Genomic DNA, 72,089 nt, shown 5'->3' with positions numbered 1-72,089 from the left:
TTCTGCCAGTAGGTCATCAATCCCTGCTGCTTTTCCGGGTTTCAACTTTCCCATTGCAGTTTCAAGTTCTTCTAGGTCGAAGGGTTTGGTTTGAGGGCTGGCTGATTGTGGTTGGTCTGATATCACTGTGCGATGGTATTCTCCTGTGGGTCGGTGGCGGTCTTGGTCACAACTGGTGGCCAACAGTTGTAACCAACACCGCCACCGACCCACATAGAATACCATCGCACAGTGGTATCAGACCAACCACAATCAGCCAGCCCTCAAACCAAACCCTTCGACTTAGAAGAACGTGAAACTGCAATGGGAAAGTTGAAACCCGGAAAAGCAGCAGGGATTGATGGCATACTGGCAGAAATGATACAGCACCTGGGACCTATCGCAAGGACCTGGCTTGTGGGGATGCTGAACACATGCATAGCACAGAAAACCATCCCTTCTGTTTGGAAAAAGGCTGGAGTAGTTGCAATCCCTAAACCTGGCAAAGACCCATTATCCCCGAAGAGCTACCGACCCATTTCCCTCCTCTGCATCACCTACAAGCTCTATGAGAGGCACTACAATTTCTGAACAGACTATATTTACATCAATATGTCTGGGTCCCCACCTACTCACTCAGGGTTGACGTGTCACACCTGCAGTGATGGGAGGGGCACCAAAATGTGGTATTTTGATTGTTTAATGGGGGCACTCCCTTAGTATAAAAGTGTATGTTTTGTGTACACATGACCTGATGAAGATCAAATGGATCGAAACGCTGTCAGTATTTCAACAAAGAACGTCTTTCTTATACCTGTGGTGTGCGGGCTCCATCCAATACCTACACCAGTTGTGATGCAACAGAGTTTGCTGTGACCGTTGTGAATTATGGGTGGTGTGGTTTTTGCCAAGACGGTGGATTGTGGCCCATGCCTTCCTGCTGTTATTTGACATGTTGGTGTTCTCTATATCTTTTCGTCCTGGGCATGACGTTAAACTGTTCCGTTCGAGAGGACCAGCGACCCTCGAATGTAAACGGCCACGAAAGGAAATTATGTGTGTGTGAGGTGTTCTCTATAGGTTGGGTTTCAGGTGGTTGTATTGTAGTAGCTTGACATTTCTTGGAGGGCACTTTCAAGGACAGACTCAATCTTCTGGAAGTCTGCTTGTTGGGTCGTAATGCAGAGGTTGTCGGCGTAGATGAAACGCTGGCATTAGGCATTGGGTAGTGGCTGGTCGTTTGTGTAGATATTGAAAAGGAGGGGGGCGAGCACGCTACCTTGTTGGAGGCCGTTCTTTTGGGCTTTCTATTTACTCCTCTGGTCATTTAACTGGACATAGAAGCGCCTGTTGTTGAGGAGGCTTTTCCTGACCATTGTGCCGTGTTGGACAGTGTCGTAGGCAGCAGAGAGATCTCTGAATGCTGCTCCAGTTATTTGTTTCCCCTCAAACCCATCCTCAATGTGTTGGGTGAGGTTGAGCTCTGTCCAGCACAGGAGCGGCTGGGACGGAAACCAGCTTGGTCTTTAGTCAGCTTGGTATCTATGAGTGGCAACAAGGCGTTGGAGTAGCAGCTTCTCATATAGCCTTGTAGGTGATGCAGAGGGAAATGGGTCGGTAGCTCTTTGTGGATAATGGGTCTTTGCCAGGTTTAGGGATTGCAACCACTTTGGCCTTTTCCCAGACAGAAGGGATGGTTTTCTGTGCTATGCATGTGTTCAGCATCCCCACAAGCCAGGTCTTTGCGTTGGGTCCCAGGTGCTGTAACATTTCTGCCAGTAGGTCATCAATCCCTGCTGCTTTTCCGGGTTTCAACTTTCCCATTGCAGTTTCAAGTTCTTCTAGGTCGAAGGGTTTGGTTTGAGGGCTGGCTGATTGTGGTTGGTCTGATACCACTGTGCGATGGTATTCTCCTGTGGGTCGGTGGCGGTCTTGGTCACAACTGGTGGCCAACAGTTGTAACCAACACCGCCACCGACCCACATAGAATACCATCGCACAGTGGTATCAGACCAACCACAATCAGCCAGCCCTCAAACCAAACCCTTCGACTTAGAAGAACGTGAAACTGCAATGGGAAAGTTGAAACCCGGAAAAGCAGCAGGGATTGATGGCATACTGGCAGAAATGATACAGCACCTGGGACCTATCGCAAGGACCTGGCTTGTGGGGATGCTGAACACATGCATAGCACAGAAAACCATCCCTTCTGTTTGGAAAAAGGCTGGAGTAGTTGCAATCCCTAAACCTGGCAAAGACCCATTATCCCCGAAGAGCTACCGACCCATTTCCCTCCTCTGCATCACGTCTTTCTTATACCTGTGGTGTGCGGGCTCCATCCAATACCTACACCAGTTGTGATGCAACAGTTTGCTGTGACCGTTGTGAATTATGGGTGGTGTGGTCTTTGCCAAGACGGTGGATTGTGGCCCATGCCTTCCTGCTGTTATTTGTCATTATGGTGTTCTCTATATCTTTTCGTCCTGGGCATGACGTTAAACTGTTCCGTTCGAGAGGACCGGCGACCCTCGAATGTAAACTGCCACGAAAGGAAACTGTGTGTGTGAGGTGTTCTCTATCATTTCATTCCAGACTTCACTGTCTATCTCCTGTGTTTTCCATTCATCTTGAGCGTTACACAGTCGTCTGATGTGCGGGGGGAGGTGCCGGCTAGCGCATAAAGGCACGGACGGGACAGGTGTTGTCTTGACCCATCCCGTGATGATGCGACAGGTGTCATTTAGGGCTGTGTCGACCAATTTGGTGTGACGTGATCGGCTCCAGCTTGAGCAGGCATACTCTGCTGTAGAGAAAGACAGGGCCATGGCAGTTGCACGGATTGTTTGTGGGTCTGCGCCCCACTTGGGAGTTCACTAGTTTTCACAGGATGTTATTGTGGGTGTTGACCGTGGCTTTTGTGTTCTCCAGGTGTTTTTTTGAAGAAGAGTGTCCTGTCCAGTGTAACTCCAAGATACATGGGGTGGGTATGGTTGGAGAGTTTGTGACCATCCCAAGTGACGCTCAGTTCTTTTCTCGCGTCTCGGTTCCTCAGGTGGAAGCTGCATAGTTGGGTTTGTGTGTCTTTCTTTTTCTGTCTTTCTTTCTTAGGACGGAGATCAAGGTAGACGCCATAGGAAGGCTCAACACTAGCCGATGCCCCTAGAGATCCATCCCAAAGCTTCCCTCAGGGAGCACAGCAAGCCAGCTAGCCAGCAAGCCTGCCCAGTCAGCCAACGCAGCCAGTCAGCTCCGCCAGTCAGCCAGTGTAGAAAGTCAGGCTGCCAAGCCAGAGCATATCAGCCCTTGCAGTCAGCCATTGCAGCCATACCAGCCTTGCTCAGTCAGCTCAGCCAGGCCTCTCTTGAGGCCTGGCTCTCTGTCTGCCTGGCCCGGTCTGCCCTGCCCTGCCTTGCAGCAACAGAACCAGCCTTTCTGGAAAGCCAGCCAGCTCAGAATGCGAGCTGAGCAAGCCAGTGCAGCAGCAAGCCCAGACTAGGTTACCGCAGCCTTACTGTGCAGCCACAGCCACTCAGTCTAGACCAGCAGGAGCTGGCCAGGCTCCAACCCTTGCAGCGCAGCCTTAGGCCGGACAGTCCCCCTGCCTGCACTTTGTTGCCTTCCTGGCCTGTCTGCCTGCCTAGGCGCCTCGGTCTTCCTGTCTGTCTGCCTTGGCCTGCCAGTCTGAAACTGGTTTAGACTAACTGCGTGCTTGCCAGCTGCGCTGGCTTGCTGAGCTCGTATTCTGAGCTGGCTGGCTTGCCAGCAAGGCTGGTTCTGTTGCTGCAAGGCAGGGCGGGGCAGACCGGGCCAGGCAGACAGAGAGCCAGGCCTCGAGAGAGGCCTGGCTGAGCTGACTGAGCAAGGCTGGTATGGCTACAATGGTTGACTGCAAGGGCTGATGTGCGCTGGCTTGGCAGCCTGACTTTCTACACTGGCTGACTGGCGGAGCTGGCTGGCTGCGTTGGCTGACTGGGCGGGCTTGCTGGCTAGCTGGCTTGCTGGACTCCCTGAGGGAAGCTTTGGGATGGATCTCTAGGGGCATCGGCTTGTGTTGAGCCTTCCAACGGCGTCTACCTTGATCTTCGTCCTAAGAAAGAAAGACAGAAAAAGAAACACACACACAAACTCAACTATGCAGCTTCCACATGAGGAAGGCAGGCAGGCACGCAGGCAGGCACAAGCTGCCTGCGTGCTTGCTTCGCCCTCCAGTTGCTGCTCCAGTTATTTGTTTTCCCTCAAACCCATCCTCAATGTGTTGGGTGAGGTTGAGCTCTGTCCAGCACAGGACGGGACGGAAACCAGCTTGGTCTATAGTCAGCTTGGTGTCTATGAGTGGTATGAGGCGTTGGGAGTAGCAGCCTCTCTTGTAGGTGATGCAGAGGAGGGAAATGGGTCGGTAGCTCTTTGAGGATGATGGGTCTTTGCCAGGTTTGGGGATTGCAACCACTTTGGCTTTTCTCCAGACAGAAGGGATGGTTTTCTGTGCCATGCATGTGTTCAGCATCCCCACGAGCCAGGTCTTTGCGTTAGGTTCCAGGTGCTGTATAATTTCTGCCAGTATGTCATCAATCCCTGCTGCTTTTCCGGGTTTCAACTTTCCCATTGCAGTTTTGAGTTCTTCTAGGTCGAAGGGTTTGGTTTGAGGGCTGGCTGATTGTGGTTGGTCTGATACCACTGTGCGATGGTATTCTCCTGTGGGTCGTGGCGGTGTTGGTTACGACTGTTGGCCACCAGTTGTGATGCAACAGAGTTCGCTGTGACCGTTGTGAATTATGGGTGGCTCCCTGAGGTCCTTGATCGCCATTGGGTCCAACAGTGGTCATTGAAGCGTGCACACACATGCACACATGCACCTACACACACAGGGGCACATGCGTATGCACACCTGGACCTTTAAATGAACAACACAAAAACTAAGGCACTGGTGTCGGACTTCTGGTTTACCGGAACGGGGTTCAACTCCCTGCAGTGCCCTGCTCAATGTGTTGTATTTCATTCATTGGTCCATGGTCTCAGGTCATTGAGCGGCGCGCTATAGTGTGCGATTCTTCATCATTGTTGAGGATTTTGGTGAAAATCAAGGAAAAGCAAAAGGCTATAGTCCATGGTCACGGACCGCATACTGGTCAAGGTCATTTATACTGGTGAAGATCATTTACTAGTCTTCTAAAGGTCATTTATACTGGTGAAGATCATTTACTAGTCTTCTAAAGGTCATTTATACTGGTCAAGGTCAATTACTAGTCTCATGAAGGTAATTTATACTGGTCACAGTCATATACTGGTCACGGTCATTTCTACTGGTGAAGGTCATTTATACTGGTCAAGGTCATTTGTACTTGTCAAGGTCATTTATACTGGTCAAGGTCATTTACTAGTCTTATTGGAGGTAATTTATACTGCTCAAGGTCATTGATATTGGTCAAGGTCATTAAGTGGCACGCTATAGTGCGCGATTCTTCATCATTGTTGAGGATTTGAAAAAAGGTTAAATTGCAGAAAAGCGAAAGGCTAAAGTCCATGGTCACGGAGGGCATACTATAGTATGTTGTTTTTCTTTTTTTTGGTGGTGTGCAGGCTCCATCCAATAACTACACCAGTTGTGATGCAATAGAGTTTGCTGTGACCGTTGTGAATTATGGGTGGTGTGGTCTTTGCCAAGACGGTGGATTGTGGCCCATGCCTTCCTGCTGTTATTTGTCATGTTGGTGTTCTCTATATCTTTTCGTCCTGGGCATGACGTTAAACTGTTCCGTTCGAGAGGACCGGCGACCCTCGAATGTAAACAGGTGTTGGGACAGGGTCAGGTGTTGTCTTGATGCATCCTATGATGATGCCACAGGTGTCATTTAGGGCTGTGTCGACCAATTTGGTGTGACGGGATAGGCTTGTAGGTGATGCAGAGGAGGGAAATGGGTCGGTAGCTCTTTGGGGATAATGGGTCTTTGCCAGGTTTAGGGATTGCAACCACTTTGGCCTTTTTCCAGACAGAAGGGATGGTTTTCTGTGCTATGCATGTGTTCAGCATCCCCACAAGCCAGGTCTTTCCGTTAGGTCCCAGGTGCTGTATCATTTCTGCTAGTAGGTCATCAATCCCTGCTGCTTTTCCGGGTTTCAACTTTCCCATTGCAGTTTCACGTTCTTCTAGGTCGAAGGGTTTGGTTTGAAGGCTGGCTGATTGTGGTTGGTCTGATACCACTGTGCGATGGTATTCTCCTGTGGGTTGGTGGCGGTCTTGGTCACAACTGGTGGCCAACAGTTGTAACCAACACCGCCACCGACCCACATAGAATACCATCGCACAGTGGTATCAGACCAACCACAATCAGCCAGCCCTCAAACCAAACCCTTCGACTTAGAAGAACGTGAAACTGCAATGGGAAAGTTGAAACCCGGAAAAGCAGCAGGGATTGATGGCATACTGGCAGAAATGATACAGCACCTGGGACCTATCGCAAGGACCTGGCTTGTGGGGATGCTGAACACATGCATAGCACAGAAAACCATCCCTTCTGTTTGGAAAAAGGCTGGAGTAGTTGCAATCCCTAAACCTGGCAAAGACCCATTATCCCCGAAGAGCTACCGACCCATTTCCCTCCTCTGCATCACCTACAAGCTCTATGAGAGGCACTACAATTTCTGAACAGACTATATTTACATCAATATGTCTGGGTCCCCACCTACTCACTCAGGGTTGACGTGTCACACCTGCAGTGATGGGAGGGGCACCAAAATGTGGTGTTTTGATTGGTTGATGGGGGCACTCCCTTAGTATAAAAGTGTATGTTTTGTGTACACATGACCTGATGAAGATCAAATAGATCGAAACGTTGTCAGTATTTCAATATAGAACGTTTTTTTTTATACCTGTGATGTGCGGGCTCCATCCAATACCTACACCAGTTGTGATGCAACAGAGTTTGCTGTGACTGTTGTGAATTATGGGTGGTGTGGTCTTTGCCAAGACGGTGGATTGTGGCTCATGCCTTCCTGCTGTTATTTGTCATGTTGGTGTTCTCTATATCTTTTCGTCCTGGGCATGACGTTAAACTGTTCCGTTCGAGAGTACCAGCGACCCTCGAATGTAAACAGCCACGAAAGGAAATTATGTGTGTGTGAGGTGTTCTCTATGGGTTGGGTTTCAGGTGGTTGTATTGTAGTAGCTTGACATTTCTTGGAGGGCACTTTCAAGGACAGACTCAATCTTCTGGAAGTCTGCTTGTTGGGTCGTAATGCAGAGGTTGTCAGCGTAGATGAAATGCTGGCATTAGGCATTGGGTAGTGGCTGGTCGTTTGTGTAGATATTGAAAAGGAGGTGGGCGAGCACGCTACCTTGTGGGAGGCCGTTCTTTTGGGCTTTCCATCATTTAACTGGACATAGAAGCGCCTTTTGTTGAGGAGGCTTTTCCTGACCATTGTGCGGTGTTGGACAATGTCGTAGGCAGCAGAGAGATCTCTGAATGCTGCTCCAGTTATTTGTTTCCCCTCAAACCCATCCTCAATGTGTTGGGTGAGGTTGAGCTCTGTCCAGCACAGGAGCGGCTGGGACGGAAACCAGCTTGGTCTTTAGTCAGCTTGGTATCTATGAGTGGCAACAAGGCGTTGGAGTAGCAGCTTCTCATATAGCCTTGTAGGTGATGCAGAGGGAAATGGGTCGGTAGCTCTTTGTGGATAATGGGTCTATGCCAGGTTTAGGGATTGCAACCACGTTGGCCTTTTCCCAGACAGAAGGGATGGTTTTCTGTGCTATGCATGTGTTCAGCATCCCCACAAGCCAGGTCTTTGCGTTGGGTCCCAGGTGCTGTAACATTTCTGCCAGTAGGTCATCAATCCCTGCTGCTTTTCCGGGTTTCAACTTTCCCATTGCAGTTTCAAGTTCTTCTAGGTCGAAGGGTTTGGTTTGAGGGCTGGCTGATTGTGGTTGGTCTGATATCACTGTGCGATGGTATTCTCCTGTGGGTCGGTGGCGGTCTTGGTCACAACTGGTGGCCAACAGTCATAACCAACACCGCCACCGACCCACATAGAATACCATCGCACAGTGGTATCAAGACCAACCACAATCAGCCAGCCCTCAAACCAAACCCTTCGACCTAGAAGAACTCGAAACTGCAATGGGAAAGTTGAAACCCGGAAAAGCAGCAGGGATTGAAGACACACTGGCAGAAATGATACAGCACCTGGGACCTAACGCAAATACCTGGCTTGTGGGGATGCTGAACACATGCATAGCACATAAAACCATCGCTTCTGTCTGGAAAAAGGCCAAAGTGGTTGCAATCCCTAAACCTGGCAAAGACCCATTATCCCTGAAGAGCTACCGACCCATTTCCCTCCTCTGCATCACCTACAAGCTATATGAGAGGCACTAACATTTCTGAACAGACTATATTTACAACAATATGTCTGGGTCCCCACCTACTCACTCAGGGTTGACGTGTCACACCTGCAGTGATGGGAGGGGCACCAAAATGTGGTGTTTTGATTGGTTAATGGGGGCACTCCCTTAGTATAAAATGTATGTTTTGTGTACACATGACCTGATGAAGATCAGAACGTCTTTCTTATACCTGTTGTGTGCAGGCTCCATCCAATACCTACACCAGTTGTGATGCAACAGAGTTTGCTGTGACCGTTGTGAATTATGGGTGGTGTGGTCTTTGCCAAGACGGTGGATTGTGGCCCATGCCTTCCTGCTGTTATTTGTCATGTTGGTGTTCTCTATATCTTTTCGTCCTGGGCATGACGTTAAACTGTTCCGTTCGAGAGGACCGGCGACCCTCGAATGTAAACAGCCACGAAAGGAAACTATGTCTGTGTGAGGTGTTCTCTATCATTTCATTCCAGACTTTCCTTCGTTCATCCCGAACTTCACTGTCTATCTCATGTGTTCTCCATTCATCTTGAGCGATGCACAGTCGTCTGATGTGCGGGGTGAGGTGCCGGCTAGCGCATAAAGGCACGGGACAGGTGTTGTCTTGACGCATCCCGTGATGATGCGACAGGTGTCATTTAGGGCTGTGTCGACCAATTTGGTGTGACGTGATCGGCTCCAGCTTGAGCAGGCATACTCTGCTGTAGAGAAAGACAGGGCCATGGCAGTTGCACGGATTGTTTGTGGGTCTGCGCCCCACTTGGAGTTCACTAGTTTTCACAGGATGTTATTGTGGGTGTTGACCGTGGCTTTTGTGTTCTCCAGGTGTTTTTTGAAGAAGAGTGTTCTGTCCAGTGTAACTCCAAGATACATGGGGTGGGTATGGTTGGAGAGTTTGTGACCATCCCAAGTGACGCTCAGTTCTTTTTTCGCGTCTCGGTTCCTCAGGTGGAAGCTGCATAGTTGGGTTTGTGTGTGTCTTTCTTTTTCTGTCTTTCTTTCTTAGGACGGAGATCAAGGTAGACGCCAATGGAAGGCTCAACACAAACCGATGCCCCTAGAGATCCATCCCAAAGCTTCCCTCAGGGAGCCCAGCAAGCCAGCTAGCCAGCGAGCCTGCCCAGTCAGCCAACGCAGCCAGTCAGCTCCACCAGTCAGCCAGTGTGGAAAGTCAGGCTGCCAAGCCAGAACATATCAGCCTTGCAGTCAGCCATTGCAGCCATACCAGCCTTGCTCAGTCAGCTCAGCCAGGCCTCTCTCGAGGCCTGGCTCTCTGTCTGCCTGGCCCGGTCTGCCCTGCCCTGCCTTGCAGCAACAGAACCAGCCTTTCTGGCAAGCCAGCCAGCTCAGAATGCGAGCTGAGCAAGCCAGTGCAGCAACAAGCCCAGACTAGGTTACTGCAGCCTTACTGTGCAGCCACAGCCACTCAGCCAGATCAGCAGGAGCAAGCCAGGCTCCAACCCTTGCAGCGCAGCCTTAGGCCGGATAGTCCCCCTGCCTGCACTTTGTTGCCTTCCTGGCCTGTCTGCCTGCCTAGGCGCCTCGGTCTTCCTGTCTGTCTGCCTTGGCCTGCCGGTCTGAAACTGGTTAAGACTAACTGCGTGCTTGCCAGCTGCGCTGGCTTGCTGAGCTCGTATTCTGAGCTGACTGGCTTGCCAGCAAGGCTGGTTCTGTTGCTGCAAGGCAGGGCGGGGCAGACCGGGCCAGGCAGACAGAGCCAGGCTTCGAGAGAGGCCTGGCTGAGCTGACTGAGCAAGGCTGGTATGGCTACAATGGTTGACTGCAAGGGCTGATGTGCGCTGGCTTGGCAGCCTGACTTTCTACACTGGCTGACTGGCGGAGCTGGCTGGCTGCGTTGGCTGACTGGGCGGGCTTGCTGTCTAGCTGGCTTGCTGGGCTCCCTGAGGGAAGCTTTGGTATGGATCTCCAGGGGCATCGGCTTGTGTTGAGCCTTCCAACGGCGTCTACCTTGATCTTCGTCCTAAGAAAGAAAGACAGAAAAAGAAAGACACACACAAACTCAACTACGCAGCTTCCACATGAGGAAGGCAGGCAGGAAGGCACGCAGGCACGCACAAGCTGTCTGCGTGCTTGCTTCGCCCTCCAGTTGCTGCTCCAGTTATTTGTTTTCCCTCAAACCCATCCTCAATGTGTTGGGTGAGGTTGAGCTCTGTCCAGCACAGGAGCGGCCGGGACGGAAACCAGCTTGGTCTTTAGTCAGCTTGGTGTCTGAGTGGCATGAGGCGTTGGAGTAGCAGCCTCTCTTGTAGGTGATGCAGAGGAGGGAAATGGGTCGGTAGCTCTTTGGGGATGATGGGTCTTTGCCAGGTTTGGGGATTGCAACCACTGTGGCCTTTCTCCAGACAGAACGGATGGTTTTCTGTGCCATGCATGTATTCAGCATCCCCACGAGCCAGGTCTTTGCGTTAGGTTCCAGGTGCTGTATAATTTCTGCCAGTATGTCATCAATCCCTGCTGCTTTTCCGGGTTTCAACTTTCCCATTGCAGTTTCGAGTTCTTCTATGTCGAAGGGTTTGGTTTGAGGGCTGGCTGATTGTGGTTGGTCTGATACCACTGTGCGATGGTATTCTCCTGTGGGTTGGCGGCGGTGTTGGTTACGACTGTTGGCCACCAGTTGTGATGCAACAGAGGTCGCTGTGAGCATTGTGAATTATGGGTGGCTCCCAGAGGTCCTTGATCCCCATGGGGTCCAACAGTGGTCATTAAAGCGTGCACACACACATGCACACATGCACCTACACACGCACAGGCGCACATGCGTATGCACACCTGGACCTGTAAATGAACAACAACACAAAAACTAAGGCACTGGTGTCGGACTTCTGGTTTACCGGAACGGGGTTCAACTCCCTGCAGTGCCCTGCTCAATGTGTTGTATTTACATGGTTCATTTGTCCATTACTTAGGCCATTAGTTTAATAAGGTGACGATATGATATATATGATATGGTACTTTATTGTCAGTTCACACTGAAATGTATCTTGCAATACAGCAGCCAAGTATGCAGAACACACATACACGCATTTGACATAACACAAACAACAAGACAATTTACATACATAAAGACAAGAGCAATATCCACCGCTTAGATTATCCTGTGGCTAATACAACTCCTGATTAAACCCTTTTCTATTTATTAAAGAGCTGGAGAGACAGGAATATTCCTGTTACTGAACACACACTATAGCAATTATTACTGTCACAATAACTTTGTAATGCTACTGATGTTATGTTAGACTATATTTACATCAATATGTCTGGGTCCCCACCTACTCGCTCAGGGTTGACGTGTCACACCTGCAGTGATGGGAGGGGCACCAGAATGTGGTGTTTTGATTGGTTAATGGGGGCACTCCCTTAGTATAAAAGTGTATGTTTTGTGTACACATGACCTGATGAAGATCAAATAGATCGAAACGTCGTTAGTATTTCAATAAAGAACGTCTTTCTTATACCTGTGGTGTGCGGGCTCCATCCAATACCTACACCAGTTGTGATGCAACATAGTTTGCTGTGACCGTTGTGAATAATGGGTGGTGTGGTCTTTGCCAAGACGGTGGATTGTGGCCCATGCCTTCCTGATGTTATTTGTCATGTTGGTGTTCTCTATATCTTTTCGTCCTGGGCATGACGTTAAACTGTTCCGTTTAAGAGGACCGGCGACCCTCGAATGTAAACAGCCACGAAAGGAAACTATGTGTGTGTGAGGTGTTCTCTATGGGTTGGGTTTCAGGTGGTTGTATTGTAGTAGCTTGACATTTCTTGGAGGGCACTTTCAAGGACAGACTCAATCTTCTGGAAGTCTGCTTGTTGGGTCGTAATGCAGAGGTCGTCGGCGTAGATGAAACGCTGGCATTGGGTAGTGGCTGGTCGTTTGTGTAGATATTGAAAAGGAGGGGGGCGAGCACGCTACCTTGTGGGAGGCCGTTCTTTTGGGCTTTCCATTTACTCCTCTGGTCATTTAACTGGACATAGAAACGCCTGTAGTTGAGGAGGCTTTTCCTGACCATTGTGCGGTGTTGGACAGTGTCGTAGGCAGCAGAGAGATCTCTGAATGCTGCTCCAGTTATTTGTTTTCCCTCAAACCCATTCTCAATGTGTTGGGTGAGGTTGAGCTATGTCCAGCACAGGAGCGGCCGGGACGGAAACCAGCTTGGTCTTTAGTCAGCTTGGTGTTTATGAGTGGCAACGAGGCGTTGGAGTAGCAGCCACCCATAGAGCTTGTAGGACTGGTGATGCAAAGGAGGGACATGGGTCGGTTTGGGGATAATGGGTCTTTGCCAGGTTTAGGGATTGCAACCACTTTGGCCTTTTTCCAGACAGAAGGGATGGTTTTCTGTGCTATGCATGTGTTCAACATCCCCACAAGCCAGGTCTTTCCGTTAGGTCCCAGGTGCTGTATCATTTCTGCCAGTAGGTCATCAATCCCTGCTGCTTTTCCGGGTTTCAACTTTCCCATTGCAGTTTCAAGTTCTTCTAGGTCGAAGGGTTTGGTTTGAGGGCTGGCTGATTGTGGTTGGTCTGATACCACTGTGCGATGGTATTCTCCTGTGGGTCGGTGGCGGTCTTGGTCACAACTGGTGGCCAACAGTCATAACCAACACCGCCACCGACCCACATAGAATACCATCGCACAGTGGTATCAAGACCAACCACAATCAGCCAGCCCTCAAACCAAACCCTTCGACCTAGAAGAACTCGAAACTGCAATGGGAAAGTTGAAACCCGGAAAAGCAGCAGGGATTGATGACACACTGGCAGAAATGATACAGCACCTGGGACCTAACGCAAATACCTGGCTCGTGGGGATGCTGAACACATGCATAGCACATAAAACCATCTCTTCTGTCTGGAAAAAGGCCAAATTGGTTGCAATCCCTAAACCTGGCAAAGACCCATTATCCCTGAAGAGCTACCGACCCATTTCCCTCCTCTGCATCACCTACAAGCTATATGAGAGGCACTAACATTTCTGAACAGACTATATTTACAACAATATGTCTGGGTCCCCACCTACTCACTCAGGGTTGACGTGTCACACCTGCAGTGATTGGAGGGGCACCAAAATGTGGTGTTTTGATTGGTTAATGGGGGCACTCCCTTAGTATAAAATGTATGTTTTGTGTACACATGACCTGATGAAGATCAGAACGTCTTTCTTATACCTGTTGTGTGCAGGCTCCATCCAATACCTACACCAGTTGTGATGCAACAGAGTTTGCTGTGACCGTTGTGAATTATGGGTGGTGTGGTCTTTGCCAAGACGGTGGATTGTGGCCCATGCCTTCCTGCTATTATTTGTCATGTTGGTGTTCTCTATATCTTTTCGTCCTGGGCATGACGTTAAACTGTTCCGTTCGAGAGGACCGGCGACCCTCGAATGTAAACAGCCACGAAAGGAAACTATGTCTGTGTGAGGTGTTCTCTATCATTTCATTCCAGACTTTCCTTCGTTCATCCCGAACTTCACTGTCTATCTCATGTGTTCTCCATTCATCTTGAGCGATGCACAGTCGTCTGATGTGCGGGGTGAGGTGCCGGCTAGCGCATAAAGGCACGGGACAGGTGTTGTCTTGACGCATCCCGTGATGATGCGACAGGTGTCATTTAGGGCTGTGTCGACCAATTTGGTGTGACGTGATCGGCTCCAGCTTGAGCAGGCATACTCTGCTGTAGAGAAAGACAGGGCCATGGCAGTTGCACGGATTGTTTGTGGGTCTGCGCCCCACTTGGAGTTCACTAGTTTTCACAGGATGTTATTGTGGGTGTTGACCGTGGCTTTTGTGTTCTCCAGGTGTTTTTTGAAGAAGAGTGTTCTGTCCAGTGTAACTCCAAGATACATGGGGTGGGTATGGTTGGAGAGTTTGTGACCATCCCAAGTGACGCTCAGTTCTTTTTTCGCGTCTCGGTTCCTCAGGTGGAAGCTGCATAGTTGGGTTTGTGTGTGTCTTTCTTTTTCTGTCTTTCTTTCTTAGGACGGAGATCAAGGTAGACGCCAATGGAAGGCTCAACACAAACCGATGCCCCTAGAGATCCATCCCAAAGCTTCCCTCAGGGAGCCCAGCAAGCCAGCTAGCCAGCGAGCCTGCCCAGTCAGCCAACGCAGCCAGTCAGCTCCGCCAGTCAGCCAGTGTGGAAAGTCAGGCTGCCAAGCCAGAACATATCAGCCTTGCAGTCAGCCATTGCAGCCATACCAGCCTTGCTCAGTCAGCTCAGCCAGGCCTCTCTCGAGGCCTGGCTCTCTGTCTGCCTGGCCCGGTCTGCCCTGCCCTGCCTTGCAGCAACAGAACCAGCCTTTCTGGCAAGCCAGCCAGCTCAGAATGCGAGCTGAGCAAGCCAGTGCAGCAACAAGCCCAGACTAGGTTACTGCAGCCTTACTGTGCAGCCACAGCCACTCAGCCAGATCAGCAGGAGCAAGCCAGGCTCCAACCCTTGCAGCGCAGCCTTAGGCCGGATAGTCCCCCTGCCTGCACTTTGTTGCCTTCCTGGCCTGTCTGCCTGCCTAGGCGCCTCGGTCTTCCTGTCTGTCTGCCTTGGCCTGCCGGTCTGAAACTGGTTAAGACTAACTGCGTGCTTGCCAGCTGCGCTGGCTTGCTGAGCTCGTATTCTGAGCTGACTGGCTTGCCAGCAAGGCTGGTTCTGTTGCTGCAAGGCAGGGCGGGGCAGACCGGGCCAGGCAGACAGAGAGCCAGGCTTCGAGAGAGGCCTGGCTGAGCTGACTGAGCAAGGCTGGTATGGCTACAATGGTTGACTGCAAGGGCTGATGTGCGCTGGCTTGGCAGCCTGACTTTCTACACTGGCTGACTGGCGGAGCTGGCTGGCTGTGTTGGCTGACTGGGCGGGCTTGCTGTCTAGCTGGCTTGCTGGGCTCCCTGAGGGAAGCTTTGGTATGGATCTCCAGGGGCATCGGCTTGTGTTGAGCCTTCCAACGGCGTCTACCTTGATCTTCGTCCTAAGAAAGAAAGACAGAAAAAGAAAGACACACACAAACTCAACTACGCAGCTTCCACATGAGGAAGGCAGGCAGGAAGGCACGCAGGCACGCACAAGCTGTCTGCGTGCTTGCTTCGCCCTCCAGTTGCTGCTCCAGTTATTTGTTTTCCCTCAAACCCATCCTCAATGTGTTGGGTGAGGTTGAGCTCTGTCCAGCACAGGAGCGGCCGGGACGGAAACCAGCTTGGTCTTTAGTCAGCTTGGTGTCTGAGTGGCATGAGGCGTTGGAGTAGCAGCCTCTCTTGTAGGTGATGCAGAGGAGGGAAATGGGTCGGTAGCTCTTTGGGGATGATGGGTCTTTGCCAGGTTTGGGGATTGCAACCACTGTGGCCTTTCTCCAGACAGAACGGATGGTTTTCTGTGCCATGCATGTATTCAGCATCCCCACGAGCCAGGTCTTTGCGTTAGGTTCCAGGTGCTGTATAATTTCTGCCAGTATGTCATCAATCCCTGCTGCTTTTCCGGGTTTCAACTTTCCCATTGCAGTTTCGAGTTCTTCTATGTCGAAGGGTTTGGTTTGAGGGCTGGCTGATTGTGGTTGGTCTGATACCACTGTGCGATGGTATTCTCCTGTGGGTTGGCGGCGGTGTTGGTTACGACTGTTGGCCACCAGTTGTGATGCAACAGAGGTCGCTGTGAGCATTGTGAATTATGGGTGGCTCCCAGAGGTCCTTGATCCCCATGGGGTCCAACAGTGGTCATTAAAGCGTGCACACACACATGCACACATGCACCTACACACGCACAGGCGCACATGCGTATGCACACCTGGACCTGTAAATGAACAACAACACAAAAACTAAGGCACTGGTGTCGGACTTCTCGTTTACCGGAACGGGGTTCAACTCCCTGCAGTGCCCTGCTCAATGTGTTGTATTTACATGGTTCATTGGTCCATGGTCTCAGGTCATTGAGTGGCGCGCTATAGTGCGCGATTCTTCATCATTGTTGAGGATTTCTTTTTAAAGGTGAAAATCAAGGAAAAGCGAAAGGCTATAGTCCATGGTCACGGACCGCATACTGGCCAAGGTCATTTATACTGGTGAAGATCATTTACTAGTCTTATGAAGGTCATTTATACTGGTCAAGGTCATTTACTAGTCTCATGAAGGTAATTTATACTGGTCAGTCATATACTGGTCACGGTCATTTATACTGGTGAATGTCATTTATACTGGTCAAGGTCATTTGTACTTGTCAAGGTCATTTATACTGGTCAAGGTCATTTACTAGTCTTATTGAAGGTCATTTATACTGCTCAAGGTCATTGATATTGGTCAAGGTCATTAAGTGGCATGCTATAGTGCGCGATTCTTCATCATTGTAAAATCGCGGAAAAGCATAAGGCTATAGTCCATGGTCACGGAGGGCATACTATAGTATGTTGTTTTTCACGATTTGAAAAAAAGGTGAAAATCACGGAAAAGCTAAAGGCTATAGTCCATAGTCTCGGAGGGCATACAAAAATGTGTGGTGCTATACAGGCCGTTCTGGAAAATTTGGGACAGAGGTTCATCGTTGCCATCCAGGGAGTGTGTGTGCAAAATTTGGCATCGACCGGGTTAATGGTGCTGGAGATTAGCTGTTAACAAACTGACGGACACACACACATACACACACACACACTCAGAGTGCAAAACATACTCTCTCCCCATGGCTTTGGCCTGGTGCCATACGTTATTAATTATTGCCTACAATGTCAATTGTGAAATAACTTTACCGTTAAAATGCAAAATTTACATTTCAACGAATGGACCTCGTAAAACAAAACAAAAACCAAGGCACTGGTTGTGGTACTTCTGGTTTACCGGAATGGGGTTCAACTCCCTGCAGTGCTCTGCTCAATTTGTTGTATTTACATGGTTCATTTTTATTTTCTGCTCATTGTGTTGCCTTTTCATAGATGATAACCCCCAGGTTCTTTAATGTGTTTGCACTCCCTACAGTTAGGTTACCAAGTCTATTTATTTATTATTTATGTTCACTAAAACTAGAACCAATTACCAAAGTAGGCTTTCTAATGACACAACTCGCCTTTGTTTTGATGTGTAGCAAAAACGTTCTTTTTATTTACGCCAACGTGTAGAGGCTGGTCTGCATTCATGCGAGCGGGGAGGTTTAGAGTAACATAGTTCTAAATGAAACGCATTAGAGCTAGTATGGACCAGAGCTATAGTAGTCATAGCACTTCATGGTATATGCATAGTTTATATAGTTTCATTATATAGATATATTAAACAGAGAGGACTGGAGTCAATTGGGTTATATTATGTTTAACACTAGGCCCATGCCTTCCTGCTGTTATTTGTCATTTTGGTGTTCTCTATATCTTTTCGTCCTGGGCATGACGTTAAACTGTTCCGTTCGAGAGGACCGGCGACCCTCGAATGTAAACAGGTGTTGGGACAGGGACAGGTGTTGTCTTGATGCATCCCGTGATGAATCCACAGGTGTCATTTAGGGCTGTGTCGACCAATTTGGTGTGACGTGATCGGCTCCAGCTTGAGCAGGCATACTCTGCTGTAGAGAAAGACAGGGCCATGGCAGTTGCACGGATTGTTTGTGGCCCACTTGGAGTTCACTAGTTTTCACAGGATGTTATTGTGGTTGTTGACCGTGGCTTTTGTGTTCTCCAGGTGTTTTTTGAAGAAGAGTGTCCTGTCCAGTGTAAATCCAAGATACATGGGGTGGGTATGGTTTGAGAGTTTGTGATGCTCAGTTCTTTTTTTTTGCGTCTCGGTTCCTCAGGTGGAAGCTGCATAGTTGGGTTTTTGATGGGTTGGGTTTCAGGTGGTTGTATTGTAGTAGCTTGACATTTCTTGGAGGGCACTTTCAAGGACAGACCCAATCTTCTGGAAGTCTGCTTGTTGGGTCGTAATGCAGAGGTCGTCGGCGTAGATGAAACGCTGGCATTGGGTAGTGGCTGGTCGTTTGGGTAGATATTGAAAAGGAGGGGGGCGAGCACGCTACCTTGTGGGAGGCCGTTCTTTTGGGCTTTCCATTTACTCCTCTGGTCATTTAACTGGACATAGAAGCGCCTGTTGTTGAGGAGGCTTTTGCTGACCATTGTGCGGGTTTGGACAGTGTCGTAGGCAGCAGAGAGATCTCTGAATGCTGCTCCAGTTATTTGTTTCCCCTCAAACCCATCCTCAATGTGTTGGGTGAGGTTGAGCTATGTCCAGCACAGGAGCGGCCGGGACGGAAACCAGCTTGGTCTTTAGTCAGCTTGGTATCTATGAGTGGCAACGAGGCGTTGGAGTAGGAGCCTCTCATAGAGCTTGTAGGTGATGCATAGGAGGGAAATGTGTCGGTAGTTCTTTGGGGATAATGGGTCTTTGCCAGGTTTAGGGATTGCAACCACTTTGGCCTTTTTCCAGACAGAAGGGATGGTTTTCTGTGCTATGCATGTGTTCAGCATCCCCACAAGCCAGGTCTTTCCGTTAGTTCCCAGGTGCTGTATCATTTCTGCCAGTAGGTCATCAATCCCTGCTGCTTATCCGGGTTTCAACTTTCCCATTGCAGTTTCAAGTTCTTCTAGGTCGAAGGGTTTGGTTTGAGGGCTGGCTGATTGTGGTTGGTCTGATACCACTGTGCGATGGTATTCTCCTGTGGGTCGGTGGCGGTCTTGGTCACAACTGGTGGCCAACAGTCGTAACCAACACCGCCACCGACCCACATTGAAGAAGAGTGTCCACTGTCCTGTCCAGTGTAAATCCAAGATACATGGGGTGGGTATGGTTGGAGAGTTTGTGATGCTAAGTTCTTTTTTTGCGTCTCGGTTCCTAAGGTGGAAGCTACATAGTTGGGTTTTTGATGGGTTGGGTTTCAGGTGGTTGTATTGTAGTAGCTTGACATTTCTTGGAGGGCACTTTCAAGGACAGAGTTTGTGTAGATATTGAAAAGGAGGGGGGTGAGCACGCTACCTTGTGGGAGGCAGTTCTTTTGGGCTTTCCATTTACTCCTCTGGTCATTTAACTGGACATAGAAGCGCCTGTTGTTGAGGAGGCTTTTCCTGACCATTGTGCGGTTTTGGACAGTGTCGTAGGCAGCAGAGAGATCTCTGAATGCTGCTCCAGTTATTTGTTTTCCCTCAAACCCATCCTCAATGTGTTGGGTGAGGTTGAGCTATGTCCAGCACAGGAGCGGCCGGGACGGAAACCAGCTTGGTCTTTAGTCAGCTTGGTATCTATGAGTGGCAACGAGGCGTTGGAGTAGCAGCCTCTCATAGAGCTTGTAGGTGATGCATAGGAGGGAAATGGGTCGGTAGCTCTTTGGGGATAATATGTCTTTGCCAGGTTTAGGGATTGCAACCACTTTGGCCTTTTTCCAGACAGAAGGGGTGGTTTTCTGTGCTATGCATGTGTTCAGCATCCCCACAAGCCAGGTCTTTCCGTTAGGTCCCAGGTGCTGTATCATTTCTGCCAGTAGGTGTCATTTAGGGCTGTGTCGACCAATTTGGTCTGACGTGATCGTCTCCAGCTTGAGCAGGCATACGCTGCTGTAGAGAAAGACAGGGCCATGGCAGTTGCACGGATTGTTTGTGGGTCTGCACCCCACTTGGAGTTAACTCGCTTTCACAGGATGTTATTGTGGGTGTTGACCGTGGCTTTTGTGTTCTCCAGAGTGTCCTGTCCTGTAACTCCAAGATACATGGGGTGGGTATGGTTGGAGAGTTTGTGACCATCCCAAGTGACGCTCAGTTCTTTTTTCGCGTCTCGGTTCCTCAGGTGGAAGCTAAATAGTTGTGTTTGTGTGTGTCTTTCTTTTTCTGTCTTTCTTTCTTAGGACGGAGATCAAGGTAGACGCCGTAGGAAGGCTTAACACAAGCCGATGCCCCTAGAGATCCATCCCAAAGCTTCTCTCAGGGAGCCCAGCAAGCCAGCTAGCTAGCCAGCAAGCCTGCCCAGTCAGCCAACGCAGCCAGTCAGCTCCGCCAGTCAGCCAGTGTAGAAAGTCAGGCTGCCAAGCCAGAGCATATCAGCCCTTGCAATCAGCCATTGCAGCCATAACAGCCTTGCTCAGTCAGCTCAGCCAGGCCTCTCTCGAGGCCTGGCTCTCTTTCTGCCTGGCCCGGTCTGCCCTGCCTTGCAGCAACAGAACCAGCCTTTCTGGCAAGCCAGCCAGCTCAGAATGCGAGCTGAGCAAGCCAGTGCAGCAACAAGCCCAGACTAGGTTACTGCAGCCTTACTGTGCAGCCACAGCCACTCAGCCCAGACCAGCAGGAGCAAGCCAGGCTCCAACCCTTGCAGCGCAGCCTTAGGCCGGATAGTCCCCCTGCCTGCACTTTGTTGCCTTCCTGGCCTGTCTGCCTGCCTAGGCGCCTCGGTCTTCCTGTCTGTCTGCCCTGGCCTGCCGGTCTGAAACTGGTTTAGACTAACTGCGTGCTTGCCAGCTGCACTGGCTTGCTGAGCTCGTATTCTGAGCTGGCTGGCTTGCTAGCAAGGCTGGTTCTGTTGCTGCAAGGCAGGGCGGGGCAGTCCGGGCCAGGCAGACAGAGAGCCAGGCCTCGAGAGAGGCCTGGCTGAGCTGTCTGAGCAAGGCTGGTATGGCTACAATGGTTGACTGCAAGGGCTGATGTGCGCTGGTTTGGCAGCCTGACTTTCTACACTAGCTGACTGGCGGAGCTGGCTGGCTGCGTTGGCTGACTGGGCGGGCGTGCTGGCTAGCTGGCTTGCTGGGCTCCCTGAGGGAAGCTTTGGGATGGATCTCTAGGGGCATCGGCTTGTGTTGAGCCTTCCAACGGCGTCTACCTTGATCTTCGTCCTAAGAAAGAAAGACAGAAAAAGAAAGACACACACAAACTCAACTATGCAGCTTCCACATGAGGCAGGCAGGCAGGCACGCAGGCAGGCATCAGCTGCCTGCGTGCCTGCGTGCAGTGTTTTCCAGGCAGCAGAGAGATCTCTGAATGCTGCTCCAGTTATTTGTTTTCCCTCAAACCCATCCTCAATGTCTTGGGTGAGGTTGAGCTCTGTCCAGCACAGGAGCGGCCGGGACGGAAACCAGCTTGGTCTTTAGTCAGCTTGGTGTCTATGAGTGGCATGAGGCGTTGGAGTAGCAGCCTCTCTTGTAGGTGATGCAGAGGAGGGAAATGGGTCGGTAGCTCTTTGGGGATGATGGGTCTTTGCCAGGTTTGGGGATTTCAACCACTTTGGCCGTTCTCCAGACAGAAGGGATGGTTTTCTGTGCCATGCATCCCCACGAACGAGGTCTTTGCGTTAGGTCCCAGGTGCTGTATCATTTCTGCCAGTATGTCATCAATCTGCAGCTGCTTTTCCGGGTTTCAACTTTCCCATTGCAGTTTTGAGTTCTTCTAGGTCGAAGGGTTTGGTTTGAGGGCTGGCTGATTGTGGTTGGTCTGATACCACTGTGCGATGGTATTCTATGTGGGTCGGCGGCGGTGTTGGTTACAACTGTTGGCCACCAGTTGTGATGCAACAGAGTTCGCTGTGACCGTTGTGAATTATGGGTGGCTCCCTGAGGTCCTTGATCCCCATGGGGTCCGACAGTGGTCATTGAAGCGTGCACACACATGCACACATGCACCTACACACGCACAGGCGCACATGCGTATGCACACCTGGACCTGTAAATGAACAACAACACAAAAACTAAGGCACTGGTGTCAGACTTCTGGTTTACCGGAACGGGGTTCAACTCCCTGCAGTGCCCTGCTCAATGTGTTGTATTTACATGGTTCATTGGTCCATGGTCTCAGGTCATTGAGCGGCGCGCTATAGTGCGCGATTCTTCATAATTGTTGAGGATTTTTTTTTAAAAAAGGTGAAAATCAAGGAAAAGCAAAAGGCTATAGTCCATGGTCACGGACTGCATACTGGCCAAGGTCATTTATACTGGTGAAGATCATTTACTAGTCTTATGAAGGTCATTTATACTGGTGAAGATCATTTACTAGTCTTATGAAGGTCATTTATACTGGTCAAGGTCATTTACTAGTCTCATGAAGGTAATTTATACTGCTCAGTCATATACTGGTCACGGTCATTTATACTGGTGAAGGTCATTTATACTGGTCAAGGTCATTTGTACTTGTCAAGGTCATTTATACTGGTCAAGGTCATTTACTAGTCTTATTGTAGGTCATTTATACTGCTCAAGGTCATTGATATTGGTCAAGGTCATTAAGTGGCATGCTATAATGCGCGATTCTTCATCATTGTTTAGGATTTGAAAAAAGGTGAAATCACGGAAAAGCGAAAGGCTATAGTCCATGGTCACGGAGGGCATACTATAGTATGTTGTTTTTCACGATTTCGGAGGATTTGAAAAAAAGGTGAAAATCACGGAAAAGCTAAAAGCTATAGTCCATAGTCTCGGAGGGCATACAAAAATGTGTGGTGCTATACAGGCCGTTCTGGAAAATTTGGGACAGAGGTTCATCGTTGGCATCCAGGGAGTGTGTGCAAAATTTGGCATCGACTGGGTTAATGGTGCTGGAGATTAGCTGTTAACAAACTGACGGACACAAACACACACACACACACTCAGAGTGCAAAACATACTCTCTCCCCATGGCTTTGGCCTGGTGTCATACCGTTATTAATTATTGCCTACAATGTCAATTGTGAAATAACTTTACCGTTAAAATGCAAAATTTACATTTCAACGAATGGACCTCGTAAAACAAAACAAAAACTAAGGCACTGGTTGTGGTACTTCTGGTTTACCGGAATGGGGTTCGACTCCCTGCAGTGCTCTGCTCAATGTGTTGTATTTACATCATTTTTATTTTCTGCTCATTGTGTTGCCTTTTCATAGATGATAACCCCCAGGTTCTTTAATGTGTTTGCACTCCCTACAGTTAGGTTATCAAGACAACCAAGTCTATTTATTTATTATTTCTGTTCACTAGAACTAGAACCAATTACCAAAGTAGGCTTTCTAATGACACAACTCGCCTTTGTTTTGATGTGTAGCAAAAACGTTATTTTTATTTACGCCAAAGAGTAGAGGCTGGTCTGCATTCATGCGAGCGGGGAAGTTTAGAGTAACATAGCTCTAAATGAAACGCATTAGAGCTAGTATGGACCAGAGCTAGTAGTCATAACACTTCATGGTATATGCATAGTTTATATAGTTTCATTATATAAATATATTAAACAGAGAGGACTGGAGTCAATTGGGTTATAGTATGTTTGAAGCTGTCAAATTCTGACAGACTTCTGGCGGCCATGGCCACGCCCACCTTTTGGTAACGCCCACTTTCGGCCACGGCCACAAAAAGGGCCCCCCATGTAATTTGCCAGGCAGGCTCCACTGATGGGTACATGTGCTATGGGCATTCCTTTTGCTTCCAAGTCCCTCCTTATCTTTCCGTTTGGTGCTTTAATCATAGAAGAGCTCAACTTGGGTGTTTCCAATTCCAATGTTTTGGAACCAAACACATAGGCTACATATTCAACACTAGAAAAAGTGCCCTACTGGGCACAGGTCTCCACCAGGATGAGCAGATGTGAAGAATTCCAGGCAAAGGTTTTTCCTTGGCCTCTAGGGAGTTGGCATAGAAAGTTATCCACAGATCCGTGCAGTTAGAGGTAAAAACACTTTTGGGCCAGTTATAGCGCCACCTTGAGGCTGAGTTGAAATTGTTCATGTGGCATTTCGTCCTCGGCCTAGTGGGAATGTGGGTGCACAATTTCACGGAAATCTCGCGATGTGTTCATGATTTGCAGCATTTTGTTTGAAACTGAGCACTCCTGTGAACTTTGGAAGCCAATCTTAACCAATCAGGATGGAGTCTGAGAAATCTGAAAGAGCGGTTTGGTTGAATGGCTAGAGAGACTGTGTACCAATTTGCGTGATGTTTGGACAAAATCTGTAGGTGTACTGTGCAAAAACTTGTTTTGCACAAAGCGGCCTCCTGGTGGCGCTATAACAGGCCGTTCTGGAAAGTTTGGGGCAGAGGTTCATTGTTGGCATCCAGGGAGTGTGTGTGCAAAATTTGGCATCGACCGGGTTAACGGTGGCCGAGATTAGCTGGTCACGGACGGACACACGGACACACGGACACACGGACGGACGGACGGAGTGCAAAACATACTCTCCCCATGCCTTCGGCTGGTGGAGACAAAAATGCTTTGTGTTATCATGACAGGTTGGCTGACAGTAAGACAAATGGAAGGCCTCGGGACAGGTCATTTCCAGGAATCATACTTCCTTATTACCAGATAGCTCAAAAGAAAATCATATTTAAAAAAATACTGAATGCTTCAAGGAGTGTTTAATCTCTGTAAGTAACTGCAAATAAGTCACATGTGGTCACCGGAATCCTACGCGCATGCACACGCACACATTTGTATTTACTACAATTGTGAAACGACAATTTTGATCTTGTGAGGAACAAAAATGGTCCTCAATGTCTACTTCTCACATTTTACTATAGTTTGACGCACGCATGTGTGTACACACACAAAATGCATGCCTGTTTGTGTATTGCAGTCACTGACAGGACCCAGATTGTTAAAGTCACTGAATGTTCTTCATTCACCATCCATTTTAATGAGTTGAAAGCACTGTTATAATGCTGCATTATAACATAACAGATAATGCAGCATTATAACAGTGCTTTCAACTCATTAAAATGGATGGTGAATTACACACACACACACACACACACACACACACACACACACACACACACACACACACACACACACACATTAATATACAATATTCTTTACCAGTGGTGGAAAAAGTACTCGCATGTTTTCACTACTGCCATGCAGAAATACTGTTACAAGTAAAAGTCTGGAATTTAAAATGTGTACAAAAAAAAGTAAAAGTACAGAAAATATACTTAAAGTATACCAAAAGTAAAATAACTCATTAGAATGTCCCATTCCACAAGTTCAAAATGTGTTAAAAAAAGTCAAATGACGTAAATTCTCCATTGTCAATGGGAATGTAATGTTTGTAAGACGAAAATGCACTATAGCGCCCCTCAAAAATCTTTTGAAAACAGACAACAGACAAAAAGCTTGTAGAGCTGCTTTAGAGTTGCATAGTAGTATCCCTGCATGGTTTTAATGTGCACAGGTTAACACCCTGTGTATTAAGTGCACTGGAACAGAGCCAGTGTAAAGTCTAGGCTTTCATTACATTCCCATGTCTGCCCTGAACAATAGAATATAGCGTGAGGCGGTTGGACAATAACATTATGATTGGCCTGGCCAGCCGTGAGCTCAGAAGACCCTCTTTTCACAGGCTATTTAAGACTTTACAAACCATAGCATAAAGCATGGAGTACGGTATAATATTCTGTAATCTGTATAGGCCTTCATACTTGATATACATACATGTATGAATAAATATTTACTTACTGTGTATGTAACTGAAATGTATTTTCATGAAGAATTACCAAACATCTATTCTAAGTTATGGGCTAGCTTTTTGTTGAGGGTTTACAGCTTTGTATGTTATGTGTGAATAATAGCGATGATTTGATCGGCTGAGCACAGAATTGAGATTTGATTGGCTGAGCAAAGGCTGTGGTAAAACCTGCGAGGGGGGTTTAAAATCAGCCTCGACCCTGACCGAGCTAGGTAGAGATGTTTTCTGTTCAGCTGCAACAAACAATGCAACGCACAGAAGGCGTTCCACACTTCTGGTCAGAAGAAGGAGGAGCCAACCCACAGTGCCTAGAGGACACTAGTGTGCCAGCACCTGCTGCTAGCATCTCATCAGACATCTTCCCCACTGCCTGTCTCTAAACCCCCAGGAGACAGTAGCATGGCAGTAGCATGCCATGCTTGGTCACAGGCCGGGCTCAAATCAGCCTCTGCCGGGTCGTCTGGAGGAGGGTGTCTGTTGCAAGATCCAAAACACCCAGTGACTCCATGTAACAAACACTTATGACGTGTGTCATGTGTCCCAAGTTTGATGATTTATTTACAAAAATCTATATACAGTAGTGCTTTTCTGCAGAGTACTCAAAGACGCTTTACAAAACGGCAACAAAATAAAAACAACTTTATTAGGAAAAACTAGTTAAAAGGTTAAAAGCTACAGAAGTAAAGGTGAAAAGGGGAGGAGGGGGTAGGATTAAGTAGGGAATGCAAGTCTGAAAAGGTGGGTTTGATTGTGGTTTTATACTGGCGAGGGTGGGCGCATCTTTGATGTGAGGTGGGAGTGAGTTCCAGAGGGAAGGGCGCGGTTGAATGGAGGAATGGTTGTTAAGGGCCTTGTAGTAGGTGGTAAAATGACAGCACGCCCCCAGTCCCTGTCCTTCTCACCCACTCATTTTCCTTCTCTTTCTAGCTCTGTTGTCCAAATTACACTGAAACATTACATCATCCACTGACACAGGATCCGTTTATACCCCCAGAGACATTAACCACCTGCCTCTCAAAAGTCTGTACATGGCCCTGACCAGTATCCTTCCACTGTCATAATTATAAAGCATGAGATAGGAGGAGAAGGGTGATTCATAATAGATTCACTTTTATTTGTATTAACTTCTATGTGCAGATCTATATGAATGTATTGAATTATGAGTATTAGTATGAGTTGCTGGCTGGGTATGCACTGGAATGTTTGATTTTGTTAATTGATGTGTGCCTTTTTTGTTTTTGTTAATTGGTGCCTTTATCCAGTACACTTACAACATCTTGTTCTCAAACTTTTGCATGTCAAGGACCCAAGAGGGCCATTAGTCTGGAATCTCTGTGTGGAACCTGAAAGTGTCAAATATAAAACAATGTCTCTGGGCTGCCCCCATGCATACTGGGCCCAAAATTCCAATCACAACCGAGCTGGGCCAGACCAAATCAGAGTAATGAAGAGGATTAGCGAACTTGTCTTACTCAAGGACAGTTTCACACTAACTCAGTCAGGGGGTTAGTGTCGAAGTGTCCTTGAGCAAGACAGACATCTCCTTGTGAGCAATGAGGTGCTTTGCATGGTTGCCTCTGTCAACAGTGTGTGAATGGAACCAGCAGCACACCGCTGTACCTCCTGAGCCACTGCAGCTCCCATGTACACAATTCCAGGTTTTGAGGGTAAAATGTCCTTTAGGGCCCCTCTGTGTAAGTAGGTGCAATCATGTTTGTTCCTCTATCAATTAAATTGATCAATGGGCTCTCCTTTGAGGTCAGACAGAACAACAGGAGGCTCTAAAATGGTTACACTATTTTAAGGTTTGGTGTGTAAAGTTGTTATATTGAATGTATAGTATTACCATTGTTTATTGTATTACGTTGTTGCACAATGGACAGGCATGCCTGTGTAAGGCAATAAATATATATTATGTGATGAGTGTCGGTGCATGGCTACCTCAACCTTTTACTTGTCCTCTCTGTGTTTTTTGTACTGCAGTTTTTAGTCACACACACACCCATGGGAGACAAATAAAGTGAACCTTGACCTTAATCCCAAAGATGTTTCATTATTTACAAATGGCTTATCTAAAATCAGAACAAGCTCACACACTACAGTCTCCAGATCAATAGATTATAAGTATTGAACCATTTTGTGATGTAGGCATGTAGCTAATCATCTTCCATCTCTCTACTATCTTTGACTTGTCACAACTCTTCTACTCTATGGATCTGGATCGACGGTGGTATTATTATTATTCGTCGTTAGAAAATGTTCGGGTGTTCTGATCTGATAGCCGCCTCCCCTCCCCTCACGTCAAAACAGTTCTTAATGTTTACATCTTACTTGACGAGAAGACATGTGGACATATCCTTATGGAACCAGGGCGAGGGAAAAAACACCATGAGAGTGACGAGTGATCAGTCAAACATGTGTTCTCTCCGCAGTAAATAAATAATCTGTCTGAATGCGATCTGACCATTATTATTTTGATTACACTGTCATGCTCGTTTGAGGACAGGTAGAGAGCAGAGCATACGGTACATGTGTTTGGGAATGTTGCTGAAGGTTATGTTATTTTGTCAGCTGACACCCAAATTAAAGAAACCATACAGCGTGTATTTAATTATTTGATATCTCCGACAGTCAACGCTCACTGCAAGGCTACAATGGAAGCATAATTCTGACGGCCCGCGGTGGAATGGACAAGTTAGGGTATAAACTAACAGGGCCCATTACTGTTGTGGATCAAGGTTATGTTATTTTGTCATCTGACACCCAAACCATACAGTGTTTATTTAATTATTTTATATCTAATGGTATATGTCTCCACCGTGAGGCTGGAAAATGTAGCCTTGCAGCCTACTACTATAGCCTACTGGTAGGCAGGAAAATGGCAATCAGACTCCTCCCTATGCACTGGCCCTATAGGCAGAGATCAGTGCTATAGGGCCGGCTATGCAACACTGTCTGCTATCTCTTCATCGCTTCCTATCTACAATAAATCTGTCTGTTTTTCCTGTCCTTCCTCTTTACCAACCGCAGACAGGCAGAGGAAACAGGTAGTATACCTAGCTTGCTCAACCTCTCAGACAGTACTGCAGGCCAATGTTGTGTGCATGCGCACTCATTTACAGGGTTCTGTCACCAAGGTGACCGTGGATGTCATACAAGGAACCAGCTGGAAGACCCCTGCTGGGGGGGAGCAGGTTGGGGGATGGGGCAAGAGAGAGAGAGCAACAGAGAAGCAAATCACCATATCGATGGATCTGTTCAGTGCAGATATAGATTTCAGATTAACCCATAATTGATTCTAAAAATGTAATCTCCAATCCTGCAGTCTTGCTGCTGTATTGTGGCTGTAACCACCGAAAATCCAGACTATGTATGAGCCTTGAGATGTGCACCGTAGTGGAGTACGTGCACAAAGAACTAAGCCTATACTGAAGTGCACAAATAGAGCAGCTACCGTTAAATACATTTGAAAAAATACTGCTAATGACAGCTAAACTTGGAAATATTGCTATTTGTTCCAAAAAGCATTACACAAAGTAAACCCTGCGTACATTTAGGCCTACGTTTTTCTAATATAATGTGACAGCTCTGATTACATATATGAGTGTCATGCCTGTCACAGACATGCGCAAAGCAAGTTCAGTCAGGAAACTCAGTGCAGTTGCTGCCGGCCATTCTCATCACTCATCCATTCACTGTAATTCACACACTAATTCCATCTTCATTCCGGCTATTTAAACTGGAAGTTTGCACTGCAGTGCTCATCCTGCTTGCTTATTTTTCATTTGTGTACTATGTGTATTATTGTTTGCTTTGGCAACGTAAATGTGTGTTTTCTCATGCCAATGAAGCCTCATCTTTGAATGAAAGTTAATTGTAGTGTTTGTGTTGACAAAGCAGACAGACCAGAGCTGACATGTAGAACAAAGCATGTGAAGACAAGTCTTGGTGTCTGGCTGGTTGTTAGACTTAACAGCCGTGCTTTCACTTCATCATTCATTCCATACCGACTGACATAGTCATTCAATTCTTTTCGACTATCCTTTCCCAGATACCTTTACCCTTCCCTTGTAGACCTCCTGTCGAAAACCCATGCTTTATGTTTATGAGTGTGTGTGTAGGAATGTGTGCCCGCACAACATGTAAGTATCTTTTTCGAGCACACACCTGCCATAACCAGGATGGCTCCGTTATCACCAAGACAGATCACACACACTCACACACAAACACACGTAACGGCCGGGATTCGAACCAGGATCTCACGCTTGGGTAGGGACACTAAAGTCAAACATATCACCCACTGTGGGTGTGGGATTCAAATTAAAATACTGTATAGCAAAAATTGCAGATCAACAAGCTCAAACATATCGCTTAGGGCCGCATTTCGAGCTTGTAGAGCTGCTATTTTGTATACTTTTGTGTGATGCTGTAGTTAGTATGATCAATAAGTAGGACATTTACAAAATAAATAAATTATAAAACGAATACGGAGAAGACACATTTCTGCTCGACAGCAACTATATAGCCTACTGCCCTGAAGGGAAATTCCCATTGGCTGGGGCAGATATCAGGCTTTTGGTCTTCAGGTAGAGGCTCTGAGTCACCCTGCTACACGCACGCACGAACGCACGCACGCACGCACGCACGCACACACACACACACACACACACACACACACACACACACACACACACACACACACACACACACACACACACACACACACACACACTCTCTCTCTCTCTCTCTCTCTCTCTCTCTCTCTCTCTAGGAGACGGTTTACAGAAGAGAAACCAGGTGTTCGTTTGTCTAGCCGTGTCTCTTTCATCTACTTCCTGTATTTTCCATTTCTGTCTGTGGTGGAGAGGACTGAAAAACATTGATCTGCAGTCTCTGCACAGGTCCTTCCTCCTCTGTGTTTACATATAAAAACAATATATACATTTTGTACCCATCATTTCCCTTCTATAGCAGCAGTTATGTCAGTCACTGGAGTAGTGTTTATTTGTAGTGTTTGTTTTTGGTTGCCCACCTGTGTACCAATTAACCAACCAAATGCAGCAGTGAGGGCAGTGAGTTTCTGCAGGTAAACAGCACTGCACTGCTCCAGGTGCTGATAACGGCTCGTATAGAGGAAAATTATTGCTGTAGGTCGCAGTTCACTATGAAAACCTGAATTTCCCGTCAGTGTCACGCCTCCTGACATCACCTCGTGACACGTCACGCCAACATGCCATATATGAATGAAGATCACGACACTGACCTCATCAAACCCTGGATAGCCATACATGGAGAAGACTGGATCATCACCTAGATCTGCATATATGGAGCCGGCCAGTAACTTTACATCTGACCTAAACCCTTAGATCTCCATATATACACTCAAGACACACTCCATATATGGTTTGACCTCATCAAACCCTGTACACTTAAGACACAGCCCCTGCTGGCACCCTTAGATCTCCATATATGGAGCTGTCCTGTTCTGACATTCCATATGTTGATCTGACCTCATCAAACCCTGTATACTCAAGACACGCTCCATATTTGGCCAGTGCTTGCCCAGCAGTCTGCCGTCACCCAGGAGGATGCGTACATGTGACCTCGCCCGCTTCTCGCCCTCAGGGCATCCGCTATAATATGTATATATATATATAATTGTGTTATTGTTGTGTTATAAGCTATGGAAATAAAAGAGGAGAGGTCGCACAACTCGTACTCACGATGCAAGAAACTTTTATTTTAAGATGACACAGGGCAATTACATGCTATATGCCTTTAAACTTTTAAAGACAAAGTCCTGAAACAAAACAATTACTGCTTTTTGTTTCAAAAGGTTTTACACCAAGTGCCTACATGTAGGCAATATGACTATTTATACACACACTATTTACATGTACGCTATATATTACTACTACTACATGCTGTAGGCTTTAGGCTATAGCTATTTGTATTGTAGGCCTACATGTAGGCCATATATAACTATTTAAGCTATACAGTATATAACTATGTATATTGTGGCCTACATGTAGGCTATAACTATTTGTCTATATGTAGGCTATATATAACTATTTATATTGTACATGTAGGCTATATATAATATATCGTTACACGGTGTAACGATATATTATATATAGACTACAATATAAATAGTTATAATAGTTGTAACTTACACCCCTACTATAGCCTATATATTATAACTATATATTTATATTGTACAAAAAAGGGAAAAAAAACACAGGAAAGTACAGTAGTTGAGTTTGAATGAGTTGAGTTTGAGTTGAGTTTGAATCTTTATTTCGGTCATTTTTACAAAAACAGATAAACAAAAATAGGTTTAAGCAATTTACATTGCTTAATTTATATTACATTACTTAGTCAACGCAGTGACTAGTTCTGACCGAAAAGGTATGGGCTGAAACATAAAGCTTATTTTGCCCACCTTTTTATATAATACAAATAATAATAGTAATAATAGTCTGTGATCAATTATCACAGTAGCATAATTTATGAAAACACAAATGGAAAAGAAAGAGTAATATCATAGAAATATTACTAAAAACAGAAAAGGAAAAGGAAATATAACAAAAGTAAACACGATGTTGATTTACATTATTTTGTCATTACATACTATAATATAATATATAATAATATAGATATGAATATAAATATAAATATAATTATAAATATAAATAAATATAACCATACTTATCTAAATGTCTATACATGAAAATGTATACATATTTGTTTTTGTTTTCTTTTTTACAAATATATAACAGTTAAATAGTTATAGGCTATATATATATATATATATATAAGGTCTGCTATAGCAGACTCTTATAAGAGTATTTTGTGATCATAGCCTTTCATAGGGGTCCTTTGGACTCAATTAATCGCGCATGTTTTCTCGTGTCCCCAAATAGCAGACCTTGGCTTAATGCCCACATTTTCGGTGCGCGACACGGTCGTGCGACATTAATTACTCGTTTACTATTCACACCTTGCTTCCTGCTAGTGAGGACGCTCCAAAACAGAACAGATATACAAGCTATCAACGCGTCACTCTGTGCCGCGTTGATAGCTTGTATATCTGTTCCTTTTTCCCCCAACCGCGGCTCTGGTTGGTGGTGCGTGGAGTGAGTGGAGTGCTGTGTGTGTTTAGGTGTTAAACAGACATGTGAAAAGTACAAGGATCTACATCGCCGCAGGGCTGACAGACAAGCCCATTTTGTATGATTTGAGAGGAGCGTGCATTTTCTTATTCACTGGTTTATTAAATTCGTTACTTTGCTGTTGCGATTGGAAACAAGTTCGTAGGCTATCAGAGAAAAGGGACCATTTGGAACTATTAAAAGGGACGGGGAAGGAACATACAGACGGACCTTTATGGTAAGAAAGAACAACCAAAACATTGACCCACTCGCTGTCAAATCAAAGTTTGTTTAGGCTAAATTATTTGCGATATGAAGTGAAATTAAAACCTAGATGACTGACGGTGACAGTAGGAAATTGCATATTTAAATCGTTTTCCGCCTTTTATTAGTTAAAGCCCAATGATAATAATTAGACAACCTACCTTACTATATTTTATTGAAAGAACTCCACGCATTGAAACAAAGTTACAAAGCAAAGTTATACAAATGCCGCAGCCTATTTAGCTATTTTATTAAACGTGCATGCAGTTCATGTCCCGGCTGCTCTCTGTAGTCCTTTGGTTGTTCAATATTTGACATCGTTTGAAATTATTCATACCTGCAAGAAGCAATTGCACCCTTGAATTTAGCAGGAGACTACTGAATTTCCATCCATTCTCCTGCTGTGCTTCTGAACTGCAATTGCTCCTGAATCTTTTTTGACAACTCGACCCACGAACCCAGTCTGCCTGGCAAAACTGATCATAGGCTACACGTCGTGACGTCCCACTGATATGTAGCCCTGGTCCAATGCTTACAGCGAAGTAGCCTACTGGTCCTGATATGCAGCCATGCTCCGTGTAAAGAAGTTATAATAGGCTATGAGTGAATACTATGTCGGTGAACTGAATACTATAAGTCAGTGGATAAGCTCCTTAGTTTTCACAGTCTAATGTTGGCAGGTGTGGTTTATGTGTGACATTTGGCAGCAGACTGAGGTGTTTTGAATGCACTGTAGACTATTGTGCGCCAGGTATGGTGGAGACTATACCGGTCCATAGCTCAACGCATTAGAGCTATGGACCAGAGCTAGGTGGAGACTGGAGAGCAATTTATTTCGCCATTATTTCCTTGGTGCCTTTATTGAAATGTGTTTCTATGTCTCATGTTTGGCTATTAACTGTAGGCCTACTTAGCCTCTGAGATTATATTGTGGCTCTGTGGAGCTTGCTGTGTATGTGGGTCTGTCTGTCTGTCTGTCTGTCTGTCTATCTGTCTGTCTGTCTGTCTCCAAGACACTAGTGACTACACACACTTGTCTTGGGGAAGGAGCTATTCTGCAGCCTATACTGTCAGTGGCCTTTCTGGCTGCCAAGTGAGAATCTGATCTGAAACAGTGTGTGGTTGTCTGGTTGAGCAGCCTGTCAGCTTGGCTGACACAACATCTGCCATATCTATAGGCTGTTTAGCGTTGTCACGATCATGACATGTTTACTTGACAGAAGAGTTTAGTCGAAGAACCATTTTTAAGTCCATCATTTTTTCCAGACTCCTCGCCCCAAAAATCCCATCTGTCCTGACCCCTTATCCATAATAATTTATTCATGATGGATATAAGTATTATGGACTTGAATGGTTCTTCGTATCAACTGTGATAAACTACATTTTGTGTTTTTCCATTGGAAAAAGTGCATAGGTTTATTGATTTGTATTGCCAATGGTATGGTTGCAGACAAACACACACATAGTCACAAGTCACATGTAGACGGACAATCAATTTTATTGAAGTACAGTCGTTCGTCCGGCCGTCATCACTGACTGATGTCTCTCAACTACAGTAGGCCTGTGTCCTCATGGTGGGTGTTTGTGTGAGCTGATGTGGGGAAATGTGAGCATCACAGCACCATGTCTGCTGTCTCATGTTCTGTTCCTTCAAAACACTTTTAGTTCTGCTTCCGTTCACCCTTTCACTCTTTCTCTCCCTCACTCCCCCCCTCTCCCCACACCCTTTGTATTGTCCCTGCATGTCTCTCTCTCTCTCTCGCTCTCTCTCTCTCTTGCTCTCTCTCTCTCTCTCCCCCTCCCTCCCCGCACCCATTCTATTGTCCCTGCATGGCTCCAAGGCATCAATGCTGCCAGAGAATTTCCTTTCTTTCAATTGTGTGTGTGTGTGTGTGTGTGTGTGTGTGTGTGTGTGTGTGAGAGACCTCTGTGTTGCTGTTTCAGGGGTTGTGCATGAGTCAGGGAATGGAGAGTGTGAGAGATACAGTAGTGAAGTAGTGACAAACGGTCACGCTGTTGCCATTCTCACAACATCATCATATTCTCGACTGTACTATCTCATAATGAACCAGTGGTTCCCAAACCTTTTAGCCTGTGACACAAAAGAGAAATTAGACGTTTTCCTATTTATAGCAGATCTACAAGCACACGATGCATCGCTTGCGCCGCATTGTGAGCTTGTAGATCGGTTAGTTTCACTACTTCTTAAACATTTGTTTTCTAATTTATGGAATTTCTATTCTATTTTATTTCTTCATGCAATTACAAAAAAAAAAATCATTGAATTTTGTTTTTAATTCGTGAAATTGTAATAATAATTAAAAACTAAATGTAGGAAGGAAAGAAATGGTTCCCGACAGTGTTTGGGAAACGGTGCCCTAAATGTTGTAGCTTCTTCCAAAGCTCAGATTATACCCACATGTGTCTGGTCCTGTCACTGTGCATGCACGAGTACATGCGAGGTGGGACCCCCCCCCCCCCCCCCCCCCCCCCCCTCACTGACTGCCTCTCTTTGTTGGTTTCCAGTAAACATCTTTGCTTATCGCTCCCATCGTCACCCAGGCGACTGACTCACTCACTGTCACACAAACGCTTCTGATCAATTGCAGCAGTCAAAATAATGTGACAAGACAGAGAGGAAGGAAAGAAAGATAAAGAAAGACAATAAGAGAGGAAAATGAATGAATGGTTTCTAGGCAGTGAGCTAAAGAATGTCTGAATGACATCAGAACCTTTCAATGATTTTGTTCTCATTTGGAATAATTATTCTTAACTAAAGCCTGATTTATATATTTGTCAACGTGACACAATTGTGAGCTTGTAGATCTGCTTTTGTCTACGTGCAACAATGTGTGTAGACTGTAGAGTAGTATAAATGAAGCTTGAGAATAGGAAAAGAACAGACAGCGAATGCATTGTTTGGTATCCTATAGTTGTAATGCACAGAATGTTATTTATATGGTATATTGTACCCATTTAAAAAAAAAGGGCTTCTAAATCATAACAGTTTTCTGAAAAACCTGTTTCTAAGTCAGTCAGTGGTGCTCAACCTTTTTCATGTCAAGGACCCCCAGAACGTTCTGTATTTGGCCGCGGACCCCCATTTGAAAATATGTTGTTCCAGGGACCCACCCAGAGGCAAAGATTTGAGTTAAAAACGTTCTCTCTGAAAGAATATATATTCAAAGATTTGCGCCACATTTTCACCATTTAAAAAAAATAGCAGATCTACAAGCTCGTAGCGTGGCTTGTATATCTGCTATTTTTCAATAGCTAAAGTTTAACATAATGCTTAAAACACCAAAAGGGGTTCCCGTCCAGAATGGGTTAAACTGATGCTAGTTTCTTGGTTTACCTGTGATCATAGTTTACTGGGCGCTACACTCTCTCTGCATTTGATGTACAGTATGTGTTTACCTTGCTTATTGTAAACTGTAATCATGCCACCAAACAACTGTCATCAGACTTTCATTGGTTGCACAGTAAATTAGGAAAGATACTGTACAAAAAAATAAATGATACAAAGTAGCTGGCCTGGCCTGTGGCAACGTGTACTGTAGACTGGTGTTGTTCTCATTCTCATTCCGATTTTGAAAAGCCTTAAAAACCTAAGGCAGTTCTATGAAAGATACTTTAAAACCTGAGGTCTTTCTGAGAAACTTTACAGAATTGAATCCTGGAATCCGGAAAAGTACAGAAAAAGACTACAAAACTACAAGGAGGCGTGCATGCATTCTCAGCTTCAGAGATAAAGCAACGTGGTAACGTGGCCGCGGCAGCCGGTCTAAATACAAGGACCCACATAACTCAGGTTTATTTGGTTCCATTTGTACAGCTACAGCGGAGCTAGGGTCCCTGGGCCGTACCCCACTTGAGAACCATTGGTATTCTAGTGTAGACATACACAAAGTAGTAGTTTAGACAAATATAGGTTAATTGTTTACCTGGCATCCTATAGTTTCATTTTGATTATTGTTAACTTTAGACTGATGCTTGGTTCTTGATTTTCTGTAGTTTACTGAAGCAATACAGTCTCTCTGCATTTCATTATGTAAGTCGCTCTGGATAACAGCGTCTGCTAAATGCCTAAATTGTAATTGTTGTAGTGCAGCCAAACTGAGCGTACATGACAAAACGGTGGGTTTGGGCATGCGGGGGACGACGACGACGATTTGCAGGGTGATTCGGGGAACAAAAGCTGGACTGAACTCTGATGTCAGGCGCTGGAGCTGAAGTGGCAGACAGGTCAAAGGTCAGAGCAGGGGCGGTTTAAAGACAGACACATTAACACATGCACGTACAGACACACACACAGGGTTCACACTCTTTGAATCAGGATTCACATGAAGATAAAACAGAGCATGAAAGCACGATGAGAGATAAACAACGTAGGATGTAAGTCAGGAAAGCCCTTCTCACTTTGTCTTTTGAAGTGAGAAATTGGGTGTTCATATGAGACTTCTTACAAGTCACTTAGTCACAGTTTCCAGAAAATACCTTTAACAAGTCAAAAAGCTAAATGTAATGTCTGGGGAAAAAAAACACAATTCTGGTTCTGATACGTCAACCTGGCCTCTACCCAAATACAATGCTGGCATCTTCATTTCTAAACCTTTTCTGTGTGTGTGTGTGTGTGTGTGTGTGTGTGTGTGTGTGTGTGTGTGTGTGTGTGTGTGTGTGTGTGTGTGTGGTATATAAGTGTGCGTGTGTGGTGGGGGTAATGAGCTCTTGGATAAGGAAACAGCAGTAGCAGGTGGAGTCCGGTCTGTGGTGTAGGCTATATTTCCTCAGGGGATAGCAAATAAATCAATGAGATGAAAACACAGTTGCATATTTAATGGGTTGAATTGTCACGGGATGACCTTGGTTTCAAAGGTCGAGGCTCAGCGAGTCATCAGGGACTGTTATTTCCTCATTATGAATAATGGAGTCAACATAAAAGAGATGGTCTGAGCCAGTGATTCTAAAGTGTGGTCCGGGGACCCCCAGGTGTCCTTGAGGGGGTTCCAGGGGGTCCCCATCAAAATGTGTTAATATACTACTGTATCATCACAATCAGTTTAACCATGATAACCCTAATACATAGGCTATTTAAAAATAGCTGATCTACAAGCTCACAACGCATTGTGATTTTCTAAAAATAATCTTGAAAAAATTTGGATGGGGAGGCGCAGTCCTTGACATAAAATAGTTTGAGGACCACATACCGCCACCACTACACACTATTGGGCTGCATGAATACACAGAGAATAAAGTGATTTAATGTTTCAGGCTATGTAATATTGATGTCTGCGATTAATTCAAAGGTCATTGTTAGTACACCTTGCACTCATCTCCTCACCCAACATTCTAGCCTACTACAGTGGTTCAGTTCTCAAACATTTTAGTGTCATTATTAAGCATCTAGGAATCATGCACACAGCATCTTCAAGCACCCCAAAGTATTCTTCAACGAATGCACATCTTGACCCATCTTGACCCATGTGCATATTTATTTACATATACACACAGTGAATCAAAAGACCATTTAGCTACCGGTAATCGTGTTTCACTTATGCATGAGGATGTTTTAGTTGGACTACTGTTTGAATATATCAGGGTATCTTCAGTTTACTAATAAAACTCCTCATTGATCAGTAACCTGCCAGAAACACAACTCTGTCCTCTCTCCTTTGAGTTCCTTGTCAGCACCGTTGTATTACAGAGGTGTGTGTGTGCGTGTGTGTGTGTGTGTGTGAGAATATTTGACAACAACGTGGTTTATTATCATTTTTTTACAGAAATAGTGTTGTTGTTGTTTAGGGATGCACCGATCCGGCTTTTTGGCATTCGATACCGATTTCGATACATGGGGGTCCAGTATCTGCCGATACAGAGTACCGATCCGATACCCCCCACAAAGAAACGTAATAACCTATTAAGCTGTATGCCTCACTGTGTGGAGTCTGGAATCATTATTTTGTGTAAGGCAACATCAAGGCTTGACTTAAACATTACTTTCCCAACTTTGTAAAACAAAATGTAACAAACACAGATATAAATGCACTGAATTATTTATTAAATAACTGTGCAACAATTAGACCAGGTTAATGTGTGCGCAGGCTAGCCTGGCTGCATTCCACATGTTATACTGTCAATACTACACTGCTGTGTCACAGAGGAGGTAGAGTTGTTTTCATACTGTAATTACACATAATTATCGGATCGGATCGGATCGGATCGGATAATGGATCGGCCACCGATCCGATACCCGATCTAGAATTTTAGCCTGGATCGGCGCCGATCTCCGATACGAGTATCGGATCGGTGCATCCCTATTGTTGTTGTTGTTTCACTCCTGGGAGAGCACAGATCAGTATGACCTACCTTTTTTAAGATGTCAACAAACAAAGAACAAAAGAACCAAGGCCAAACGTTACGAACAGAGTGGGCGACAATGTTATCACAAGGAATGAAGAGATTACCTAACTGGGTTGTATTTGAGTTTCCTTTGAAACAATGGCAACACAAGTAATCAAGTAAGTCAATCAAAGCATAAGATTGTGGGGCAGCTATGGGTCTCCTTGTTGGTCAGTAGGAATGCACTGATATGAGTAGGGCTGTCACGATTACACATTTAAGTTGATTGATTGATTGGAAATGTTATTAACAGTTTGCAGAATGGGTACAGTTCAAGGAAAGTACTGGTCAATACAAAAACTGCTAAGAAGATCAGTTGACGAATGACGATTAATTGTCACACAAATAATTGTGATTGAACATTGGAACATTACAATTTGTATTTCTGTTTGCCTTTTAGGCTTTCTAAACACAAATTGTATTAGGTTATTGTGTCACAAATTGTATTATATTAAATTTATTTATTTATATATTTTGGGGGGTCCCCAGATAATTTATTTTTTGCAACTGAATGGCTTGAAAATGGAAATTAATAGTTTACATAGTGCACATAGTACATGCATAAACTTTCCTCAATGATTATATCTGGTTTCAGTATTTATTTATGATGTATTTTCTCTATTATTAAGGTTATTGTAGCGGTCAATTTGTATTGGGGGTGGGGAGAGGGGCGGGGCGGGGGTCACAAGACATGGCCAAAGCAAAAATGTTGAGAACCCCTGCACTAGGGTGAGTAACGCCCACGGGCACAACACCAGAGGGAGCTCCACTGATGTCGTTCCCCCAGATTCGGCACAAACATGGGGTTGAATTCCTTCTAAGTGGGGAATGCCCAGCCCACACTAGCCATCAAAACATGCTACTCCCTACCCTCCTTGAAAACCACCATAAAAGAGCTCCTATCCGCAATTTTAAACTGGACCTAAACAGGTCCTAGTAATGATGATTTCTTGTGTTGTAGATCTTGATTAATTGAATACACAGGACAGGACCACAATGGAAACAAGCCCCAAGGGTTTTTGTGTTATCCTTTTAGCATTAGTGTATAACTGTTCTACTGTACTTCTTGCAAACTGTCAATAACGCATTCAGTCAATCAATAAAATATATAAATAAAGATACTAACAATTGTTAGAATCCTGAGCAGCCGAAAGTGATATTTGGACCATACAGGACCAGTAAAAGTGATATTTGGACCACACAGGACAGGACCAGTAAAAGTGATATTTGGACCATACAGGACCAGTAAAAGTGATTATTTGGACCACACAGGACCAGTAAAAGTGATTATTTGGACCACACAGGACCAGTAAAAGTGATATTTGGACCATACAGGACCAGTAAAAGTGATATTTGGACCACACAGGACCAGTAAATTGATATTTGGACCATACAGGACCAGTAACAGTGATATATTTATTTATGCCTTTTGGTTTTTCATGTGACACCGCTGCTAGAGAGAGAGGGGAGTTGCACCACTCAGTTCACACGGGTGTGATTTTATTCTATTGCAACGTGCTATTTTCAAATAGCTGGTGTAGGGTTAAAGTGGTGGTCCGCTTGTTTCTCTAACAATATCAACAACAGGAGCTATAGCAAGTTCAACACTTTGAGCGTGACATGAGACAGACGTGATAGACTCATAGACATGTACTTAAAACCACACTTTCACACTCACATGAGACACAACGTACTGAGGAGAAGGCCTCGGGTGGTTTCATTCTGTTACTTATTTGCCAGTGCTGACGTCAATGCGTGGTTCAGGCAGAGAGGAATTATTTAAGCATAAAAAAGGAATTCAAAAGCAATCAGGCAGCTGCTCAGCCACCGGTTGGCTCCTAAGTGCACACATGCCTGGGCTTGAGATGAATTGCTTTTAAAAGCACTTCACCCATTTTCAACCCTATACCTGTATATTTGTGTTTGGTCCTCATTAGTGATGAAGGCCAACTGTAGCCGAAACATACATGTAATATATCTCTGTGTCTGTCCGTGTGACGGGCATGCTCAAACATGTGGTGCACGGCCCGACTGGAGCGACTTACAGTAGGTGGTTCTCGCTCCGAAGCCGCTCTGACACTTTTTTCTTTTTGGCGAAAGGGCCTTTCTGTGTGGAGTTTGCATGTTCTCCCCATGTCCCCTATAGGTAGGTACACTCACATAAAACATGCAGTAGGACGCTGGTCAGCCGGGGCATCTGATCTGATGGAGGGGAATGAAACTGGTTGGAATGAACCTGTTCCTTCCACGCAAGGAACTCCCCCCTGTCAGGTGATAAGAAGCAGCCTGCTCACTCCTCATGCATTGAAGGAAGCATGAGCTCAGTTTGTAGTTACTGAGCTTTTATATATTTGAAGTGTTGCGCTGGGCGGACATAGTCACCTCGGAAAACAAAGAGGTGTTGATCAAATAGAATCAATTTCCGGTTACTGCATCGTCTATTTCTCGATTCAAATGTTTTCAAAACATTCTTCTAAATGACATTGTGTGACTGTTTGTTTAGTTGGCTGTCATGATACAGCATAACATTCATACAGCACACTCACAGCAGGTGCTCTGAGACTTTGATTAGACAGCGGTCTGTCAGTTATAGAACTCATCGGCCATTATTCAGAAATACCACACCACTGAATTGATGATTCAACCAAGCCATGTAATAAGTCTGTAGGCTAAAGTGTGTGGAATGACTATTTGACCAACCACAGTTATAGCATGTCATTAACTCAGGTCTCAGCCTGCCTCACTGCTTCACACACACACTATAGGACTTGCCCTATACTACCTGCGACCACCTTGCAGGCGCATGCAAACTTGCAAAGGCTAAAATCTGTAATTTAGATAGCATTTTATGTAGACAGAGCATTCTAATATTCTATAGTGTTTACTTATACAGTAGTTTCATTGTACAGATATTCTACTGTTAGACAGATGCTAGTTTCTTAGTTTACTTATGATCCTATAGTTGACTATTTCTATGTATTACCTTGTGTTATTCTTGCTTAGGCCTACTGTAAATTGCTCTGCAAAATGCCTAAATTCTAAATTGCGTGTGTGCACATGCTTGTGCAGTACAGAGTAGTTCCTCATATTCATAGACTGGTAGAAACCATTATTGTGATTTGTGACAGGAAGATCTGAAAACCACAAGCCTGCCAAGTCATGTTGGCAACACACACACACACACACACACACACACACACACACACACACACACACACACACACACACACACACACACACACACACACACAAACTTGATTAGTTGATTCTCATGACTTGTAGCAGTACTGGGAATAATTATCTGTGTTTGTATCATTTGAGTATACTGTCATTTACTGTCATTGTCTTCTTCTACTGTCATGTTATCCCTAGTCCGACTGTTGTGTGTTGCTGCTTTTATATCCGTCTCCAGTCAACAAATGTGTGGAATTTGTAATGGAATGTGGTGAATAAAACAACGTGGTCAGGTGGTTAACCCAACCATATCCAACGTGACATATGGTTTGAGAAATAACTGGCTGACAGTGGCTGCATCAATTTAGGGGCATTTTACCACATACAGTAGACCTAGATCACTTCTCTAACTCCAGCTTGCTTCTGTCTGTGTTGCTGTGTGTGTACAGTATATTCAATTCAGCTTTATCTGGAGATATCAACTAAAACCAAGGCTTATCACAAGTATTACATAATCGTCTTTAATCACAATTATTTGAGATAAACACAATTATTTTCCAAAAAGTGGAAATAGCATATATATCTACAAGTTATCATGGGGTTGTACTTTAGATGCTATATAAATTATTTGTATTTGCCAGCTCTACAGATGCAGAAAAATAATTGGACGTACACAAAATAAATCCCCCATACTGTGCAATGTGCATGGAGCTTAAATGACATCACAAAACTCCAATTTACAGACAGAAAGAAGGGGGATGCCCCATGCAAACTCTATAAATGCTTGCATCAAGATAAACTAAAACTAAAATACATCGCATGGATGCACCTGGGACGTATCATCAGTGATGTATCCCAAGGTCATCTGGGTTTCGGGTCTCCCAACATCATACCCCTCACTCAGGTGACCCAGCCGGGGTGATCAAGTCCCGACTTACGTCCCAGTAGCTACCCTCGATCAGTCCCATTAGGGAAAAACCAGGGCCACACAATCCGTTCCTCCTGAACTACTCTGCCGGGACTGAGAGGTACCATTCTGGCGCGTGGAAGGACTAGGCTCTGTGAGTTGACTCCTGTCCGGGCCCCTCCTATGTCTCACCAGGTCCACTCCTGATCTCACCAGACTCCTAGCACCAGGCACTTTATTCAGGAATGGTGGATTCCGCAGACTCCGCTTGAGGCTTGAATGGCCCTCCTAAAGGCCTCACCGTGGGTTTGTTGGGCTTCTTCCTCACGGAAGACACAGGCTGGGGCGCCAACCCATACTGCTCCCGGGTGCCGTCTACATTCCGGCTGCCACCCGTCTCTCCGGTGGTCACCATAATACTATTAATCAGAATAACACACTTGTTATTATTATAGTAGAACATATTTGTCAGTGACAGTCACAATAAAAAATACAATCCAGACTTTATTTAATGCAGGAAAAGGTCATCTTGTTTAATCAACTTGTAAGTTCAATGATGAGTTGCAACATGGGAAATTAGAGGTTTCCTTCCAGATTATACATCCTACATGTATTTACAGTTTTAATGCCATAGGTTAGGTTCAAGGCTGATAAGACGATGTTCCTCGGCTAACAGTCATAGGCTGTACCATTCTTTTAGCCCGCAGAGTTTCCTTCCACCGTCCTTTGATCTGCGTTCTGACTCATAGGATGTTGTGACTGGAGGCTCCTTCCAATTTTACCTGTACAATAACTTTGGCCCTAACTCAGCCACGGCGCCTTTCTAACGGCGTGTAAACTGTGTCTCCAACCTGCTGATTCACCTGGCCATAAGGCCTAAAGTAAAGCCTCTTGGCTCTACTGTAATTGCTCCGTCCTCTACTAACACACACACTTTCTCTCCATCTGCATTTCGTATCCTCTAACTGGGCCGGTAGGCTGTCATTCTCCTCGCACTGTATACCTCTGAGGCCAAAAGATCCTCTCTTACTCAGATCCAGTGGTCCCTCAGCTGCGGCCATTGGGGCAACAGCCAGGGCTAGAAGTATGCAAATCATTTCTCACCGACTGGGTCACCTACCTCGACACCATAGACTGTAAAAAGAATATGGACAAAGCGTTCTCCGGGTCTGATATGGACGTAAAATGAAGCCTGTCAGTCCTTGAATTGTAAATCGCCATCTTTCTAGATCCGTTTGGGCCCAGCTGGCCCATTGGCTGGCCCAGACAACGAGGCGGGACTTCAACCCTTCTTCTTCGTTGGTTTTTATTTTGACTCGAGTGGGTGGGGGATCCCGTTCATGGACTGTAACGGTAGCCACGCCCCTCAGAACATACGTGACTTTATGGTCATTTTTTTAATAAAAGGGACCATAATTTTCCAAAAAGAATATTATGACATTAGAAATTAGACTTTAAACTAGTGACTGGAAGCAGAAAGTATTCATGACCATGTTTATTAAGGTAATACAGTCTAGGTGAAGTTGGGCCCAAATACATGGATCTCTATGGAGCTATGGGGTTTTTTGAGCCCAATGACAGCGCCACAACAGGCCATTATATGAATTTTCAGGAAATTCCGATTTCCTTAGTGGCTTCACAAAATATCTGTCTGACTGCCCCCCTGCTCGACACAGGTTAACCATACTCTATTATAGTTCATTGACTGGGGTACCCCAGGGGACAAAACTTGGTCCCTTTATATTTTCCCCTCTACATCAAATCTCTTTGCCAAACAGAACAATATCCAAACTCAGAACCTTGTTGTGTGCTGTGAGCTTCCAGAATGGCTATTCGTGTGGAATGTTTGCCTGTTATGACGTGCCCAAAATAGGGATACTAGGGTTCATAATGTGGTTTGAATATTTGTTCCACAATGGCTTGTCACCCTGAGTCCTTCAAGTCCACATTCCTGAGCCTGCCTTGATTTATTCTTGTTTCCTTTGGGTGTCACTGTGGTGTGTGCCCAAGGAAAGTCCTGTTACCTCATACTTAATGTATGAGGCAATAAATGTACAACACTTTTGTCAAGTGTATTCTGACAAAATGGTGTATTTTAAACTTTTTCTTTAGCTGAAATAAAATGTATATTGAATTTATCAATGGATACTGTAATGTTCATGTTCCTGTTTGATTCTATTACACAAGTAGTATTGTGTATTAACAATAGTATTCAATTAATGTCAGCATATTAGTGATGCTTTCTGTGAATGTAAATACAAATCTAAATGCATGGATAGTAAATGGCGCGTGTGTGTGTGGGGGGGGGGGGGGGGATCTGTGTGCATGTCAGTTAAAAGGGAAAGACTGTCTCCATTGATAACACCACAGACAGACCAGTGTGTGTATATTTGGCCTGAACTCATTTGTATTCATTGATGTACTGTACTGTCAGTACTGATACGTTTTATGGCCCTATCTTGGGCGTGCCTTACCCTTTATCCCTAAACTTCTTTGCCATATTTTACTATCTTGACAAACATTTTAAAATAGTTCAACTAGCTGATCTACATCAACACATAGTATATTAAATAGTAAAGGCATGGCGCAAGATATAGCATTGTCTGCCTGTCTGTCTGTCTGTCTGGAATGGTAGAAACGGAAAAACAAAAAAACTATGTGGGTTTTTGTGGCCTAGATGTGATTTCAAAACAGACACCGGATGTAGAGCAAGTAACTTGCAAAATAACTTTGGCCATGACAAATGGTCATGAAACGAAACGAAAACTGACAATTACTGGCCTGATGTGACCTCTCTGATCAGTACTGAGGTACAGAGAATGCTCCAGTGTCAGAAAAATAGGATGTCTGTAGAATTAAGTAGGCTACAGGTATTTGTACTTTACTTGAGTATTTCCAATTTCAACTTTAACAACTTTAACTTAACTTAACTTTAGCCAAAATTAGATGATCTACTAATGCAGTTTTGTGATAGTTTTTCAGATTGAAATGATTGACACCACTTCCCTCCCTGTAATTTTTCCAGACCAGAAACATGGAGCAGCGACTGAAGCCAGATGCTACATGGATGCTACTCCTTCTGTTGGCTGCCCTCTCCTCAGGTGTGTGTGTGTGTGTGTGTGTGTGTGTGTGTGTGTGTGTGTGTGTGTGTGTGTGTGTGTGTGTGTGTGTGTGTGTGTGTGTGTGTGTGTGTGTGTGTGTGTGTGTGTGTGTGTGTGCGCGTGCGTGGGGGGGTGGACTGCATTTTCTCCAAAGCACTGTAAATGACAATGTACTTCACATTCACCCTGCTCACCGGGAAAAGTTAGGGGTTCAGTATCTTGCTAAAGGACAATTCCACACTTTGCAAGGAGGAGACGAGAATCGAACCCCTCCCGAACACCCTCCCCAAGACCAATCCTCTAGCCCCTCTAACGAAGGACTTTTACTTATAAATCCAACCCTGATGGGTTATATTCAGTCTGTTGTTGTTGTTTTTTCGCCTCTTGCAGTATCTGGCGAAAACGACCGGGATTTCATTCTCTGTGGCACGTGGCGTCATGGCAACGACAAGGCCCTGAAGCTGACCTATGACCTTTCGCCAGGCTGTGACGTGATCTCGGTCTCAGCCAATGAAAGCTCGCTCTCTGTGGAGGGGCGGATTGCGGCCCGTTGTCAACGATCTGGGGAGATTTCCCTGGGCCAGCCTAGACCCGGCTCAGGGGGACAGAGTCACTTCTGTCTGTACTGGGAGCCCCTACTGGACCTATTACTGGTGGAGGTAAGTTCCGGACGGCCATTTATTACCAAATATCTATAACTTGTATCCACTGTAATATACTTAATATACTTATTAACTGAACCTGACATAACCTTGAGGTGTACTGAGGAGCACTTCACTCATTTGCATCCTATCTTCATATAATTGGTTCTCACTAATGTAATTGTCTGACGTTTTTATTTATTCTATATAAACGTTTTTGTCTGACACTCATCATACTCATCGTCCTCCATGAGACATGAATGTATGCCTTGTGTTATTCTATGGAATGGAATTTGTTGTGGATTTATATTGGCCATATTACATCTCATGACATCATTTAGTGCACTAAACAAACATTAAAGTCCATAGACTTGGTTGCCAGATGACGTAATTTCGGAAAGCCATGCATTGGAGGGGATAGTTGATGTATTAAGTCTTGTTTAAAATGACCAAACCAAATGGTTAAAATGGAGTTTGCAGTTGCAATGGGTTTCTAATGGAAGGGGGTGTGTCTGATCGAATGAATATCAAATATCGAAATACTGAATCAAGCAACATGATTGCAATCTATTATCTAGCTGGTCCCGGGCCCTGTTTGAGAGTCTCGTCTGTGATTAATGTAGAAGGGAGTTCCAACCGCACCTCTAGCCTATAGCAGGCCAGTCTGGTGCATCTCAGAAGCAGGACAGGTAACATGCGAAAAAGAAGGCACTAAACTAAGGGCCTATCTTGTCTGTGATTGTTTGTGCGCCACAGGTTTGGGGAAAGAACCACACGTTATGTTTCCCGGCAGGCTTGCAGGGTAGCTGCTGTACTGACCTGTCCGAGAAAGGCAGCGGAGCCATCGCAGCCCACGGCATTGTCAACGCAACTATCAAAAACGACATAGTCAGCGGCAAAACACTTGACAGCTACACCTTCTATGGAGATGCCATTGACTGTAGTAAGTAGATGGATGGATGGATGGATGGATGGATGATAAGTAGATGAGAGAATGAGTGTTCTTGAGCAAGATATTTAACCAACAACCACCTGCTTCTTATTAGTAACAATCACTCCTAATTGTTGGCATGGGCAAATGCAGGGGACGCATTTCACATACTGTATGTGCATATGTACAATAACTAGGTACAGATAACTGTCCCCAACAACAACTAAAGCAGACTACATTTTTATTATAATAATTTCATACCACAGTAGTGATGTGAATAACACAATTGTGACGTGATTATTTCTGGTGATGCTGTTTTGTTCTGTGTTTGCGTAGTTCTAATCATGCCCAGTGCGCATGTACTCATAACACAAACAACAGGTTAAATTAATGTGAAATAATTGCACAAAAAAAGCTTTCGGAGTGTACAGCCTTTTTTTGTCACTTTACTTTTTACTATGTGAAACTTGCCCTGTGCATTTAACCATCCGAACTATTAGGAGCAGGAACTCTGCTAGGACATTCTGTTCCACATCTAGAAGTGATTAATGCAACATTAATATGTGCTTAATTTCCTTGCAGAAGAAAAGTTTTGTACTGAAGCCAGCCAGGGATCACAAAACGTCAACATGTAAGCTTCTCTCTCCCTCCTTCTAACAACATGCGCTAACTGAATTGTATGTTATCCAATGTGACTTAAAAGCAGAACAGGAAATTGAGTCCAGCAGTGTGAATGGGTGGTGATTCAACCTGTTACGGACGACGGAGGTGACCGGCCTCCCTGTTGAATCTCCCTATTATTGATTATATGCAGATCATGATTAGATGATAGCTTTATTGTCACATCACAGGTTTACAGATGCAAAGAAGTGGGTGTAAGGTGAAAAGAAGCAGCCTGGACTCCTCATGCATAGAAGGAGGCATGAGGTCAGTCCGCTGCCCCCCCCCCCCCCCCCCCCAGGTTGGCAGAGGAAGTGTAGCGCCCAGGATTACATTAGATAATTGCCACTGGGTGAAAAAACTGGGTTGCAAAATCGTGGGATAAAAATGTCATATTAAAAGAAAAAATGAAGTCGGTGAAATTAGTTTTTGTGCAAGTCGTTGTCCAGCCTGGCCAGGGTTGAACCGGTTCACTTATCTTTTCCCACCTAATATTGAATCAGTTCAGAGCGTTTCCACTGAAAATGAATTGGTTCCTGATCCCTAAAAGAACTGGAACCAAATAATAGGCGCCGGATCTGTGAAAGCACCAAGGTTCCAAGAATCTAGAACAGAACCAGTTCTAGAAACAAAGTTATTTTGGTGGAAAAGGAGGCATAGAACGCTAACGTCCACAGGTAAAGGTTCAGGTTCAGGTTCAGGTTCAGGTTCAGGTTTATTTGTCATTTGTATAGATACAGAGTATACATACAATGAAATTTATTTTGCTCAGAGCACTCTCAGTCTTACATACACAGGACATAAACAAACATCTATAGTGCAAGAAAAGACAAAAAACAGGAAAAGTGCAAGTGAAGTGAAGTGCAATACAGTTCAAGGTCAGCTGTTCAGCAGCCTGACTGCCTGGGGGTAAAAACTGTTACTGAGACGGGTGGTACGAGATTTGATGCTCTGGTAGCGTTTTTTGGAAGGGAGTAGTTTGAATAGGGTATTTGCGGGGTGGCTGGTGTCTTCCATGATGTTATGGGCTTTTTTCATACAGCGAGTGGTGTAGATGTTATGGAGACTGGGTAATTCTGTAGTGCCGATGATTTTAGCTGCTGTTTTAATGGTCCTCTGCAACCTATTGCAATCCTGAGCAGTCGTGTTACCGTACCACACTGTGATACAGCCAGTTAAGACACTTTCAATTATACAGCGATAAAAGTTCACTAGTCCTTTTGTACTTAAGCCAAATTTTTAAGGCGCCTCAGAAAGTACAGTCGCTGCTGCACCTTCTTGAGGATGTACTCGTTGTTGAGTGACCATGTGAATGTGTCTATGATATGTATGCCCAGGAATTTAAAGTTATCAACTATGTCGACAGATGACCCTTTGATGGAAATGGGGGTGTGGATACCTTTGGACTTCCTAAAGTCTACAATGATTTCTTTGGTCTTATTGGTGTTAAGTGAGAGGTTGTTGTTATCGCACCATAGAGTTAGATCCTCTATCTCCCTCCTATAGGCCCTCTCATCACCGTCGGTTATTAGTCCGATCACTGTGGTATCATCCGCAAATTTAATTATGATGTTATTCTCATATCTGGCAACACAATCAAACGTAAACAAGCTGTACAGCAGAGGACTGAGGCAGCAGCCTTGGGGCGCACCGGTTCTGGTGAGAATTGTGGATGAGCTTCTCTCTCCTATGCGAACACACTGGGGCCTACCCGTCAGAAAATCAAATAGCCAGTTACAGATGGAGCTGCCCACACCAAGGCCACTGAGTTTCAACACTAATTTCGATGGTACAATAGTGTTAAATGCGGAACTATAGTCTATGAACAGTAGTCTGACATAAGAGCTTTTCTTTTCTAGATGTACCAGGGCAGTGTGTAAAGCAAGAGAGATTGCATCATCCACAGATCTATTTGCACAGTAAAGGATCAATACTAGCAGGAATTATGCTCTTGATATAAGAGATAACCATTTTCTCCAGGCATTTCATGAGAACAGATGTCAAAGCAACAGGTCGATAATCGTTGAGACAGGTAACAGGTTTTTTCTTGGCAATGGGTACAATTATTGTTTTTTTAAAACACAATGGCACCACGCACAATGACAGGGACAGGTTAAATATGTCTGTGTAAACCCATGACAGCTGGTTATAGCATGTTTTAAGGACACGAGAGGCTATCCCATCTGGCCCTGCAGCTTTATGAGCATTAACTTTTTGGAACGCTTTACTCACAGTCCTCTGCGTCACCTGCAGGTCCACCGCCTCAGGTGCGCTCTGCGCCGTAGCTGGGTCTGAGTTGTGAGCCTCAAAGCGGGCAAAAAAGTTATTCAGCTCGTCCGGTAAAGACGCGGAGGTGTCAGTGATATTACCTGACTTGGGTTTATAGCCCGTAACCGCCTGCAGTCCGCTCCACATTCGCGCGAGTCACAGCCGCTGTAGTTGAGTCCAGCCTGATGGCAAATATACAATCATACGACGCATCACGAAGCGTTGTAAGCTTGTAGATCATCTATTTTAAGTATAAGAAATATATAAAAGACATTTATTATGAAGCCTAAAAGCCAAACAGAAATGTCATTTCTATTCATAATGTTCCAATTTCCAACGTCAAAAAAAACGAATTGTTAATCGTAATTATTAGTGTAACAATAAATTGCCAACTTAAATGTGTAATGATGACAGCCCTAATTATGTGTTTGTCTAATCCAGGATTGAGGAGACTGTGATGAGGTCCCAAGCTGTGGGAAACGTGGAGCTACCCTGTGCCCTGAGCTCTGTGATACAAATGGATGACCAGTTCCAAGGACTCAATGTCACTTTGAATGTAAGATATGCATGCGTAGTGTTTTGCCAATTAGTCGGGGGCCCAATGTTGCAACAGCCCAGGAGGATACACAGGTTCCGAACCACTGCACTACGCTACATGTTTCTCGTTGTATCTGTAACTCATTTATTACTAGTACGCCTGTTAACAGCACTGCAAACAAGGTACAAAGTACAAGGTGTTTTTTTATTTGTCATGCCTTCATACAGTTGAACGATAAGACCTTTCTTTAAAAGATAAAAAAGTTAATTGTAACAACAAGGTGACTGAGACAACAACAGACACTTACATTTGAGTGCAAACAGACTTTGTGCAAACACACCAAACCTGGGAGCGTAGGAGTATAGATCCGACCTACTTTTGACCCCTTTTTACTTGTTTGTCTGACGTATTTTATCATGTCTTTTACTTTACCATGGTTGTGGAAAGCCTTGCAATACCAAGCTTCTCACAACTGTAGCAATGAATGCTACTGGCTGTGTTGTTGAGCATTTGGCCAATACAACACGAAACATGACAGTAAGCTCTTGTACGTTTCTTCAATAGGCCCTCAGAGGATTACCTCCAGACTCCCATCCATTCGTCTACCTGCCCCCTTCCATGAAGTCTGCTGGTAAGAAGACAGACAAAGTGGTCATCACGGTGGTTAAAGACACTTCCTTGTTCCAGGTAAGATTAGGTCTCTTTTTACCAACAGACATCTGAACAAAACGTAGTCTTGTTCTTCTTTCGGGAGTCACCTCAGCGGATCATCTGCTCCCATCTGGTTCTGTTTTCTGTGTCTTCCTCTGTGTCTGTGACTCCAGCCACCTACATGTCGTCTCTCACCTCATCCATAAACCTCCTCTTTGGCCTTCCTCTTCTCCTCTTGCCTGGCAGCTCCATCTTCAGCATCCTTCTCCCAATGTACCCCTCCTCTGCACATGTCCAAACTATATCCACCTCGCCTCTCTTGTTTTATCCCCAAACCTTCTAAACTGCACTGATATTCGAATCAATTCTGATCATGTTCTTCTGTATCACTCTTAATGAGAATCGTAGCATCCTAAATTTTACCACCTCAAGTTCCGCCTCCTTTCTTTTTGTCAGTGCAACTGTTTCCAAGCCGTACAGCAGGGCTATTCAGCTAAATTGTTCAGGGGTTCGCATTGTCAGAAAGCCAAGGGGCCAGGGCCAATGCACTCCACTCAGTTGAGTTTAAAAAGCCTTTATTGTCATGGCTTAGCTAGGCAAAAGTTAAGAAAATTAAAAACCTATGCGTTTCGGCTATGGAGCCTTCATCAGGGTCCAAAAACTAAGCTATGATGACTAAAACTATGACACCAAATAAAAACTAGACAAAAATATTAGGGAGGTACTACTGGAGAAGACATTGAGTAGAACTAAGACGTGTCGTTTTATGCTTGGTTAGTCCACTGAAACAAAAACATTTCAGATGACTAAAATGTGACTAAAACTAAATTGAAGTTTATTGTGTGTGTGTTCCTACTCCTAGAACTCTGCCTCAGCGGATGTCAATGATGACACAATCTGGGCAGACGTTGTGGGAATCAGTGTGGAGAATGAGGTCATCACCAATCTGCCTGAACCAATCAAGATCCGCTTCCATCATCCTATAGTACCTGTAAGCAGTTTGCACGTTACCTGCATTATACTTAATTAAGCATTATGCACAACACACGCACACACACACACACACACACACACACACCACATTTGAGACTGAGCATTTATTTATTGTACAGGTTTATTTTGAAACGGTAGTTTCTCTCTCTATCACTTCTCTTCCTCAGAAAACACACTCGAGGACATGTGTTTCATGGGACACCAGAACAGGTCAGATGATTAGATTTGATTACATTGATAGATATCAGATTATTAAAGAACCTTTCCAGTGATTTTAATTCAATCAAAAGTGTTTTTTGTTTTAAATTGTGGAACGAAAAGAGACTAGGGGCTCCATCTTGCGCCACCCCTTACCCCTTATCCCTAAACTTATTTAAAGAAAATACTATTTTAAAACATTTAAATATAGTTCAACTAGCCAATCTACATCGACACGTTGTTAGCTTGTAGATCGGCTATTTGTACTATTTTAAAATGTTTTAAAATAGTAAAAAATGGCAAATAAGTTTAGGGATAAGGGGGTGGCGCAAGATATAGGGCTAAATGTGCAAAGTTTGCATTGGGATCAGGATCCACTGCAAGTCTTGAAGTGGTTTTTAGTTGCTGTGGGAGGTAAAAAATTATATATATATATATATATATATATATATATATATATATAACTGTTGGTCCCACAATAACATTTAGTTTTTACTTTTTCTTTCTTTCAACAAAAACAAAACAAAAATCCCATAATTGAGGTAGCATAGATTAGTCTTTTTGCCAGACCCAAATAGTGCTGCACTCTGTTAGCCATTATGGTACACACATAGTTGTGTACATTAATCTTACACATACATTAATTAATACGTTTTCTGTTTCCAAAGAAAAGAGACTCAGTGCTTTATTTAATTTCTGTGTAGGCCGGTGGTTTTCAACCCTTTTCAAGGCCCATTATTTATTCGTCATTTGAGCCACGGACCACCATTTGATGAGATTTTCATTTAACCTCTCCAAAATTCAGCAGGCAAATGATCAAAATAATAATATTATACATTCTCTAATTGTGTAGACTTCTTGTAAATTATCGAATGCAGATGTTTAACAATGATTTAACTCTTGAGAGTGTAAAAGTCAATTTGGTTCCATTTTAGAGTTAAATATCTAATAAGGATCCATTTCATTTGGTTACCAACTCTCCAACATTTAGCTGGGTACCACCTGTACCCCAGACCACTGGTGTAGGCTATAGTAACACCCTTTAAATCCTACCCATACTGTGTGCATGCAGACCCATCAGAGGTGAACTGGAGAAACGATGGATGTTGGACATTCCAGAAAGGAGAAGAAGACACAGAGTGTCACTGCAACCACCTGACCTACTTCACCATCCTGGTGGTGAGCAAGAAAGCTTAGAGAAGGAAAAGACGCCAACGTCATGGTGTCACGTGACTGGACGACCACGCCAAAACTCACACTGGAAGTTCGATGAATACATTGCAGTGGATGGGAGCCCGCTGGACATCTTGTAAACAAACATTATTTATGAACGATAGCGACCTTTGTCATATAATCGGTCCAGGAATATAATAGAAGACATATCACAGATTGTTTTCCGACTGGGTGTTTTTCGACTTGCTAACTGTTCAATTTTATTCAGGAATTTAAAGAGCACAGAGTACGGCTCTGGGCTGAATGGGCTTAACCTGACTCCGCCAGCTGGTGGCAGTATTGGGTTCACAATCCTGCCTGCCTGTTTTTAATTCATCAACATTACAAACTAAATAACGCTTTAAAAATGTTGAGAATAAAGGATTTTGCAATATTACAAGTCAGTGGTGTTTGATGAAATACTTTTTTTCACTAAAGTAAAAGTTGCCTAGCAGTAGCCTATCACAATGTAATATGCTCTACAAGTGGTTAAGTTTCAGAATAAATACGCAAATTAACAGTAGCCTTAGGACCAACCCGCCTAGTATAATACAACAGTAGTTTTAAGTAGTACAATACAACGTAATAGTAGTCTAGTAATAACTAATAATTGTAGTGAAAGTATAATATTTGCATGTGAAATGTAGAGGTAATATTAAACGATTTAAGTGTCATGTGTCCCTCAATATAGGCATAGGCATAGGCATACCTTAAAGAAGTTAATGCTTGCTCTATCAACTCCAGACATTGCCTTATTCAGTTTCAAGTTAAATATGAATGAATGACTGGCTAAATGAAATTGTACTGGTACCACGGAACGTGACGCGCACGCACGCACGCATCGCGGCATGCACACAGAACAGCTGTATAGCCTAAGCCTAAAACACAAAAGTAGACTTAAAATGGTCAGACAAACATCCTTACTGGACACTAGCGAAGCTAAAAGGTTTGCTTTGGACGAATATATATGTAACTGTTCTTTGATGGAGGAGAACACCACACAGCAGCAGTAGCCTACTAGAGCCATAGCAGTCCACACTCCTGTAAGTCAAGTGTGCATGGCATGCTTACCGGCTACGTGCGCTCACAGTCACCGCTCAGGTATAAACAGTTAAAGCTGTTGTTATGCAAAGTAGTGGCTATTTGAATTCGGCACGGTACTTTACACGGTGTGAAAATAGTGGGAGGTGGGCGCCAGTAAACCTAGACCACTGGGTACTTGGTGGTGACTTCAAGACAGTAGAAAGTAATGTGTGATGTTATGTTACAGAAGCGTTTATTTTACAATGGTCTCAATCATTCAGAAAGTGTTTATTTATATGCTTGTCTATACTTTTCTCCATTCACTCCAATGCATTCCCAGCAGTTTCGGCAGCAGATTCGTCACTGTGTACGACTTAAAACTACTGTTGTATTATACTAGGCGGGTTGGTCCTAAGCCAAGGCTACTGTTAATTTGAAAAAAGTATTTCATCAAACACCACTGACTTGTAATATTGCAAAATCCTCTATTCTCAACATTTTTAAAGCGTTATTTAGTTTGTAATGTTGATGAATTAAAAACAGGCAGGCAGGATTGTGAACGCAATACTGCCACCAGCTGGCGGAGTCAGGTTAAGCCCATTCAGCCCAGAGCCGTACTCTGCTCTTTAAATTCCTGAATAAAATTAAACAGTTAGCAAGTCGAAAAACACCCAGTCGGAAAACAATCTGTGATATGTCTTCTATTATATTCCTGGACCGATTATATGACAAAGGTCGCTATCGTTCATAAATAATGTTTGTTTACAAGATGTCCAGCGGGCTCCCATCCACTGCAATGTATTCATCGAACTTCCAGTGTGAGTTTTGGCACATGGGGGCGTGGTCGTCCAGTCACGTGACACCATGACGTTGGCGTCTTTTCCTTCTCTAAGCTTTCTTCGTGGTGAGACCACTGTTGCCAAGTCTGCTTATTATAGGGGACTTTGGCCTTGTTTTTCCTGTAAAGTCACACTTATTTGGACTTGCATGCTTCCTGGTGTTGTTTAAACCAGTGGTTCTCAAACATTGTCATGTCAAGGACCCTTAATGTATTTGGGATCTACAAGCTTTTAATTCAAAGGGCTTTATTGGCATGAGAAACATGCGGTTACAACGCGTAGCATTGCAATGAGATGTGAGCTTGTAGGTCGGCTATTTTCATTGATTAAACTGAAGCAAGCCCAAATAAGCAACTACACTTGTGGCCCAAAATACCAGAACTTCCAATATTTACAAGCGACTTTACAGAAAAAACAAGCCCAAACGTTGCTTATAATAAGCATAACACTGATGTGTTTGTTTGAATATCCATTTACACAGACATACACAAAGTCACAAACTCTGTTTTATGTTCCCTCTCAGCAACTGGAGAACAAACCAGTGCCCCACCTGCTGGCTCTAACCGTCATTACATCTCTGGGCTGCGCTGCCTCCACGATCAGCTGTGTTGCTCTCATCATCTTCCTCAACAGAAAGAGGTAATAATAACAAATAAACAATACATTATTGTCAAACATGCATTACAAGATTTGTCTTCTATGGATTGCAATAGACATCATGGCCATGATGCCATTAAACACATTATCTAGATTAAATGATAATAAAAGTAATGGAAAAATCACAGCCCCCTCACGCATTAGAAGGGCCCAGAGATTGTTTGTTCACCTTCCAGCTCTTCAGTCAACATAAACTGCATTTTCAGGTCTGGATACCAATTTTATCCAATCAGGAGGGAGAACTCACACCGGATACAGGATAAACAAGTGAATTTGGAAGTGATGACACAAATAATCAAACTTAAGCTGATGTGGGTACTCTCTCCTCATTGGCTGACATTGGCAACACACCTTTTGGGTTCTAACAATTAACCCATTTTGGGCGGGAACCCCTTTTGGTGTTTTAAACATTGTTATAATTTAGCTATTGAAAAATAGCAGATCTACAAGCTCGTAGCGCGCCACCAAGTGGCGCGCTACGAGCTTGTAGGTCTGCTAATTCTTTCTAATCGTGAAAATATTTATTTCAGAAAACTGGAGGATTTAGAATATTTCTTTTAAATTTCGAGGTCAGGCCTGAATGGGTTAATAGCTAAATGGTTAGAGAGAGCCCAGCTGGGAAACCAAAGGTCCCATGGTTTGATTCCAGACCTCAGCAGTGTCGATATGTCCCTGAGCTCACTTAACCCCTAACTGCCCCGTAGCGCCCACTACTGATACTTATGATGTGTTACATGCAGAATACCTCATTTGACTGTATATGCAAATGTAAGTGACAAATATCATTATTATTATACCTGATTTTCTGTTTATTAAAGAGCTGGGAAGAATGGAGTCCACTGTATACAGCAATGGTTACTCTCACAATATAGTGCTTTAATTCTTTAACAAAAAAACATTATTTTAACCAAAAAATATCACTTACCCTACCGGATGAGTTGAGGGCAACTAATGATATCAATTTAAAAATGGTAATGAATATCTATTTAAGAACATTTTAGTAATCCCCATGGCTTTGTAACGTATTTTCTTCTCTCCGTCTCTCGTGTGTGTGTGTGTGTGTGTGTGTGTGTGTGTGTGTGTGTGTGTTCTTCAGGAGACTTAAGGAGTGTATCCATGTCCACCAGGGTTTAGCCGTATCACTGCTCCTCCTCTACATGCTGTTCTTCCTGACCGGGACCCTGGCCAACGTGGGTGGTGAGGCGCTGTGTGTGTGGGTGGGCGCAGCCCTCCATTACGCCCTGCTCAGTTCCTTCACCTGGATGGGGGTGGAGGTCTTCCACACCTTCTGGATGGTCTACGTGCTCTTCAGCCCCTCCCCCAAGCCCTATGTCTGGAACCTGATTGGCTTCGGTGAGTGCTTTCCGTCAGCATTGATTTGGCAATGTAAACGTATGTTTTCTCATGCCAATAAAGCTCCTTTGAATAATTGTATAGGTGACGATGGGACAATAACCGCTATTATTGCTGCATGGCGAGTTCCTGTGTGCATTAATGATGATAAAGAACACCCTCTCGTGCAATATTGCTTAATTTTATATTTATAAATAGCTGACCGGTTGTCGCACGAAGAAGTACGAAACGGGACTTATGATTTGTGATGTCTTATTCCAGGCCTTCCAGCTGTTCCTGTGGGCATCCTGCTTGCTGTGGGTAACATCTACGGTGTGAGAGACGTGTTTCCAGCGAATGATATCGACAACCCTTTCAAGATGTAAGCAGCATCTGATTAATCGCATGATTGGTCCATACTCCATAGTTAATCATGATTAATCGCTAATTAATCACACAAACTAAAACTAACACTAAAACTATGCACTGTCACAAAAGTGAAAACTAGCAAACCCGCTCTAAAACCGAATTAAAACTAACTGAATTAGAAAAGAAAAGTCAAAACTAACTAAAACTAAACTATAATGAAAAATTGGAAACTATTCTAACCTTGGTGTGTGCGTGTGTGTGTGTGTGTGTGTGTGTGTGTGTGTGTGCGTGTGCGTGTATGTGTGTGTGCGCGTGCGTGCACGTGTGCTGCCACTTGGCATGCAGGTGCTGGATGAAGCGCAGTGCGCAGGCCTTTCTGGCTCACTACTGCACCAACGTGAGCATGCTGGCGCTGCTGGTGGCCTCGGGCCTGGTGATGCTGTACCTCATCTACAGGCAGGTGCGCGACAGGGACGAGTGGAGGACTCAGAGCTCCAGGACCTTCCAGGGCATCTGGGGCCTCAGCGTTCTCTTCGGGAGCACCTGGAGCCTCAGCTTCCTCAACTTTGGAGTTCTGTCCAACTATGTCCTCATCCTGACCTGCATCCTCAACTCTCTCCAAGGTCTGTGTGGTTTCTTTGGTCTTTAACAGTGGTGGAAAAATGCTATACTTTAAAAGTATCGATGCTGCAATATGAAAGTCAGAAATTAAAAAAGTATTGGCATCAAAATGTACTTAAAGTACCAAAAGTAAAAGCACTCATTATACAGAATGTCCCATTTCAAGTTGTCAAATGTATACAAATCAAGCTCACAGTCACGTGTCGCGATGTGACGCATTGTGAGCTTGTAGATCATGTGTTAGTCGCTCTGTACTTGGATGTCTTTTTCCCCCATCTACACCAATTCTCTCAGCATGGCAGATTTACAACTCTGCATGCTGGGATGCAAGTGGTTAGCAGTGCTGTCTGTTAACTGAGTGTAAGGTTAGAGCAGTGGTTTTCAACCCTTTTCATATCAAGGTCCATTATGTATTCAGCATTTGAGCTACGGACCACCATTTGATGGGATGTAGCCTCTCAGATCCAAAACTAAAGAATTGTGTTATCGTTGCATAAGATTTTGTCCACAATTCCATGCTGTATTGATGTTGGTACCATGGGAGAGATACGGGCAAACGTTGATCAAAATAACACTTATTTTACATTCTCTCATTTGTGTAGACTTCTTGTAAATTAACTAAGTAATGCAGATGTTTAACAAGATTTTAACTCTTGAGAACATTTAAAGACAGTTAAAGATCTTATAAGGGTACATTTTGGTTACCAACTCTCCATAATTTAGCTGGGGTCCACTGGTGGAATGCTAATAGGTTGCTCCCAAGTGTAGTGTTGGCGGAGGTACAGATGCACGGGTTCTAGATTCTTTCAGTTTATCTGACTGCTGTGTTCTTCTCCCTACCTGCAGGGTTCTCCTTGCTGCTGCGCTTCTTCTTACTGGACAGAATGCGGCGGCAGGAGAGCGGCTCGGCCCAGAGGTCCAGTATCAGCGGCTCCACCAGGCAGCACATGCTGCAGGCCCACGACAACAACTCCTACAGAGAGCTGGACTCTAACACCAATGGCACAAAGAAGCACATGGCTGCTTGAACGTTTTAGCATTCAGTTTTAGCAGGACTACTGATTCAGCATGGGTGTGTGTGTGTGTGTGTGTGTGTGTGTGTGTGTGTGTGTGTGTGTGTGTGTGCAGGTCCTTGAACCATGAGGTAAAGGGTAACCTGATACTAGCTAACCATTCCTAGATCCAGGTGATTGTTTGGTGATACTAGCTAAGTTTTCCTCTAGGGATGGGACGATAATTATTGTTTATCGCAATATTTTCTTTTGCTCACAATTATTGTATCGCAGAGATTTTAATTACTCTCACTGCCGAAGACAACTTTAACTACCATCTAGGAGCCTGCCAGTCGCTAGGTCACGCTTGGCTTGGCTGTGGTCCGTCAATGAAATGATTCCCCGCTGTCTACCGGCATTATAACCGCAATCTTAAAACCCCTTTTTCTTGGAATCCTTTCTCAGATTGAGGTGTTTGATCAGAACGGGGATGTTAGTGGCTCATTACTAAATCATTGCTACCTCACGCTTACAATATTAACGCTTCAGATGACTTATAAAAGGTCGGTAGCCAAGTTAGCTTTAGTCGGTTTTAGCTTCCGGTTCATTTTGGGGTCTTCAAAATAAGTCCTGGCTGAATCCAGTGGCAGGGAAGGGACTCCAGACTGAAACAATTCTAGCAGTAAAGGCGATATTATCGTTAATCGCAAATTAATTCACTTTAGCCACAATAATTGTGACATGAAATATCATCTCATCCCTAGTAGCAAACACCATTCCCTCTGGTCCTCCTGTATAGGCTGGTAGGATAAAACTGTGGCTCAGAATTGTTGAATAGTTATGTTCTGGATTACATCCTCCATATCACTCAGGAACTGGTAGTACAGGACTGGTGCCTGTATCTACAGCCAGGAGCTTTAGGACTGGTGCCTGTGTCTATAGCCAGGAGCTTTAGGTTTTAATGTCCTGGTGCCTGTGTCTATAGCCAGGAGCTTTAGGTTTTAATGTCCTGGTGCCTGTGTCTACAGCCATGAGCTTTAGGTTTTAATGTCCTGGTGCCTGTATCTACAGCCATGAGCTTTAGGACTGGTGCCTGTGTCTACAGCCATGAGCTTTAGGTTTTAATGTCCTGGTGCCTGTGTCTACAGCCATGAGCTTTAGGTTTTAATGTCCTGGTGCCTGTATCTACAACCAGGAGCTTTAGGTTTTAATGTCCTGGTGCCTGTATCTACAGCCATGAGCTTTAGGACTGGTGCCTGTGTCTACAGCCAGGAGCTTTAGGACTGGTGCCTGTATCTACAGCCAGGAGCTTTAGGACTGGTGCCTGTATCTACAGCCAGGAGCTTTAGCTTTTAATGTCCTGGTGATAAGATGAGGATAGACCACACATGGGCAACGTATGGCCTGGGGCCCAGACCTGGCCCCTGGACCACACATGGGCAACGTATGGCCTGGGGCCCAGACCTGGCCCCTGGACCATCTCAGTCCAGCCCACCACTTCCTCAGGGAGGAAAACAAAGTGACCCCCCCCCCCCGCTATTGAAATTATAAAAGGCAGCAGACTTTGAGGCAAATTGATTTCACTCGATTCCAAATATTCCACCGATGCAGGCAACTGTAAACTCAAAATGTAAATAACAAATGTTATTGTTTATAACTAGTGCAAGATGACACATCTTCGTTGATGAAGAAGAATGTGAAACAGTCTGCTTTGAGTCCATATTTATTAATTGCATTAATGGTGTCTCATCAGTGATCTATTAAGTGGGGCATATAAGACAACTGGCCAAATGTATAATGCATTGAGGTGTGACAATGTAACAGAGTACACAGAGTGAAGTCAATTTAAATTAAAGTTGTGTCAATTAAATTCATGCCATTTTAATAATTCAGCACTATGTGTATCAAGTTTCAGCCGTTCACTCACTTTATCGAAGTCAGAATGGCCCTCTGAAAAAACCCTGACCCAGGTACCAAGGGCAATTATCTGGTATATTTTGGCCGTTGCACTGAAATGACCACCATACACTTTTTAGATGGTGTAATGAAAGCTACCGTTTTACACCCTTTGATAAGCTTTTGTTGTAGTTGCTGTACCGTGTAAGCTTGTCATTTCATGGCTCATTTCAGTACTTTGAAGTAGCACTTTAGGTGTGTAGTTTGTATTGTACAGTCACCGAGCATTGTTTTGTTTTCCCCAGACAAGCCTGGTGTTTAAATGTATGTTATAGAAGACATTTATTTTTTAAGAAATTACTTTCGTATTATATTTATGTGGTGCATATGCTTTCCTGCTCATTTGTATTGAATATCTTTGACATTTTACTGTATCTACTATACATACACTACTGTAAAATGATGTCCTCGTAGTGTGTTTATGTTCACAGCAGATTGACTGAAGTCAGGCCTCATGTGCAGATCTTCAGTAAGAGGTCCCCCACTCCGCACTTCATATCAAATACACAGATGTGAATCTGTTGTGTTCTAAACCAGTGGTTCTCAAGCCTTTCTGGATCAGGGTAGATTGGTCAATCATGCAGCATTCTGTGGTGTGCACTGGTGTGCAAAGTCTTGTCTTGATAGCAGACTGTTGTTCTGCCTATGTTTGATTTTGGTAATGTTGCAAATCTTGCAATTTAAGTGGACATTCTTAAGCTAATAAATCATGTTGTGACAAAAGCACATTGTTTTTCCTGAATATCTCAAAAGGTAGGCTGTATGTGTAGTGTGGCCATAAAGTCCAGCAGTGAATTTCATCAATGGCCATGAACCTTAGAGTATATATGAATAGAGACGGCACCCGAGTTCTCCCATCCACTTGCATTAAGTTGCTCTAAAGCGTATGAGTCAATTTCACTCCTCCTTCCGAGTAGGAACAGAGTGCATTCTGGGATAGAATGGGCCCAAACACATGAACGCGCTGCCGTTGACTATCATTGCACGCGTTCACGTGCGTTCACGTATGAAACAGCGTTCACGTGTCATCATGAATGTGCACAATGATAGTCAACGGACCAGCGCGTTCATGTGTTTGGGCCCACGCTGCAATACCAAATTCGGCCACTATGTCCATTTCGACCTCAGAATTTCCTCCGGGTGCCGTCTATATTCATATATACTCTAAGCCATGAACCCTGGCCATATTCATTGTGCATTTCTTTTGGTCAAAGTTGATCCCATGCCAAAGCAACAGCACTCGCCACCCAGTCGGATGTGTGCACGCACCGATCTACCCCAGCAGCGCGACCTCCACACTCATGGAGGAGACTGCCGACGAGCACCAGCGGCGCCACCGCCAGTCTCACAGACCCTGTACACTCAAGACACCCTTAGATCTCCATATGTGGAGCTGACCTGTTCTGACATTCCATTATGTTGATCTGACCTCATCAAACCCTGTACAGTCAAGACACACTCCATACATAATTCATTCTGTGTGTTGATCTGACTCCCCACCCCAAAGCACCAGCGCTCGCCCAGCAGTCTGCCGTCACCCAGGCGGATGCGTGCCCATACCTGACCTCAGGGCGTCTTACTGGTATAGCTCATTGTGTATATTGGGTATAGCTTTTTTCTTTTTGGGCTTGACCCCGTCTTATAGCTCCTTGCAGCTATATTTATTCAATTTGGACCTATCTTCCCGGGGTCCAGGGCAACACTGCCCCCCCACAGTAGTAACCATATAATGTTTTGTCATAGCTTTGTTGGTCACGCACACACGTTACCTAAGCACACTCAATCTTCCTCACTTTAATTTAAACTAGAAATGCACTCTGTCGAGGTGCAACTTGCACACAAGTAGGCCATATGTACATGGCCTACTTGTGCGCAAGCAGAGCGCGCAAGTACTGCTACTAACTAATGTCTATTACAACTGCTGTTCTAAATCCTTTAGACCCGTTATTGACCTTATACCTACCTTGAAGCGTACCTTAGTTACGTTACACGCAGCAAAGGTCGTCATGAACAGCACTTGAACCTGTGACGTACTGTCAGGCCAGTGACGTACTGTCAGGCATGCGCCTGGACCACTAGGCCAGCGGGCTCCCCGGCTTCTGTCTGTTGCTGGCAGTCAACAGGGTTACACACAGAGACTGGTAGTCAAGATGGTGACACTATTATGGTCATGGCTGACTCATCGTGTCCTCATCATGATGACAGGAGAAGACACCGCTTCCAAGTGTATAAATGGCCGTGTCAACCCAGCATATTCTAGTCACACATGTAAGCTTTGTTTTTAGTCATGTTTACGCAGAAAGAGGTTGCTGTTGGTGTCACGGCGTTGGCAGCAGCAGCACTTGTGTTGGGTTACTCTTACATGCTGAAAAGAAGAAAAAGACATGAGGTCCAGAAGGCCTGGGAGGAACTGAACCAGACCAGGATGGAGGAGGAGGAGAGGAGGGATGCAGATCATAAACAAGCTGCTACGGAAAAGTACTCATTCTCATTCTGGAACTGGATCCGTTCTCTCCCATAGCGGCTTGAAGGTCTCCCAGTTTGATATGCATTAGGCCATGGGGATTCCCCATTTGATACCATTTCATCTCTGGTACCCCAACCTCAGTGTTCACTTAACTGAACTCTCTCCTGATAGGATAAGATTGAAAATATATTTTCTGTTTACTAAACAGTTGGAGAGACAGGGAGACTCTTGATATTGGACAAACAATACAGCAATGATTACTACCACAATGTAGAACTATTCAATAGTTATATAATTATGGTCCCTTACGGCCCGGGTCCATTTGTAGACTCAGAATTACAGACCCCTTACGTACTGCACGTGTCCATTAAGGGACCTCTGGCAATGACGAGCAGTGGATTAGCTCTCTGCAGCAGAAGTTATGTGGAACACGTTATCTTAAAGGAGAACCTATGTTTTTTTTATTTAAATTTTATTTTGAACCATTGTTTACCTGTGACTTTCCATTAATTCCTGTAGTTCAGTGGCCCCTCCAGCTGAAATACAGGCTCCCCATTCAGGACACACCAAGACAGACAATTGCATGAGTTTCTGTTTTTCTGTGAAAAGTTCAGCTGGCCTACTGTTCTTCTCAACTCATTTTTAACCTTATTTGCATATGAATATGCAAATATAGAGTATTTTCTTACTCTATATTTAGTTTTATCTTGTATATTGTTTTGCTGTTGCAGCACAGTCTTGAGGACCATGTCACACCAACACCAAGGTTTCGCTGCTCATACTTGCATAAGTGAAAAATAAACCTTGTCTTCATTGTAGGGACTCAACCAGCCACTGTAGCCTATAGTCCCTCAGAATACCAACGAATTCGAAGTCGCCCTTTTACCAACTTATTCCTAACCTTAAGGTTAGGTCGGCGAGAGCAAGATGGATTATGGGCAACGGAACCCGTTACCGTCCCCCAGGGGTCTATCCTTGGCTCCCTCCTTTTTGAAGGGTGCTAGCCCTTTAATGCATGGCTTTTGAAATTAATCATATTACGGCACTAAATGACAACATGAGACGTCATGTGACTGGTTTTGTGTTATATATACAATAACACGCTGCATGCATCACTGAACGAACACTGTCATCTCGTAGATCTTTACCCATCTTCAACCGCTTACCCGTAGTCGGGTTGCAGGGGCAACGGCTCCACCAGAGAGCTCCAGACTCCCCTCTCCAGAGCAACATTAGTGACTTCCTCCTGGGGGATCCCGAGACGTTCCAAGGCCAGTGAGTCGATGTGTTTCCAACTGCACCTCCTCCCAGTGGGACATGCCTCGAGGACCTCCCTGGGAGACGCCCGAGAGGCAACATAACCAGATGTCCGAACCACCTAAGCTGGCTCCTTTGCAGGCGAAGAAGCAGCGACTCTACCCCGAGTCTCTCTCGAGTGACTGAACTTATGACCCTATCTCTAAGGCAGGGGTTCTCAACCCGTGGGTCGCGACCCCTCGGGGGGTCGCCAAATTATTTTGGAGGGTCTCCAAATGATTTTCAAAAAAACAATAATATATATATATATATATATATTGTAACTGAATGGCTGTAAAGTGGAAATGAAGAGTTTACATATAAGTACACATAGTACATGCATACACCTTCCCTAATGATTATATCTGGTTTCAGTATTTATTAAGGTTATTGTAGCAGTCAATTTATATTGGGGGTCGGGCGGGGCGGGGGTCCCGAGACATTACCAAAGCATTTCCGGGGGTCCCCGGCCAAAACGTTGAGAACCCCTGCTATAGTCCATGGCCTTGGACGGCATGCCGTTTTTCCTCATTTTTGAGGATTTGAAAAAATTCAGTTTTTAAAGTTTCAAAGGGGTTTCTACTTTCTAGGTGTAAGTATGTAGGAGGTCAGGGTACCTAGAATTGGCTTGTTTAATCTGAATCCAACATATATAAAACATATATTTAACAAATATATGTATGCATTCGGGATAAAATAAAAAATTCCTAAAATAATAAGTGCGTGCGCTTGTGCGTGAGTCCTGCAACGGGTCGGATACCCATGATTCCCCACGGGTACCCGTGTTTGACGGTGGGAACGGGCGGGTATATATACCTTTATAAGTTAACGGGTACGGGTACGGGCGGAACGCGACGCAACGGGTAGGTGACCTTTTTTAATCAGTGGACCCGCACTTGCGCAATGTTATAAACAGCAGCTGAGCTGGGGGTTTCCTCAACAGCAGAGACAAGTTAATGTAAGTAATCAACTGGAGAAGTTTCATTGTGATAGCTATTAGTTAACTTTTTTTCCCTATTCACCTGGGGTGTCTCGCCTTAAATCCGTAACATGCCCAAGGAATTGTCAGTGATGTCCATAGAGTTATATATCTACTCAACTTTTGAGTTTGATATTGTTTATAATTGTTTTAAAATGTTATGGGCATACAAAAAGGAAGAGTACCAGGCATCAAAGCCTCAGACGCTCAGACGATGAAGAAACACGCAGGCAGAGATGTGAACTGAAGATCGATTGAAGGCAAAAACCAATACAGCATAGCATCGCTTCCCGCAGCCCATGAGCTGTGTGCCACGGCAGCACACCACAGACTGACCACCTAGATGGTCAGCCTGCCATCAGCCCCCTATTTCCTCCACAACATCAGATTATATGCAGTTTTACATCAAACAGTGGTTTCTGGGTGTTGGTTGATTTTACATACATAGGAATCGCAGATGCATACATAATCAAGTGACCTTTTGTTGAGACAATAGCATGCTAACTTCCTTAGGTGTGACCCAGGATCTGGACTTAAACAAAAGGCATGTGAACAGGCCAACGACACCTTGACTTTAAATATCAAAGACAGGCCTCTGAGACTAACTGTCACAATGCAGAGTACTCGACTGTGGCTGCTTTCAGCTAGACAGACAGACTCCAACATTTTACTTAGCACAGAGTGTAGTTGATTATAGCATGATTATAGTATACAAATTATTGTCCATATACGACAATAGCATGCAGTTTTTCATCATTTTTGAGGATTTGGAAAAAATGAAAAAATGAAAAAAAAAACGATGGGTTGAGGATTTGAAAAAAATGATAAAAACGATGGGTTATAGCCCATCGTTTTTTTTTATTCTTGATTAAAAAAAATTATCCTCGTTTTTCATCATTTTGGACCATGGGCTATAGCCCATATCGTACGGCATACTATAGCACGCCGTTTAGATTTTTTTTTAATCCTCGTTTTTCATAATTTTGTATGTAGGACTATAGTATGCCAAAGTTTGTGCTGCATAGAGAATGCATTGGGCGTTTAAGTTAAATGCATGTAGGACTAGTAGCATGCCAAAGTTTGTGCTATTGACATAGAGAATGCATTGGGCGTTTAAGTTAAATGTATGTAGGACTAGTAGCATGCCAACGTTTGTGCTATTGCCACCGTAAGATGAACCTAAGTAGGCTAGAATGGGGTTGGTAGGTTTAAGTATGTATAGGACTAGTAGCATGCCAAAGTTTGTGCTATAGAGAATGCATGGGGCGTTTAAATTAAATAACTCAGAAACTACAAAACATTTCAAAGTAAAACGTTCCAGCATGTGTCTCCACAGTAAGCTGAATAATAAAAAGTGTGAATGGAGTTTCTAGGTGAAAGTGGGTTTTTTACGTGCCAAAATCTGCCATTGAGCCCCATGTTAAAAGTCTCAAATTTGAAAGCACTATATTTCTAAAACTATGACACCTTTCAAAGATTCCTTTTCAGGCAAACATGTCCATCGTAAGATGAACCTAAGTAGGCTAGAATGGGGTTGGTAGGTTTAAGTATGTAGGACTAGTAGCATGCCAAAGTTTGTGCTATTGCCATAGAGAATGCATTGGGCGTTTAAGTTAAATAACTCAGAAACTACAAAACATTTCAAAGTAAAATGTTCCAGCATGTGTCTCCACAGTAAGCTGAATAATAAAAAGTGTGAATGGAGTTTCTAGGTGAAAGTGATTTTTTGACGAGCCAAAATCTGCCATTGAGCCCCATGTTAAAAGTCTCAAATTTGAAAGCACTATATTTCTAAAACTATGACACCTTTCAAAGATTCCTTTTCAGGCAAACATGTCCACCGTAAGATGAACCTAAGTAGGCTAGAATGGGGTTGGTAGGTTTAAGTATGTAGGACTAGTAGCATGCCAAAGTTTGTGCTATTGCCATAGAGAATGCATTGGGCGTTTAAGTTAAATAACTCAGAAACTACAAAACATTTCAAAGTAAAATGTTCCAGCATGTGTCTCCACAGTAAGCTGAATAATAAAAAGTGTGAATGGAGTTTCTAGGTGAAAGTGATTTTTTGACGAGCCAAAATCAGCCATTGAGCCCCATGTTAAAAGTCTCAAATTTGAAAGCACTATATTTCTAAAACTATGACACCTTTCAAAGATTCCTTTTCAGGCAAACATGTCCACCGTAAGATGAACCTAAGTAGGCTAGAATGGGGTTGGTAGGTTTAAGTATGTAGGACTAGTAGCATGCCAAAGTTTGTGCTATTGCCATAGAGAATGCATTGGGCGTTTAAGTTAAATAACTCAGAAACTACAAAACATTTCAAAGTAAAATGTTCCAGCATGTGTCTCCACAGTAAGCTGAATAATAAAAAGTGTGAATGGAGTTTCTAGGTGAAAGTGATTTTTTGACGAGCCAAAATCTGCCATTGAGCCCCATGTTAAAAGTCTCAAATTTGAAAGCACTATATTTCTAAAACTATGACACCTTTCAAAGATTCCTTTTCATGCAAACATGTCCACCGTAAGATGAACCTAAGTAGGCTAGAATGGGGTTGGTAGGTTTAAGTATATGTAGGACTAGTAGCATGCCAAAGTTTGTGCTATTGCCATAGAGAATGCATTGGGCGTTTAAGTTAAATAACTCAGAAACTACAAAACATTTCAAAGTAAAACATTCCAGCATGTGTCTCCACAGTAAGCTGAATAATAAAAAGTGTGAATGGAGTTTCTAGGTGAAAGTGATTTTTTGACGAGCCAAAATCTGCCATTGAGCCCCATGTTAAAAGTCTCAAATTTGAAAGCACTATATTTCTAAAACTATGACACCTTTCAAAGATTCCTTTTCAGGCAAACATGTCCACTGTAAGATAAACCTAAGTAGGCTAGAATGGGGTTGGTAGGTTTAAGTATGTAGGACTAGTAGCATGCCAAAGTTTGTGCTATTGCCATAGAGAATGCATTGGGCGTTTAAGTTAAATAACTCAGAAACTACAAAACATTTCAAAGTAAAACGTTCCAGCATGTGTCTCCACAGTAAGCTGAATAATAAAAAGTCTGAATGGAGTTTCTAGGTGAAAGTGATTTTTTGACGTGCCAAAATCTGCCATTGAGCCCCATGTTAAAAGTCTCAAATTTGAAAGCACTATATTTCTAAAACTATGACACCTTTCAAAGATTCCTTTTCAGGCAAACATGTCCACCATAAGATGAACCTATAGGCTAGAATGGGGTTGGTAGGTTTAAGTATGTAGGACTAGTAGCAAGCCAAAGTTTGTGCTATTGCCATAGAGAATGCATTGGGCGTTTAAGTTAAATAACTCAGAAACTACAAAACATTTCAAAGTAAAACGTCCCAGCATGTGTCTCCACAGTAAGTTGAATAATAAAAAGTCTGAATGGAGTTTCTAGGTGAAAGTGATTTTTTGACGTGCCAAAATCTGCCATTGAGCCCCATGTTAAAAGTCTCAAATTTAGATGAACCTAAGTAGGCTAGAATGGGGTTGGTAGGTTTAACCGTTGAACCAATTACCGGCACACAATCATGGTGAATTTCTGGGCTGCTTTAAAGTTGTCCTTCTGGAAATCAGTGTGCAAAGTGTGCAAACTTATGATAAATGTGGGATTTGAAACCTGGACCTGCGGCTCCCAAGGACAGCCTCTCATCACACTGAGCTAACTGCTGGTTACTACAACACAGCTTTTCTGTGCTACTGATGTGAGTGTGGAAAGCAAAGTGTCACAGTAAAGACAGGGGTGGCATTGCACCCTGGACCTTTTTTTTTTTTAACTTGAGTGGGGTTTGAACCCACCATCTCCCGATCATGTGGCAGCGTCCTATACACTGAACCACTGGGTCCAGACAATTCACACTGCTTTTTTGTTTGTTTTCTTCTTCTGAAATGGGCCTTGAAAGTAAAGACTTGAGTGGAGTCTGAGCTCACCATCTCCCGACCATGTGGCAGAGTTCTAACACAATGAGCCACTGGGTCCAGACAATTCACACTGCTTTTTTGTTTGTTTTCTTCTTCTGAAATCGGTCTTGAAAGTAAACACTTGAGTGGGGTTTGAACCCACAGTCTCCCAATCATGTGGCTGCGTTCACTTCTAACACACTGAGCCACTGGTTCCAGACAATTCACACTGCTTTTTTGTTTGTTTTCTTCTTCTGAAATCGGTCTTGAAAGTAAAGACTTGAGTGGGGCCTGAGCTCACCATCTCCCGATCATGTGGCAGAGTTCTATCACACTGAGCCACTGGGTCCAGACAATTAACACTGCTTTTTTGTTTGTTTTCTTCTCCTGAAATCGATCTTGAAAGTAAAGACTCGAGTGGAGTCTGAGCTCACCATCTCCCGACCATGTGGCAGAGTTCTAACACAATGAGCCACTGGGTCCAGACAATTCACACTGCTTTTTTGTTTGTTTTCTTCTTCTGAAATCGGTCTTGAAAGTAAAGACTTGAGTGGGGTTTGAACTCACCATCTCCCGATCATGTGGCTGCATTCTAACAGACTGAGCCACTGGTTCCAAACAATGCACACTGTTTTTTTGTTTGTTTACTTCTCCTGAAATCGGTCTTGAAAGTAAAGACTTGAGTGTGGCCTGAGCTCACCATCTCCCGATCATGTGGCAGAGTTCTATCACACTGAGCCACTGGGTCCAGACAATTAACACTGCTTTTTTGTTTGTTTTCTTCTCCTGAAATCGATCTTGAAAGTAAAGACTCGAGTAGGGTCTGAGCTGGGCTACAGTCTC

At 44.4% G+C, this 72,089-nt stretch overlaps 1 protein-coding gene and 1 long non-coding RNA gene across 3 annotated transcripts; both read left to right on the top strand.

Annotated features, from left to right (window-relative positions):
• Positions 1-34,159: 34,159 nt before the first annotated feature.
• Positions 34,160-61,191, top strand: LOC310854909 (adhesion G-protein coupled receptor G5-like). Its single transcript, XM_083759670.1, has 15 exons — positions 34,160-34,225; positions 46,638-46,713; positions 47,104-47,372; positions 48,111-48,297; positions 48,868-48,916; positions 51,655-51,769; positions 52,316-52,438; positions 53,265-53,393; positions 53,563-53,605; positions 54,666-54,772; positions 57,191-57,306; positions 58,421-58,677; positions 58,939-59,038; positions 59,371-59,648; positions 60,493-61,191. Exons 2-15 carry the CDS (start codon positions 46,647-46,649, stop codon positions 60,672-60,674), a joined length of 2,022 nt encoding a protein of 673 aa, XP_083615796.1. The 5' UTR covers positions 34,160-34,225; positions 46,638-46,646; the 3' UTR covers positions 60,675-61,191.
• An 11-nt stretch (positions 61,192-61,202) lies between these two features.
• On the top strand, positions 61,203-62,698 carry LOC310854910. 2 transcript variants are annotated; one of them, XR_014568941.1, is made up of 3 exons: positions 61,203-61,593; positions 61,680-61,756; positions 61,886-62,698. It is a non-coding gene; the product is annotated as an uncharacterized lncRNA (long non-coding RNA). The 2 variants fall into 2 exon arrangements; XR_014568940.1 differs by lacking the exon at positions 61,680-61,756 and having other exon boundaries at positions 61,920-62,698.
• The last annotated feature ends 9,391 nt before the right edge of the window (positions 62,699-72,089 follow it).

Source organism: Protomyctophum parallelum (assembly GCF_964188405.1).
Source record: "Protomyctophum parallelum genome assembly, chromosome: 2".
Classification (NCBI taxonomy): Eukaryota; Metazoa; Chordata; class Actinopteri; order Myctophiformes; family Myctophidae; genus Protomyctophum; species Protomyctophum parallelum.
This window is presented reverse-complemented; position numbering and strand designations above follow the sequence as displayed.

Coding starts and splice junctions, on each gene's coding strand:
- LOC310854909 (XM_083759670.1), top strand. CDS start 46,647: ATGGAGCAGCGACTGAAGCCAGATGCTACATGGATGCTACTCCTTCTG. Junction 48,917..51,654: donor GGATCACAAAACGTCAACAT/GTAAGCTTCTCT, acceptor TGTCTAATCCAG/GATTGAGGAGACTGTGATGA. Junction 57,307..58,420: donor ATCTTCCTCAACAGAAAGAG/GTAATAATAACA, acceptor TGTGTTCTTCAG/GAGACTTAAGGAGTGTATCC.